This window comes from Cupressus sempervirens, chromosome 2 (assembly GCF_028749045.1).
Source record: "Cupressus sempervirens isolate cs-2001-9-10 chromosome 2, ASM2874904v1, whole genome shotgun sequence".
Taxonomy (NCBI): domain Eukaryota; kingdom Viridiplantae; phylum Streptophyta; class Pinopsida; order Cupressales; family Cupressaceae; genus Cupressus; species Cupressus sempervirens.
The window spans coordinates 176,068,049-176,140,137 of record NC_143119.1 but is presented as its reverse complement, the minus strand read 5'-3'; positions in this window follow the sequence as shown (position 1 = coordinate 176,140,137).

The following is a 72,089-nucleotide window of genomic DNA, read 5'->3' as shown; positions in this document are numbered from 1 at the left end:
ACATTCAAATCTATAGCCACAAATTTTTCATATGAAGACATTGCAGACAAGAATTCTTCCAATTGATTTTCTAGTAATGTTATTTGAGGGAATAAGTGTACTCTCGAAAGAGTGAACCTCTTTAGAATTTTCTCCTTCTCCACTTGTATTTCCCTTATATTATCATGAAATAGCTGAATTATATGCTCAATGGTGTCCCCTTTCTAATTCTACTTCAAAAAGTTATCAGTGACTATCTGAAGCTCAGTCACTTTATCCTTGATTTGATCATCATATTCTTTCAGATAAATCTATGCTAAGTTACACTTAGCATATGCCTATTTTCCTTCTTCTATGCACTACCTTAGTGCTTTAATACATATTTTAAAAGTTTTTATATCATTTCTCATGTTAGTGCACATGGTGTTTAGAAGTTTACCATCATGCTCAATCTATGCTTGAATAGTAGCCACATTCATGAGTTTAGAAAACTCATCATCAAAAGCCTTGCACAAAATTGTTGTGCACTGTTGAATATCAGCTAGGGTGTCAACAGGGCTTATTACCTTTTCCATCTTGTCCAAAGTTGTGGTCAAAGTCTTCTCAAGTGACTTGACTAATTTCTTCTTTTCATGAAGTTTTCTTAGAGAAGATATAAGGTTCTTTGCCTCATCTTCTTCATCAAATTGAGTTGGATCTGCGACTGTTGTTGTTTGGGTAGGATGAGTGGAATTTCCTACTACTATTGTTCCTATCAAAGGCATACTTGAGGTACCTTATTTAGTACTAGTCTCCATTTTTTGTGTAACTTCTTTAGTAGTCTTCTAAACCTCTTCTTCATTAGAACTACTATAATCCACAATATTGCCAACAACGCTAGCACTAAAATCCTTGAATGGATCTTTTGATTTATCAATAGTCACTTTGGTGTTGTCTACTTGCATAAAGTCACTATAAATAGTGATGTGAGGAGGAGAACTTGGTGTAGCTGCTAGTTTAGTACTATGAGGAGGCTTGTAAGCTATAGGACTATCCTCCTTTGACCGCACACTCTCCTTGGGTATCTAGTTGGCTTCTACTAACTATGCACTTACTTCAAGCTTATTGCTTGCCACTTCTACCTGCGCACTTTCCTTAGGCATAGTGGACATGAAAGAAACTATAGCCTCCTAAGTTTCTTTATTGACTTCCTCATAATTTCCTCTCATAATAAGAATGGATTTTTTCTTATGCCTTAGTAATGGTGTTATTCCTTTCAAAATTTCTTGTATGTCTTCTTCACTATTTAAAGTGCACAACTTTCTTACCATGTTTATTCTTATTTGGTCATCCTCTTCTATAACTCTACTCTTCCTATTTAGCAATCTATTGTACAAAACTTTAGGTATTTTCCCTTTTATTGTATCAAACCTCTTATCCTTCAAAATCATGTTTCTAGCTATAACATTTTCTAACTGTCTCCTGTCCATTTTATTATACAAGTCATAGTATTTATTTAACTATACAAAAAAAAATTCATTAATAATTTGCATGTTAAGGTTTTCTACCTTTGGCTTCCATGCTCTATGTCCTATTCATGTCTTCACTTCCTAATCAGTTGCTTCAACTAGTTTGTCACCAATCTCTTCCTTAGACTCAGATGAGCTAATCTATAGAGTTTTCCTTCTTTTTCTTAGGGCAATAATGGTCTTCTTTACTCTCCTTTTAGGAGGGGTTGTTATCCTCATGGATTTTCTTGATGCTGATGTCTCTTTTGTCTTCATTGGTTTTCTTGAAGGTTTTTGATGCAAAACTACTGCATAAGGCACATCAGAAGTCTGCACACTTGTTTGGGCAACTATGACCTTTTCAGTAGCTCCTGCCACTGCTATGGGTGTAGGGGATAAGAGCTCAGTTTGACCACTAGCCTTCATTTCCATAGCAATTCCCTTTACCTCATTGAACTCTTTCCTTTTCATTCCAAATTCTTTCAAGATAGAATCAATAGCTTTCTCTACCTTTTTCTTAGAGTCCTTCATGACTTGACTAGTTTTCACTTCTCTCATTTTCTCTAAATATGTTCCCCATCTAGGACAATTAGAATCAACTTTAGAATGAAGGATTATCTACACATACCCTTCAATTAGATCCTCACTCATCTCATATCCCATAGGTTCAATAAATTTCATTTGAGGAACTACTACCTCCATGCATGTAAAATCTATCTCAGCCATGAAACATAACTCATCCTTATATTTTTCCACTAGTGTTGGAGGTATTCTATACCTTTTCTTCATTTTTGTTTCAAATGACTTTATTATTCCATTCAAATCACTATCTTTGACTGCTTCAGGTCTTGACCTATAATCTCAAGTGATCTAGTGCATTGCGCACTCATTTTCATTCCAAATTATGATGCTAGAAACCTTGTGATAGCATAGAAGAATATGTGTTTCAAAAGGGATTCAAATCTAAATATTGCACCTCTTGATTTCTTGATTTCTTGATTCTTGAGATATTATCCAATAGTTGTTTTTTGACAATATCACACATGTTCACTTCTTCACCTCTTACTGCCAGGTAAGCTACATGTAGAAATCATATAGGGATTGAATCTATTCTTGATCCATGATTATACTTGTAACCCAAAATCTTACAAATAAGTCTCACTCCATCATCTTGGATTGAGTTGGCTTTCATGTTCCTTCCATCAAAATATGTGTTGATATTTGCCTCAACAAGTTTGCAAACATTCTTGATGTTTACTGGATTACTACCCTGATTGCTCAATCATGTGACCTTGTGAATTAGGTCATTGCCAATACTAATGATAGAATCTCCTAGCCATAGAAGATCATCATGTACTCTACTAAGGATTATTCTTGTCCAATCATTATTATAAAAATCCATGTAGAACATATACTTAACTAGGTTAAGATGTTCTAGATATCTATGTTCAGATTTCAATGATAAATCAGTGTTGCACATCTTCTCCAACTCCTTGTGAATCTCTGAATTACCTATACTTTCAATCTTGAAATGTATATAACCTCTAATATCTTCCACATGAAGAACATTTTTTGGAACTTGTGAAAATCCTCCAATGGGGTCATCGAGTAAAGAAACAAATGGGTGTTTCTTAAAATTATACCTAGGCCTATTGCTTACATTATAAACTTCTTGCCTTGCCATTCTTGAAGGATTATGCTCAAAAATTCAAAAAAATACCTCAAATTTTGTGTTCTAGGGTTTTTGATGACTTCCCATGCTTGCAAGGCTCTTTAATTCTCCAAATCTCACTTCAATCTCACACACAAACTTTGCACAAGAAAATTATGTGTGCAAGTTAGTTCACATCCTTTAAATCTTTCACAATCTATACTGTGCAATAAATGCATATCTACCACTAGTTTAGTATATTGCCTTTCATATATCCTTCTCCTAATCATATCAAGCAATGTGCACTTTATTGTAGACTTTTTTCATTGTCTACTATCTACTATTAACTGTGCAACCCTTAATATTTCCTCTAGCATTAGTTATCAACAACTAATACTCCATTCCACTAAGAATACTCAACTCTAGTGAGAGGAGTCATAGATGATAAGTGACTTCATTGTCCTGTCAGATGCATTTTCTATAGTTGTATGAGAGCTTTCTGGTTCCTTTGCCTTCACAAATGATTCCTTTAATTCATTTGGTTTTTCTTTCACTTCATTTCTTCTACTATTCCTTCTATAATTCTAATTCCTATTTAGATCTCTTATGTCCATACTACAAAACCTTGTTGTGTGTCCAAAGTTGTTACACAGCTAACATACAGGTACATCTAATTTCTATTCATTCAGTTTGTCATCAGGTGTTCTACAATTCCTTGTGATGTGTCCAAGATTGTTGCATCTATAGCAAACAATTTGTCTGCTTTCTCTACTATCATTACTATGGGATCTTCTTTTGGTTCCTACGTGGTTAGTATTCCTATGCATCCTACTATTTGCATTATCATTATCAAATTTAGGTTTCTTACAATCTGCTACATAATGACCATATCCGTGACAATTATGACAATAAAATTTGGAAATAGGTTTCAAAGACTTACCTTCACTATTGACTTCAGTGTCCTCAGGTTCATCACACCAGGAAAAAGATTCCTTTCTTTTGTCATTCATATCTTGATTAGATTCTTTGACTATCTCAGAGTGAATATCATTCACTTTGTCTTTAGATGTATCATCTATCTTTCTTAGGTCTTTATTAACTTCAGGAGTAACAAGTTCTTTTGTTTCAATAGATTTATTGGTGGATTGACCAAGAAAGAATCCAAGTCCAGTTTTGTCATAACTGGGTTTTTGCTCACATAATTGTTCTTCAATTTGATCACTGCTAGTATATAATTTTGCAAGTTGTTTCTTTTCTTGTACCAACTCACCTTTCACAATGGTGTTGTATTTCTCTAATTCTACATGTTCTAACTTAATAGATTCTAGTTCTGATGTTACCTTTCTTAACTGGGATCTCAGATCTGCATTTTCAACTTTTATTTCAGAGTCAATCTTTCCTCCATTTTTCTTAAGACTCAGCTTAAGTTCAACTATCATCCATGTTTTAGGATCTCATTTTCTTTCTTTAGATCTTCAATATCATCATCACTAGTCTGATTAGTAGATCCTTTCTACTTTAGGTAATCTATCTTGTTCTTTAATTCACCAATGTAGGCTTTATCATCCTTGTATCTATCTTTGAGGCCATCTCTTTCATCAGTAAGAAGATCAATCTGTTCAAGTGCTTCTTCAAGATTTTTCTTCAGTTTTTTAATATCCATAGGGATCTTATTTGAACTATTAAACCTCTTTTGAATAACTAAGCTCTAATACCAATTGTTAGAAATAGATAATACTAAGAGTGAGGGGTGAATTAGTATTTTCAATATTTATACCCACAACTAAATACTATTATTTAGTTTATCACATGCATAATAAAATAAACCAATAGTACATAATAGTGTAAAAAATGACACACAAAGATAGATCATGACACAATATTTTTTTAACTAGGAAAACCTTGGCCCAATGGGGATGGAACCCACTAGATGATCCACTATATAAAGAATCTGGTTAAGGATATTGACCCTGTTAGGAGTCTATAAAGCATGTGTAGTGTCTTGAATCCCTATTAGGAGACTAGGCCTTTTTAGAAGCCTTAACCCTATTAGGATTTGCTTCAACCCTATTAAGAGTTGGTGGATTACATACAAATGTGTGCAAGTAGAGCCCACTGCCCTAACATGCAACTATACAATAAGTTCTTCAAGAAATAGATATACATACAATACTGAGTAGTTTGTTGTACTTTGCAAATCTTCTGATTGATGATTGTTCACACAAGAGTGACTGTGCACATATAAATTTGCATCAAATATTTGCATCATAGAGCAAAGTATCGCATTCACTTGTTACTCACATTTCACAAGATCATAATAACTTCGCAATTACTAATTACCGAATCATCACTCACTTTCACATATACTTTTCACACACACTTACTTCGCAAATAAAGTTCCTTACTTATATAAAACTTTTTGATAAATTCTTCCTTAGTCAACTCGTATAACATTATTAGAGTTGGCTCAACAACAATTCATAACTCAAAATAATAAATTCTATAGATGTGGTCTGTTCTGCACTGTGTCATTACTGCATCACTGATTTCTTCATAATTTGAACTTGGTTGTTTGTACAAACATGTACACTGGTATACATCATCATTATGATGTCATGCATCCTTGGTCAACTACACAAGAGAATATTCCAAGGGAATATTCTTTTATCATCAAAACTATCCTATTGTTGTAACACTGTCTAATACTTAGACAATTTTCTTCTGCAATTGAATGAGGCTAATCTGCAAAACAAATATGTTGTCATAAATGACAACAATAACTTACCTTAACTGATTGCTTGGACATATTTCCAAAATTATCATTGTCCAACACATTTAAGTGCCCATTAATTACCATACTTATCAATTTTGTCTTCAACATACTTTCTTCAAATCCTCTTCATCAACTAAATCATCTTTATCAATTTAATGATATGGTACTCTATTGAATTATCATAATTTCTACCCAACTAAGTCTTGAGATCAATGACAACATAATAGGGCTAAGGCATCCCCCTTTGACATCGATGGCAGAAAATAACATATAATTTTACATTCCAAAACATTACACAGCATAATCAATTGTATGCATTGTCAACAATATAACTTTCTAGCTAGTTGCCTTTGAGTCAGTAGGTTCTCTGTAATTCAGTATGTATCTTCAGCATAAATATTCTTCATCAACATTTATCCCCCTTAGGATATGATCTTTTTTAGTTCAACTTTACTTTGATGTCTACTCTCCCTTTTTATAGCATTCTTTGATTTTCTTCATTGTTATCAACAACAACTTTGATATTCTCCTTTACTGATCATCTTACTCTTTCTATCCCCCTTTGTAATACTAATATTCTCCCCCTTTCATAGAAATTCCAAATTTCATTATAAATTTCAACATAAAACTTATAAAACCTTGTAGTTATCCTTGTACCTTGCATGTATACTATACATCAGTTTCATCACAGCCATCTTCACAACTTCATAAATGTTCCTAAAGTATGAATTATTGAAATAACTCCATAAAGATATTTATGTTCATCCATGAATTGATGCAGTATGCATTTTCACCTAGTGAATTTTGGATAGGGGAAGGACTCATAATTTACCTCTTAGATACTCAAAAACATCCATAGATAATGGCTTAGTAAATATGTCTTCATATTTCTCTTTTGATTTCATATATTCAATCCTTACTTGTTTCTCTTCTACTTATTCCCTCAAATAATATTACTTGATTGATCTGTGCTTTATCTTTGCATGCATCACCATTTTTTTTGAAATATTTATCATACTCATGAACATATCATAATAAATAGTAATAGGCTCAGTTATCTCTTCTACCATACCTTCCAATAGTTTCTTAATCCATACAATATTAGAACAATTTATTATAGCAATAACATATTTAACCTCAGTAGTATATTATGAAATACAACTTTGTTTCTTTCTTATCTATGTTATCAATCTTTCTCCCAGAAGGAAATCTCCACTACTTGTGTTTTTTCTATCATCAAAATTTCTAGCCTTGTCAACATCTATGTATACTTTAAGATTAAATTCATCATCTTGTTTATACCATGGGCCATAATCTTTAGTTCCTTTAAATATCTGAATATCCTTTTCACAGCAATCATGTGTGTCTCCTTTGGATTAGATGAAAACCTTGCAACTACACTAACAACATGTGTAATATTCAATCTAATGTGTACAAAATATTGTAACTTACCAATCATAGATATTTATCGTGTCTCATTTACCTCTTTAGTAGTATCTTCCTTTTATAATTTCACTCTAGTCATCATAGGTGTACCAAATGTCTTAGACTCATCCATCCCAAATGTTTTCAATATTTCTTTCACATACTTAGATCAAGTCTCATATATACTTTTCCTTATTTTATGAACTTGTAATCCACTAAAAATTTTCATTTCACCAAACATTGACATCTCAAATTTTGTACTCATTTGATCAATAAATGTCTTACATACATGTAATTTCCTCCAAAAATTATGTCATCAACAAATATTTCAGCAATCAACACCATACTTTTAGATTCACATTTCAAATATAGATTACTACTCTCACTCATTCTATTTGTTTGAATCAAATAGGAATGTAACCTTTCATACCATGCTCTCAATGCTTGTTTCAATCCATACATTTCTTTGTTTAGTTTATAAACCATGTTCTTCTAGTAAGGTTTAATGAATCCTTCAGGTTGTTCCATTTATACTTCCTCTTCAAGTATTCCATTTAGAAATGCAAATTTGACATCCTTTTGATAAAATTTGAACTTCTTGCATGTAGCATAAGCAAACAATGTTCTTAAACCTTCCAATATTGCCACGGGTACAAAAGTATCTCCATAATTAATTCCTTCTTCTTGCGCATAACCTTTGCAAACCAAATCTTTCCTTTTTTCTTACCACTTCTTCGTTCTCATTCAGCTTGTTTCTAAAAATCAATTTGGTTCTTGTCACATTCTTATATGAGGGTCTTTGTACTAATGTCTAGGTATTGTTCTTCTCAATCTGATCAATCTCTTCATTCATAGCATTTATCCAATCCTCATTACCCAATGTAGCCTTAACTATTCTATGTTCAAAATAAATTATCAAATAGGTATTTTCTCTTGACTTACTTCTTGTCTATACTCCAACACTTCTATCTCCAATGATTTGTTCAAGGTAATGATTCTTTCTCATGCACTTGACCAAAACAAGTTTAATTCTCTAGTTTTCAAAAATTTCTCCACTCAGTAGGGCTTGAACTTCATACTTGGTTTGTACTATTTGATGCTTGAGTAAGCATTTTTTAACTAGGGTGTTATTGTTTGATGCTTAGTGGATCTCTACTATAACTTGGGCAATGTATCAAGTGCCTCTTTATGGATATATACAAACTAGTTATAATATTCAAGCTCCTTCTTTCTTTCCAGAATGTTCTTGTTTGCAAACTCATCAAACCTTACATTTGCATATTCAATCATCTTGCTAGTAGCTTTTTTCAAACATTTATAAGCTTTTCTCTTAGATGAATAACAAAGGAATATACCTTCATCTCCTTTAAAATTAAATTTTCCATTCCTTACATCCTTATGAATATAACACCTACTTCCAAAGATTTTGAAATAACTTACATTCATTGTATGTCCATACCAAAGTTTATAGGTGTCTTGTTTATTCCTTTCTTCAATTAAACTTAGTTGAGAGTGTAAACAATACAACAAATGGTTCCTATCCATAATAGCTTAGCAACATCTTTCTCAATCATTAGTGTTCTTGCACAATACACAATTGATCTATTTCTCCTTTTAGCAATTCCATTTTTTTTATATGTTCTTGATGCAAATAATTATCTTTTAATACAATTATTAGCACAAAAAGTTACTGAATTCAATAGACATCAAATTACCACCTTAATTATATTAAAACATTTCAGACATTTTCCATTTATTTCTCCACTCTAGCTTTATACCATTTGAACATATCAAAAGCATGTGATTTCACCTTCATGAACATGACAATCATCATTCTAGAATAATCATCCACAAAAATATGAGATATATGACACCATAGTAATGGTCAACACCTATTGGACTATATAGATTAGTATGCACCAATTCTAGGACATCATTTGAAGTGTGTTTTTTGCTTGAAAAAACAAGATTTTGTCACATTGTGAAGATAACATTCTTTACATATAGCATTTTTAGGTTTTTACAGATTTGGTAAGCCTCTTACTCTTTTCTTTCTATTGACCTTCACTATGTTCTCAAAGTTTACATGACACAACCTTTTATGGCATAACCATACATCCTCAACTTTAGTAAATACATATGTCTTAATAGTAGAATCAACATAAAATAAGTTACCTCTTCTTTATATTCTATTTCTAACTATATTACCTTCATCATCATAAATTTTGACTTTTATGTTATGAAATTCTAGCTTATGACCTAAAATATTCAACTAATTAACACTTAGAAGATTATACTTTAGTTCTTATACCTAGTAAGCATCGCCACATCTGATCTTATCATTCAACATTGGTGATCCTTTACCTTTCATTGAATATGGAACATCAAACTAGATTTTCTCATCTTAGTTGTTATAATTCTTTAGAATAACTGAGAGGGGGGGTGAATCAGTTATTCAAGGTCCAATGCCACTTTTTCTCTCTTAATCCTCAAGAGCACATAACTGAAACTATCATGCATGTAATTTGAACATTTAAAAAACTATGAAAAGTAGACATGCATCACACCATAACACTAAGAATTTGATAACCCAGAAACCTTCCAAGAATAAGAAGGTAAAATTGGGGTGGGGATGATACCCATAAAATAACTGCGCAATTGATTTCAACCACTTATGATGGTTTGCCCTATTAAAATCCTGCCCTGTAAAGGCTACAACACATTGTTAAATGTGACCTTGTTAGAGGATTTCACCATACTGTTAGGAATGGGTCTGGTTAAAGGACTTTGGAACATTCAGTTGGAATGTCACCATGTTAAAGGATTTACATCATGGCTATTAAACCAACCTAAGTCCATAGGGTTTATCTTAACTGTTACAATTGCTAGAGAGTAACAATAATGACTTTTGATCTGATACAACTTATAACATATCTTGCAGATTACAGATCACACTTTAGTTCAATCCTTTTCTTGGCTTTAATCACTACAGCTCTAAAAGCTTGTCATCTCAAGCTTCATCATCTTGAGTCTTCTTACTCATTACACCAATGCAATCATATCTATGGTCACCTATCGAAGTAGAGTATATGTTCTCTCTTCCACCTTATCACTTTCTTCAGCATTTCATAATTTCATGCTTGACCACCACACCACACCTTTCTTCATGACCTTATGATTCCTTAAATAGAAATCTAGAATACCTTTCCTGCTCGATTCTCCCTTTCCAACTTTAGCGTTCCAACAGATTAGGTAAGATACAATGTATCTATCCCATATTTTGCTCTTATCTAGAAACTTCCTCTAGAATCCAATTGTATTTGCCAAAAATGGTTTACATAGTGTTCTGTGTCACCAGCTCATCATTCTTATCTTCTATCTAGTTCACAAAATTCTAGATAACTACCATGTCGGCTCATATTTGGAAAATCTTCGATTTTAAAAATAATGCAGCACCTCGACACTATTGGTTTACTAATACTCAACACCCTCTGTATTACTCGGCTCCTGTATTATGCTCAGCATCTGATCATCGCTTGGTACTTGATATTTACTTGGCACTTGAAGATCACTCGAAAGTTGATATTTACTTGGCACTTGAAGATCACTCGGCACACTCTAAAGATGAACTTTCTCGGCTTCAACTAAGAATCTATTCAGCACTAACTAGCTTGCTTGGCACTCTCTTATGAACTTAGTTAGACTATACAAATGACTTAGCTCAACCTTACATCTTTGATATGTCTTGGTGTGTCTATCCTCTGTGTCTTAGAGTATGTCATCAATACACTATTTCATCAATGGCTTAACTGATCATTATACTTCATTACAACATCATAACTTCAACCTTTGCCTAGGTACTCTAGTTACATCTTATTGATTGCCACCTCCTTGTCAATCAAGCAACTTATAGTATTTGGATCACTAGAGCAATTTTCATTCCTACAAGTAGAAATTTTGACATCAATGACAAAACCATGATTGAAAACATTCTTTACCAATTCCATTACTCTTCATTCATGAGCTTTTCAATCATTTCCAACAATCTCCCTCTTTGGCATTGATGGCAAACCAAACTAATCAATCGATCAACTTAGTTACCACCAAAATTACATGCATTTTCTGCTACTACTTTTTGCTTCTCCCTCTTTACTGTTGCATCCTTACTACTAATCTTATATATCTTTCTCTTTCATATATACCTTTGTCTTCCTTTGTAGATGATCATTTTTCTACATATATCTCGCTCTTTGACATAAATGCCAAAGATGTAACATCTTAATCATGCAAAATATAAGCTTTGCATCTCATATTGTCTCCCTCTATCACCATGCTTATGACTGATTTGGAGTTCCTACTTCTGTTGTTATCCTCTACATCATGCTTCTGATATTTTAATGATTTGTTTCTGTTGATGCAGGGTAGCTTCTTTGCTTTAAATTGCTTGAGTTAGGGGCATTACCCCCAACTTGCCTCTGAGATATTCATAAGCATCCTTGGGCAATGGTTTGGTGAAGATATCTATAGTTTGTTCTTTTGTGTGAATGTACTCCATCTTCACTTGTTTGTCTTCTACCAATTCTCTAACATAGTGATACTTGATTGCAATATGCTTGGTTTTTGCATGCATTACTGAATTCTTGGATATGTTTATAGCACTTGTATTATCACAATACAATATCACAGGTTTGGTTACCTCTTCTTTCATTCCTTGCAATAAATGTGTGAGCCACACAATGTTTGTGCAATTGACTACTATTGCCACATATTCTGATTCTGCAATGGACTAAGATGTGCATATTTGCTTCTTGCTAGTCCAAGTAACTAGTCTTTTTCCTAAAAATAGTGCTCCTCCACTTGTGCTCTTTCTATCATCAATGTTGCCTCCCCAATCTGCATCTATGTATGCATTGAGCTCAAACTTTTCGTGCTTTTTATAAAATAGGCCAAAATCTTCAATTCCTTTAAGATACCTCATTATTCTTTTTACTGCTATGAGATGATTCTCTTTAGGATTTGCAAAGAATCTAGTCATTATTCCAACTACTAATGCTATGTTTGGTCTGCTATGTACAACATATTGTAGTTTTCCAATCATGGATCTATATTTTTTTTTATTAACTTTAGCTGATACATCATTTTTGGATAGCTTATGTCCTGTTGCCATTGGTGTGCTGACTAGTTTGGAGTCATCCAGTCCAAACATTTTTAGTATCTCTTTGATGTACTTTGATTGTGTCATAAATATACCATGTTTTAGTTGATGTACTTGCAAATCAACAAAAAATTTGATCTCTCCAAACATAGACATCTCAAACTCATGTTTCATTTTGTCTGCAAAAATTTTGCAAAGCACTTCTTTTTCTCCAAACACTATTTCATCCACAAAGATTTCAAATACAATAATATCCTTACCTTCTTCTGATTTGATGTACATGTTGATGTTATCATCAGTTCTTTCAAATCCTATTTGCACTAGATACTTGTGAAGTCTCTCATACCATGCTCTAGGTGCTTGTTTTAGACCATAGAGTGCTTTATGTAGTTTACAAACCATATCCCTATTATTTTCATCAACAAATCCCTCTGGTTGTTCAATATAGACTTCCTCTTCCAATATACCATTCAGAAAAGTAGACTTTACATCCATCTGATAGACTTTAAAACCTTTATATGCAGCGTATGCAAGTAAAGTTCTTACTCCTTCCATTCTCGCAATAGGGGAAAATGTTTCCCCATAGTCTAATCCTTCTTCTTGAGCATAACCCTTACATACTAGTATGGCCTTGTTTCTAGTAATCTCACCATTCTCATCTAGCTTGTTTCTGAATACCCACTTGGTGCCAATCAAATTCTTATCAACTGGTTTGGGAACCAAACTCCAAGTTTTGTTCTTCTTTATTTGATCAATCTCTTCTTCCATAGCTTTATACCAATCACCATCTTGTAATGCATCATACATTGTCTTAGGTTCAAATTTTCTTAACAAGCATGATTCATTTCTTAGTCTATTCCTTGTCATTGGTCTTGCATTTTTGTCACCAATTATCTATTTAGTAGGGTGATGTCTCTTCACATATTTGGACAATCTTGGTTCTATCCTTGTTTCCATGTTTGATCTTTCAGATTCAAGATCACTATGCACTTTGTTGTCAGGTAGTTCTACATCTCTGTCATGTGTACTAACTTCAGAGTTAGAATGAGCATTTCCTTCATTCTGCAACTCAGCTTCTGAATGCAGCTCGCCATTCACTGGTTGTGACTCAACTGAGACTGAAACTTGCTGTTGAATTCCAATTTGATTGATAGTGCCCTCATCAATAGGCATTCCTTCATAAGAATATACAAAGGTTCTGTAGTCATCCATTTTCTTTGATTTTTCAACTTGGACATCTACATGCTCATCAAAGTTTACATTTGTACTTTCCACAATTTTGTCAGTGTCAGTATTTAAACACTTGTACGCTTTACTTTTAGTGGAGTAACCAAGGAATATGCATTCATCACTTTTTGCATCAAATTTTCCATTTCTAGCATCTTTAAGGATAAAGCATTTGCAACCAAATACTTTGAAATGATTTACATTGGGTGAGTGACCATACCATAATTCAAAAGGTGTTGCATTAGTACCTTTCTTGACTTGTACTCGGTTCAGTGTATGAACAGCCACACTTACAGCTTCTCTCCAATATTTTAGGGCCACAGTCCTTTCCATCATTAATGTTCTAGCACAATCAATCATAGATCTATTTCTTCTCTCATCAATTCCATTCTGTGGGGGAGTTCTAGGAGCTGATGTTTGTCTCTTGATTCTTTTGTCTTTGAAAAATATCTCAAATTCGTTTGATGTGAATTCAGCACCTCTATCTGATCTCAGGCATTTCAAACTCTTTCCTGTTTCTTTTTCATCTCTAGCCACATACCACTTTAGCATTTGAAAAGCATCAGATTTTTTTTTTAAGAACATAACAGTCATCATCCTGGAATAATCATCAACAAACAACATTATATATTTATCTCCTTTGTAGCTCTATACTTTTATTGGACCACATAAGTCAGTATGGACTAACTCAAGTACTTCTTTAGATGTATAGTTTTTACTCTTGAAACTTGACTTGGTCATCTTTCCTAGCTGACATTGTTTGCACATGATATTGTCAAGCTTCTTCAGTTTAGGTAAACCTCTGACTTTCTTCATTTTACTGATATTGACCAGATTATCAAAGTTGACATGACATAGCCTTCTATGCCATAACCACACATCATCAAATTTTGCAACAAGACAAGAATAATTTTCCAGATCAAGATAAAACAGATTACTTCTTGTTTGATCTCCTTTTCCTATTAATCTACCATCAGTATCATAGATTTTTGCAATTTTATTTCCAAATTCTACTTTGCACCCTACATTGCCTAACTGTGAGACACTTAGAGAATTGTAGTTTAGTCCTGCAACATAATATGCATCATCATATGAAATTTTCTCTGTAAGCTTCATGGAACCTTTTCCTTTGATTTGACATGGAGCATCATTACCAAATCTAACACTATTTCCATCATACTGAGTAAAGTTAACAAACTTACTTTTGTCTCTTATCATGTGATGTGAGCATCTGCTGTCTATAATCCATCTGTCATTCTTGTTCATACATGTTACCAGTACTATAGGCTCTTCTTCATTAGATTGGTCCTTCATGGCCACGTAGAGAACCTCATCATCATTATCATCAGAATCTTTTTCAACAATATAGCACTTCTTGCCTTTGTCTTTGTAATCTCTCTTATCATCTTCTTTTCTACTTTTGTACTTATTACCTTCCTTGTATTCCTTTTTCTGTGTACACCTTGCAACAATATTTCCTACTTCATTGCAATTGAAACAAATGATAGGCATCTTACCTTTAAATTTTCCTTTGCCTCTGTGGAATCTTCTAGCTAGTAATGCTTCCAATTGTTCCACATCTTCCTCATTAGTGCTACTGTCACTGGATACATATTTCATCTTTCTTCCCTTCTTTGATTTCACCTGTTCAACATTCTCAGGTCTGTAGTTGTCAAATTTAGATAACTCAAATGCAGTGAGTCTACCCACGATACCTTCAAAACTTAAATTGTTTCCTAGCACACATCTTAGCTCTTGTATAGCTAATACTCTAATAGCATAGATAGGGAGTAACGTTCTCAAAAACTTACTATTAGCAGTATCATCATCTAATTGACCACTCAAACATCTTATTGCACTTACCACTTCCTTTATTCTAGCGGCATACTGAACAACATTCTCACCTTCTTCCATTTTCATATCATCGAACTTTCCTCTGAGGCTTTCTCTTTTTGCTCTTTGGACATTCTGATCTCCTCCATAAATGTCTGATAGGGCTTTCCACATCTTGAATGCTATGTCACATCCTTTGATATCATCGAATTCAGCATAGTTGAGTGCAGAAGCAATTTTCAACATTGTCTAATTGTGTTCCTATTTGTTTTTCAAATCTTCTATAGTAAGAGTACCAGTTGGATCAACATGTTTAGTAACAATTGAATTTTGGGCATAATCTCCTATGGATCCAAGGTTTAGCTTCATCAAGATTTGCCATGCAACAAAGTTGTCTTTGTTGAGCTTGGGAACTTCTCTTTTAGGCATTTTGATCTTTTCTACTTCTAGTCCCTTTAAACTAAGTCAAAAAGTTGGCTCTGATACCAATTGTTATAATTCTTTAGAATAACTGAGAGGGGGGGTGAATTATTTATTCAAGGTCCAATGCCACTTTTTCTCTCTTAATCCTCAATAGCACGTAACTGAAACTATCATGCATTTAATTTGAACATTTAAACAACTATGAAAAGTAGACATGATTCACACCATAACACTAAGAATTTGATAACACAGAAACCTTCCAAGAATAAGAAGGTAAAACTGGGGTGGGGATGATACCCACAAAATAACTGCACAATTGATTTCAACCACTTCTGATGGTCTACCCTATTAAAAGCCTGCCTTGTTAAAGGCTACAACACATTGTTAAATGTGACCTTGTTAGAGGATTTCACCATACTGTTAGGAATGGGCCTGGTTAAAGGACTTTGGAACATTCACTTGGAATGTCACCCTATTAAAGGATTTACAACATGCTATTAAACCAACCTAAGTCCATAGGGTTCATCTTAACTGTTACAATTGCTAGAGAGTAACAATAATGACTTTTGATCTGATATAACTTACAACATATCTTGTAGATTACATATCACACTTTAGTTCAATCCTTTGCTTTGCTTTAATCACTGCAGCTCTAAAAGCTTTTCACCTCAAGCTTCATCATCTTGAGTCTTCTTACTCATTACACCAATGTAATCATATCTATGGTCACCTATCGAAGCAGAGTATCTGTGCTCTCTTCCACCTTATCACTTTCTTCAGCATTTCATAATTTCATGCTTGACCACCACACCACACCTTGCTTTGTGACCTTATGACTCCTTAAATAGAAATCTGGAATACCTTCCCTGCTCGAATCTCCCTTTCCAACTTTAAGGTTCCAACAGATTAGGTAAGATACAATGTATCTATCCCATATTTTGCTCTTATCTAGAAACTTCCCCTAGAATCCAATTGTATTTTCCAAAAATGATTTACATAGTGTTCTGTGCCACCAGCACATCATTCTTATCTTCTATCTGGTTCACAAAATTCTAGATAACTACCATGTTGGCTTAGATCTGGCAAATCTTCAATTTTCAAAATAATGCAACACCTCGGCACTATTGGTTTATTGATGCTCGACACCCTCTGTATTACTCAAATCCTATATTTTGCTCGGCATTTGATCTTTTCTCGGCACTTGATATTTACATGGCACTTGAAGATCACTCGACACTTGATATTTACTCCGCACTTAAAGATCACTCGACACTTGATATTTACTCGGCACTTGAAGATCACTCGGCACACTCTAAAGGTGAACTTGCTCAGCTTCAACTAAGAATTTTCTCAGCACTAACTAGTTTTCTTGACACTCTCTTATGAACTTAGTTAGGCTATACAAATGACTTAGCTAAACCTTACATCTTTGATATGTCTTGGTGTGTCTATCCTCTATGTCTTAGAGTATGTCATCAATACACTATTTCATCAATGGCTTAACTGATCCTTATACTTCATTACAACATCATAACTTCAACCTTTTTCTAGGTACTCTAGTTACATCTTATTGATTGCCACCTCCTTGTCAATCAACCAACTTATAGTATTTGGATCACTAAAGCAATTGTCATTCCTGCAAGTAGCAATTTTGACATCAATGACAAAACAATGATTGAAAACATTATTTACCAATTCCATTACTCTTCATTCATGAGCTTTTCAATCATTTGCAACATTACTAAGCTCACATTATTTACATATAGCATTTTAAAGTTTTTATGAAATTAGTTAGCCTCTTACTCTTTTCTTTCTATTGACCTTCATGATGTTCTCAAAGTTTACATGACACAACCTTTTATGTCATAATAATACATCCTCAACTTTAGAAAATAAAATTGTCTCAATAATAGGATCAAGATAAAAGAAGTTAGCTCTTGTTTGCATTATGGTTCTAATCACATTACCTTTATCATCATAAATTTTGACTTTTCTTTTATGAAATTTTAGCTTATTACAGGAAATATTCAAATAAACAACATTCAAAAGATTATACTTTAGTCCTTGTACCTAGTAAGCATCATCACATCTGATCTTAACCAAAATTAGTGATCATTTACCTTTTTTGGAAATGGAATATCATTACCAAGATTAATAGTTCCACCATAATCAATTTTTTCAAATTTATCAAACTTACTCAGATCACCAATCATGTGATGTTAGCATCCACTATCTATAATCCATGAATCATTTGTGCTAACATGTAAAATAAGGGTAGTTTTACTTTCATACCTTTCTCCATTGGGATCTTCCTTGATTGCAACATACACCATTTCAACTACTTCATTTTCTTCATCAGTAATGGACTCAGTGTGGTCTTCTTCAACAATGTAGCATGATTTCTTCCTTTTCTCTTTGTAATCCCTATTCTTTCTCTACATGAAATGTTTCTTGTCGTTTCTATTGTTCTTACTTTTGTTAGGACATTTAGTAACAAAGTGACCAACTTCATTACACTTGAAACAAATTTGGGGTAGTTTACCTTTCTATTTACCTTTTCCTCTTGACAACCTTCTTGCAAGCAATGCTTCAAGTTCATCCAGATCATCCTCAGATTTAGATTCACTTTCTTCCTTACTCTTCTTTTCTTTCTTGGAACTTCCAATGGTTAGTGAATATGTAAAATCATTTCCAATTTTAACCATATTATTTTCATAATTGCTCAATTCAAATGTAGTCAACCAAACAACTAAACTACCAAGTGTCAATACATTACCAAGCATAGGTCTCACTTCTTGAATTGCAGAAACTTTGATAGCATAAACATGAAAAAGACCCTTAAGAACTTCACTTACAATTTTAAAATTGTTGATAGCTCTCTAGAAGCTTTCATTTTTCTCACAACTTCCTTAATCTGGTCTACATATCATGCAACATTCTCACCTTCTTCCATTCTCATGTCATCATACTTTACTCTAAGACTTTCAACTTTAGCTCTTCTTACATAATCATCTCCTCCATGTACAAGTGTCAATTTATCCCACATCTATTTGGCAATAGTGCAATCCTTGATATCATCAAACTCAACATCATTGAGTGTAGAAGCAATTTTAATCATCAGGCTATTGTGATTCCTCTTCTCATTCATTTTCTCCATAGTCAAAAGACCAGAAGGGGTAGCATATTTACGTTCCAACCAATGTGTGTCATTATCTCCAATTCCAGATAGATGTAGCTTCATTATGTCTTTCCATGATGAGAAGTTTATTTATTTCATCCTTGGTACCTCTCTCTTATACATCTTTGATCTTTAACTCAAGTTCCTTTAAACTTATTTCTCTGAGCACCATACTATAATACCAATTTTTAGATTACTAAGAGGGAGTGAATTAGTTATCTTTAGTTATTCTTTAGTCCCTTCATAAAAAAATTAGAAGTAAACAACATCCATAAACATCATGAACAATCACTCAATGTAGTCATTCAACTTCATAATTAATACTTTGAATTACTTTAGTCCAAACTATGTATTCACTATTATGATAACCAGTTGACACTAATATAACTTAGTAGTTACCGACCATTAAGTTAGTTGTTATCAAGTAGAAGTAAAACAAAAAAAAACTTGTAAATCAATTAGAAACATAAAAACATTAACACATTTGACACCAACATTTTTAATGTGGAAACCTTGTAAAGGGGAAAACCACCTGGGACCGACAACCCAAAATTTTCACACTTCTGAAGTGGTCTCAGCTAAGAGCCAACCTTGTTATAGGTTACATACACATTGTTAATATGACCTTGTTAGAGGATTTTAACCAAAATATCATCTAGACCTTATCACTCATTGATCTTGTGTCTACTCTAAAGTACTTACAAACATCACTAATTTCATTGACTTGTTAGGTCCACTCGATTTACAAGATTTTCTACTACAATGATTAGAAAGTAACAATATAAAAATAATGTGTTAGGTGTAGTACTACCTTGCTTGTTTAGATCTTCTTTCTACTTAGTCTCTTTCTGATCTTTATCCTCTAATATTCTTACTTTGTTTTCTTGACTAGTTGATTCACAATTCGACTCTTTCTCCTTCTTTAAGCTCTATTAGTTTCACCTAGCTCAACTATCTCCTTTCAGCTTTCAACAAATTCGCACAATCACCACCTTAACAATAACATTCAACCTCAACTCAATCATCTTTCAACCAACAACCAAAAACTATCTTGAACATCACCTTAAATAGACGTCTCTCTACTTCCAAATTCTTCCATTTATTGCCACTGTATCATTATTGTGGATATTAGATTTTACCAAATACAATGTATCTAACCACTTAGAAAATAGAACTTTCATAGAAATTTGTGCACATCATTATCTTTTTTCAATCTTAGTCATCAAATACTTATTGAATTTTCTCATTCATTGATCTTGTAACAAAATTTGACTCACCTTTCAACGTCTCAAACTTTCCATCTTTCCATCAAAAGTCAGCCTCAAATTCCATTTTTACAATCTTGTTCTTCTAGTTGTTACTCAGTGAACATAACATTACACTCGGACAATATAGTACTCAATTAATACTAGAATTGCTCGGTCAATACTAAACTTCCAATGTAACTTTTCCAACTTTTAGGTGAACACTATAGTCACTCAACAAATATTGTCTTCCTTCTATAACCTTATTGTTAATCTCATATTGGTTTTGACATATGAGTGACTACACACTTAGTCATATACACAAAGTGCATGCCAATTAAGTAAAGTATTCTAAGCATAAATTGTCAATTAATGCAAGTCAAGCAGAATATACAATATGTGTTGAGCACTAGTATGTGCTACGTAGACAGTATGTGTCGAGAAGATAGTATGTGGTGTGTCACTCTAGTTTTGAGCAAGTTAGTATATGTCAAATGATTCAGATGTTGAGTGAACAGTGGATGTCGAGTCATTCAGAAGCCGACTTATAACATTGAAGATATAGTGAATGTCGAGTGTCAAAGCTTCAAGTTCAAAGTAAAATGTTTTGGACATAGTTGTTTGTAATGGCACAAACTCCTATGTAAATAATTTTTGAGATGACTTAAGGAATGTTTTGCAATTCTAGATGATAAGAATGAAACTATATTGAGAATCCCTATGTAGTACATGTAACCAATCAGATTGAGAAATGTTCTAAGTGGAAAAATGGGTGAATCACAATCATTGGTTCCTGCCTAACCTAAGTCACATGGGTCTTCTTAAGGAGAAAAAAATCCTAAAGAGTTTAAGGAGTGAAGAGAGAAGTTTACATGTGTAGATAGAGCATTCCTAGGGACTAAGGAGTTGTAAAATGAGATATGAATTAAAAAATTAGCTAGAGAGAATAGAGGAAAGTAGAGTGAGGATAGAAATTATACATTTGATTAGAGGATCAAGTACACATCAAGAAAGAGGTGATTTAATTTCTAGCACAGAGGTGCTAACCAAAGGATCCAGTTTGAGACATTCTAATAGGTGAATCAGTAAAATCTCTTAACTAAGTAGTCCTAGAAGGCTTGTGTAAATCCTTTAACAAGGTACTTACTTCATTGTAAGTTGAAGTCCTTTAACTAGGCATACTTCTAACAAGGTTTTGAAATCCTTTAACAGGGTAAGATCTAACAATCTTTGTAAGCCTTTAATAGGGCAGACCTTTCATAGGGTAGATCATAGTTTGTGATGAAACATTGTAACCTTCATTGGATACACTTTACAACTATAGTAGTGAATATTTGTGGGTGTCATCCCCACCCTATTTTTACCTTCTCATTGGAGGATTTTTGGGTAACCAAATATCTTGTGCCATATGTGTTGAATGTTATTTGCTTTCATGCTATGGAGGAATATGTTTAGTTTGGTATTTTAGTTTACATGCAAATTATGAGATGGATGTGTGGTGAATGTTTTAATGGATAAATTTTTGAAGTACTAATTCACCACCCACACCCCCCCCCCCCCCCTACCTCAGAGTTTACTTTCTCTATTGTATTTCCAACAATTGGTATTAGAGCCCAGTTTTGTACAAAGGAAAGCTTTGTAGCTTTGAGGAAAGATCTAGAAGATGGAAGTCTACAAGTTGGGAAAGGTTATTAATAACTAGAAGAATGAGATCTAGCTTTCCCTACATCAGTTGAATGAAGCAAGAGATGAGTTGAAGTGCTCATTAAAGAGAAGGAAGGAGGCAGTTATTAAGGAGAATGACACATAATACCAAGAAGAAGACATTACTAAATTGTTTGCAAATGGAAAATCAAGTGAGTTTGATGCAACAATTGTAGATCTAATGTAAAAGAATGGTGCCCTAACTGAAGAGGTCAAAAATTTTAAGATAGAATAAGAAGTCCAATAACTATTTCTATGTGAGGTGACTGAGCAGAAAAATAAAGTTGAGGAAGAAAAAGTCATGATTGAAGATGACAAAAGGATACTAACCAACAGATTGGAAGAAAAGACATCAGAGGAACAAAGGATTGCAAGCATGCAGTTGGAAATAATGAATCAAGTGATGATTGCTAATCATGAATTGAATGGAAAGGACATTGAGATCACAACCCTGAAATTACAAAATGAACAATTGAGAGATGATCTAAGAAGAGAGAAGGAATTTGTTGAAAGTTTCAATAGACCTAGTGAAGCCATCAAGTACTTTGAGAAATTGATGAGATCTCCTAGATCTAACAAAGATACCTAGATTGGGATACACCAATACTAAGGAAGGAGAATCATCTAAAAGTGGTGAACAAAGAAACAATAAAGTAAGAACTATAAACCCACTTCTCATAATTGTGGAAAGTTAGGTCATATAAAAAATATTTGCAAGAGCAATACTGTAAATTAGAACCCTAAGCAAAAGTTCATGGGTTACTGTCATAAGTGCAACAAGCAAGGACATTAGGCACATGAATGCAGAACCAAGACTACAAGCACACAAATATTTGAAGGATATTGCTACAATTGTCAAAAGTATGGATGTAAAGAATATAAATGTAGATCTAATGCCAAGTGGACATCTAACAAGTAGACAAAGGTAAAACACAATGGAAAACCCTACAATTGGAACTAAAATATAGGGTATACTTGTCACTATTGTCAAGAGTATGGACATGTTGCTAAGAATTGCATTAGAACACATTTCATAAATTACTATAGTAGATGGTCGAGTCAAATCACATGTTTTAGTTATTTAAAGCTTGGTCACATCAGCAGGAATTGTCCAACAAGGTCAAGAGCACCTAGTAGTGAATTCAACAAAGGAAAAGGGAAGATTGATGTTGAGAATGTCAAAGTGAAAATGAATAAGACATGGAAGAAAAGAAAATAATGCAACAGATCAAGTTTAGATAAGGTCACTTCATCCAATGGATTAGGTGATCACATCACCCCCAACTAGGAAATCAAAAGGTGTGTGGGATTGATATTGCATTGATATATTTTACATCAATTCCAAGAATCTAAGTTCTAAAAAGAGTATACATGCATGAATCAAGATGCAATGTATTTGTTAGAACCTTGAAGAAATCTATAATTTTTGTTATTTTTCATGTTTTTGCCGAGTGGAAACAAAATTTAAGTTGGTGTCGAGCTATTAAAGTTGATAGTAATGGTCAAGCTCATTGTGGTTGGTGAGTGTAAAAGAAATCATGTGTAAGTTGAGTGAGTTGAAATTGCTATTATAGTCAAGCTTATAGTTGTGTAAGCACCAAGCATTTATTGTCGAGTTTTAAGGACTATATGGTCAATTTTTTACTCATTTGCATTCATTCAAGATCAAAGAGAGCAAAAAGAGAATAAGGTGAATTGAGGTGAAGGATTCAAGGATTTGTGAACTAGATTCAGCCACTACTTGTCACTAATCATCAGATTCATAAGGTATTTATCATGTGTCAAGTTATGTTGTCTAAATTATTGTAAACCCTAGTTATTTGAAATGGCATCCAATTCTTCTATTGTTGTTAGGAAAGAAGGAAAAGAGGTTTTAAATGTTCAATTAATAAGTAAAAAAGTTACACAACCACCCTTCCAAGCTATTTTTGAGATTGCATCCAAGGGAGATCTAAATGGTGTGTTATCCATGATACCACCAAAGGTTTTGATGATACAAGATGTAAGATGTTGTTACACTTGTAAGGTTAGAAGTATTGGAGATATAGAAATCAAAAATTTGTATGGAAAACTATGTGTTGATGGAGTACTACAGGAGGAAAATAAAATTGTAGAGAGAAAAGGGTTAACCCATGCCCCAAATTTTCCAAATGTATTCAAAATAGAATGGATTAAGATAGTGTTGAGCAGAATACATGATCACTCTATATGGTTGAAAAATGGACCTACCAAGATCACTAAGAGGATCATTCAATGAGTAATAGGGTATCCTATCCTAGATAGACCCAAGACCATGTGAAGTGATGCGAAGGAGTTAATTGACAAAAATATAGGGGTTGTATGGAACAAAAGAGGGATGACAATTGACACAATTTCAGATCCCCTAATTACATTTGTAGTGAGAGTTATTTCTCACAAGTTCTTTCAATCTAGTAGAATGAATAGTGTGTCTTGTATAGCTATGGATTTGGGCTACAAGATAGTAAAGAAGGATGACTCTTATGACCTTGTCAAGTTACAACTCTAGTAGTTATCAAAAAAATTGGAAGCCATAAGAAAGACTAAGAGTGCACAATGAAAATTTGGTTCACTACTAGTTTTCCTATTCTTTTATGTGTAGAACACATTTCCTTCTTTTGGAAAAGTTGCTTGGAAGACCAATAGATCTATTGCAATTCAAATTGGAGAGTTCATAGAGCAACTTGGGGATGACTTTGAGTTAGTCATGACAAGTTTTTTTGAAGACTTTAAGAATTCTATGAAATAGAGATTGGGGATATTAGTGTTACTAGTAGAGAAATATTACGATGATGTTTTTTTTCTAATTGATGTTGATTTTACATATGTAACACCTTGCCAAGGGATCCAAAAGAATTAACATAAAGTTTTACTAAGTTTGCTAAACTTTTTTTTTTTTTTTTTAAAGAAAGATAGATCATACACATCAAACACATAGTAGCGGAAGCAATAACATGTAATCATCAACAAACATACATAACAGGTTACATTCCCTAAGGATCCCAAGATGTTGAGTCACATTTAAATTTAATCTAATACTAAGTCTAACAACTACCACATCCATATGAAAGAATAATTATAAAGTCCAATGTCCTTTAAATATACATTTGTTCAGAATGCCTCTTGGCAAATTAATTCGGAATGCTCATTCATCCACTGTACATGTCATAGGGTATGAAAGGCTTAAAAGAATATACATATGTAAAAGTAGAAATACATCATCCTCTTTCGATCCATGATACGTACGATAAAATAAATGAAATCATCCACCATACATGATACATCCATACATCAATAAGGATATAATATACATCATAAAATGATACAACATCCATCACAAAATATAACCATCTATCATAATGATCCACAAACAGAATGAAGGTAAATGCCAACAAAGAATACTCTAGCCATGGTGACTACGAAAGGATCTCAATGGTAAGAGTGAAAAAACACTACCACCTGACCGCATGGAACCTAAATGGTCCACTCCCATCGCACTAAGGAGATAGTCTCAAGTCCCAAATAGGATATCAAATCACATAACACAAATACTCTCTAAGTCTAGGAAATCCTAAAAGTATACTAACTCAAAGGTTCCAACATAGATCGACATCCAGTCCCAGAGGCACACAAGACACATAGGAAACCTACTATATAAGCAGGCAAGTGTCATCGCACGAATCACGTTTGAAGTTACCCGAGCAATCCCTTAGGAATCTTGGGTCCCTAGTGATCCCTGTAGCCACTAGTATCCTCTCATACTAACGAGACATACTATGGAATGCAAGGTCGTAACCAAGCATTCTCTCAACTCCCATCCTAGTCTATACTAGCACTCGAGGCATGGGTGAGAACATACAATTAATCTTGTTAGGTTCATTTTACTCTCATTTAGTGTAAATGTTATCACTTATTAAAACAACTTACAATGAGTTACCCTGGCAGCTACTTAGGGCCTTGGCCCCCATTGCAAGCCACTTCCTAACACTACATATAGATTACCTACCCTAAGCTCATGAATCACAAATCAAAGAATCATAGTAAAATCACCTCAGTCATATACACAAGTGATTGGAAAGCATCATAAAGATAAGCCACAATAATCACATCAGTTCTCCACGAGAAATTGATAAGCATCAAATAATAATCATAATGATCACAACAGATCTCTATCAGCATCTGGAGGCATCAATGATAAATCACAATATCCAATGGTTCTCCAATGAGCAACCAGAAAGTATCCCAATAATAAATCACAATACTGATCGAAGACTCCAAAATCGTCAAGTCAATACATGCCACACAATGACATCATCAAGACCAAATCATACACTTCAGTCCTCTCAAAGTGACTGGAAGGTAACCCAACTATAACTGATTGAGACTCAAAAATGGTTATCAAATATAATTGATCGATGACCCAAAAAATGGTTAGGATAGGTATCTCATAAACATACACCTCAACTTCACACAAGGAAACTTGAAAGCAATAACAACCAGTTAAAAAAAACATCCATCATAGAGCATATCACACATCACCATGGTTGGGTTTAGAAAGATCAAGACCAACTCATCATATCATCACAACCACATAACCCCTGAGCCTCTGGTAAACATCCTATAACTGGTCAACAATCTAATCAACCCCAAAAAATCCCAAAGCATAGACAGAATATGGAAAACATAATAGTCTAACATTTTGGATTTGAAAACACGCAGTTGAGTAAAACAATAAAGTTTAAGTTTCCAGTGTTACTATAGGTTCCTTAGTTAACCTGTTCAATTAAACCCTGTCTCATTCTTAAATTAAAAGAAATCACATCATGACTTAAAAGTATTACTAATAATTTATTGAATTATTATAATAATAATAATTGATTATAAAAATAATCTCAATTTCATTAATAAATGAATTTCGAAATAATCAATATGATTTTATCATTAATTGCAATTAGTTCCAATATCCATTTTCCTTTCTAAATTGATAATTATTAATTATTTAATAATTAATAATTAATTAATATTCAATATCTATTAACAAAATTCTTTAATAAATAGTATATGTTCATCATTAATTAATCATATTTATTAATTATTAAACTTATTAAATAAGTATTAGTAAATTAATTAATTAATTATTAATAAACATTATACATTAAAATAATAATTAAAATATATATAAAACTATTAACTAATTACTTTAATTAAAATATTTATAAAAGTTAATAAAAACTTTACATGTATCTTACTTTAATTAAAATATAATAAAACTTCATAAAAACTTTAAAGCTTTTTATTTAATTAAAAGTTTATAAAACCTTAATATATCTTACTTTATCTAAAGTATTAATAAAAACTTTATAAACTTAAATGTATTTAGGCTGCCGGTTTTAAAGCACCGTGTGCTCACACCGACCATATTATTTAATTATTTTTTAATTATTATTTTATTAATTAAAAACTTTTTCTATACGATTTTGATACAGAGCCACACCTTGGAAAACTCAGGAGGAATCAGTCACTCAACTGAGTTGCTTCAAGGGGCATCTACAACCTTCAGGATCACACACTAAAATCAGATTCAATAAACAAAACTTTGAAAATAAAATCCCCCAAAATATCTTCTTGCTGCCTTCAGATAGACCTGCACTCAGACATGAATAACTTTCAAACCAGAAAAGATTTACTCAATCCAACCATTGATATTTGGCATAACTAGGTTTCAAACAACATATAAAAATTTGAGAGAAATCCAACGGTTCAAACCGAAGATATTGACCCCACATCAGAATACATTTTTCTGCAATTGTTATTCCCTAAACTGATTGCCATGAGAAATATATGAAGCATAACAGTAGAACCATAATCTTGAAAAAAAAAAACACAGGAGACCAAAAGAGACATAAAACTTCACATTCCTCCCCAAGTTCGAATCATTTTTTACATAAAAGATTGGCTTTTTAATAAACAAAGTCTGACTGGCCTTGCTGTCCAGTAGTAATAAAAACGTTTTATTTTCCATCTAAGAATAGGAATTTGAAAGATGCTTTACCATCAATACCATACAGCAATCATGGATATTCTTGTAACTGCTAAGAATAGGAATCTGAAAGATGCTTTACCATCAATACCATGCAGCAATCATGGATATTCTTGTAACTGCTAAGAATAGGAATCTGAAAGATGCTTTACCATCAATACCATGCAGCAATCATGGATATTCTTCTTACATATCAGACTGGCTTTTTAAAGAAAATCAACTTTCCTCCAAATAGAAGGAATATGAAATGGTTTCTTTTATTCCATAGCCATTTTTTCGTCATTATGAACACTCCTAAAATTGCCACCAACTTTCTGATGAGATTCTTTTAATTATTGACCACATGGCATTTCTATTACTAATTTTATCCTTTCTAAAACCGACACTAACATCATTAACCCTTTCCTCTAACTCTCTAACATATCCGACTAAAAACTATAACATTTATTTAATAAAACACCTAATTCTATCCACTAAGACATAATCCTAAATTATTAAAATTGACCATTTAAAATATATGGAGAATCTTGGACCTTTGAAATGATTTAGTAATGAGATGCGCCTGCATCAGATTCTCCCCTCCCCCCCACTCGTATGTAAAAATTCATTTGTTTTAAAATACTTGTTTTAATTAAATTAATTCATCTAATCAAATTTTATAAATACATAAAATTTATAATGTAAATCTTTTTTTTAAATAAAATCATATATATATATTTTTATTTTTTTTTATTTTCTTTTTAAATTGATTTCAAGTAAATTTATTTTATTAAATTTTATCAATTATAAAATTAAAATTAAAATAAATTTCCAATAATTTACATTGTTGCCTAGCTATAAAATTTGTTTCAATTTTATGAGCCATGGTTAATATTTAAAACTTGCCTGGTTTTAAGCCTTAAATTGGCCATTCTATCTTTGAATTTTGTGAGTCTCTAAGCCTCCATGTCTCCTACTCGTTAGCAACTCCGCACACCACTTGAAATTGTTGAGATCCGAATTTTGAGCCTCAAGTTATTAAAGGTTAATGATCGCCACTCAAAACGTGTTTTTCCTAACCTCCCAATAGGTTAATGATAACATTCAAAAACATGTTTTTCTTAACCTCTCAAAAGGTTAATGATAGCGATCAAAAACATATTTTTCTTAACCTCTCAAGAGGTTAATGATAGCCATCAAAAATATGTTTTTCTTAACCTCCGAAAAGGTTAATGATAACATTCAAAAACACGTTTTCATTAACCTCTCAAAAGGTTAATGATAACGCTCAAAAATGCATTTTCATTAACCTCTATAAGGTAGTTATTAACCTGTTAAGGTGACATATGCAACATTGGTTAATAATGCAACAGCTAGATAGAAGATTGGAATGCAAACAATTTAGACTTGTGCATATGTAGCTGTAGCAAATGCTGGTGTAGAGGGTGTCGTAATGATAAGGAAATTAAACTGGTTGAGCAGCGGCTATATAGAGACCAATCATGTGTAAGCTGCCCTCTTCACAAAGTGTAGGGTAAGAATGTTTTTAAAGGAGCAATAAAGTGTAGTTTATCAAACAACTTCACACCACCTCATTCAATACGTTGCCAACCCACGATTCTACTTTTATTGAGATCATTTTTAGCAGCGGCTTTCCTTCACAGTGGGAGATGTTTCAAAATTTCATAAGCCATATGGGGCCATAACATGGCACAAGTTCAAATGCACATTGGTTAATGTGATTAATTAAAAAATCACGCCACCAGCCAACCTCACGCCAGAGTGCTTGAGCGATACAGAGGAGTCTATACTGCTGTCCACGTGAGCAAGAGAAGGATGCATTAAAGAACCAAATGTATTTTTGGTTTATTTAACAAACATGTCAATTGGTGAGCAGTGGGTATGATACTAAAACCTCAGTTTATGCTGCCTTCGCTAAGTCTAAGAATACGTAGGTACAGTACCAGCCGCATGCCCAAAGTATAAAATATTGACTCAGGCTCGTAATGCTTTCAAGTTGCCTTAAGTCATTTAAAATATAATTTGTGGACAGTGCCCATCTGCAAATATGAATGCAGAACTATCTAGCTCGAGTATTTGTGAAGACAGAATACAAATATAAACATGGGAAAAAGAATATGATCATGCAAGACAATGACCACCTAGAATCAAAGAGAAATCTAATGGTCCATTTTCAAATCCATGGACATGCAACGAGGAATGCAAGTATTGAGTGAGATTTCTCTTGACTTGTTTGACATAATGCCTGAATAAGAAGGTCATGAATGCGAAGAGAACATATAGAGTGCTTGGAAAATGTTCGACAAAATGAAATATCCATTCTTGACCTATAGCTCTGAAAGTTTCACTCCTTAATTCATTTCAAATTGAGATGCATCCTTACTTTCTTAGGCAATCAACAATCTGCAGATAAGTTAGAACATCATTAATGTCATGCAAATTTATGAGTGATTTATAGTCTGGAAAAAATCAAATGTTTGTGAATGTTTAATACAAAACATGGTGACCTTCAGTCAAGTGTAATGTTGGAAAATCTTTTTTATTGAATGGTTGGTTTGTTACTTTGAAGCTGGGAATAAAGAGTGCTTTACAAGGCTAAAGATATCTTGAAAATTGATAATCAATCAGGTACAAGTATCAAAGGTGGGATTATGCTCCTGTTTTAAGAAGTACGCTTCCAGATATCGGTGATACCATTTTAGGAAGTGTCTGCCTTCAAGACTTCTGGTCATCTCTTGTGAATGAAGAAAAGACTCCATTAGCTGGAAAGATATTAGAAAGTGGCTTGGCTCAAGTAGGCAGACATCCCATTTCAATACAGTGCCTAGACTTAGTGTTGGAGTGCATGAAGGCTTATCATCCAAATACTAGAGAAGTTATTTCATCAAACAATAAAGTAATTGTTCGTCTAGATCCTGCCTCTATTGCTAGTGTTTTTCAATTGCCTACCGAGATGCAATATGCTAGCATCAATCTGAGAACTGCCCAAGAGTATTTTACTGCAAATCAAACTCAATGTTTAAACACCATTGCTAGGTCATGGTTCTCACAACCAAGAAGAGGAAAATCTCAATTAGGCAAATCCATTCATAGGTCATCACTAAAAGAAGACATGGCAAACATGGTAACTCTATTGAGTAGGATCATTGGTCTTTGGGATTCACATGAGTTCAAAGGTTGGATGTTCCTATTTATCAATATGATCTGTGAAGGAAAGCAATATATTGATTGGGCTGAAATTATCAGTGACTCATTGCATAGACAGCTCATGGGACTTCAAGAAAATGACTACTTTAATATGACTTCATATCTCTTCTATGCTATCGCAAGCACCAAAAGTTGGCCAGGACTTAATTGGCAGGGCGTTTATGACGACACAACCATCATTTATAATCATCTTCCTCAAATTTAGTATGATAATAGCTTGCACCATTTTAGAAGATTGAATGATGCATTCACCATGATAACTGTAAGGGAAATTCAAGGAAACATTGGACTCAGAATTTCACCGAAAGCAGCGATGAAAGTACAAAAATATGGAAGTGTTTTCATAAAATTCTTGAAGTTTACTTATATCAAGTTAGCTACCTATGATGGGTGTCCGTTGATGCTGCCTAGATTTTTTGATGATAAACTGGTCTTAATTGAAATGTGTAGGCAAATTAGTCAAATTAATAAACTTTGCAGGAATAGGAAGATAGATGAAATAGCTTTTCCTATCGGCATCAGATATTATAGTTGTGATACTGCATCAGATGCTAGGAACATTGAAAGATCTATTGCCACAATAAATTTGCATCCTTACATGATGTGTTTCCCTTATGACATAAGGGATATGCAGTGAAGGATTTAAAGTTAAATCCCAGTCTTGGTCACTTCCTGACTCTAGAAGACTTTTGGGAGGACTGTGAAAATGATTTTGAAGTTAGGAAGAGAGATTGGATGTGGCTTACAGTACGACAGGTAATAGACTTCAAGTTGGGCATTGATGTGACAGGTGTAGATGACGATGAGGTTTCTTTGATTGATCCTTACTATTATGAAAAAATTGAATTGCTAGAGCTCCCTCCTATTGATTGGTCAATTCCTGAATTGAAAAGCTTGAAGGAGAGGTCTTCCTATGTTCTTAAAAGAACAAGAGACTGGATCAGTAAAGTCAGAGCTGAAAAAGCAACTGGTGAATTTCAAAATAAAGAGAGGAGAAATAATATAGGGGAATCATCTCAAATGGCAATAGAAGCAACTTCTAGTGAGAAGATACAACTAGATATAGGTGCTCTAGGATAGGATGAAGATCTAAATCAGCCAGATAAGTTTACAGTCAAAAGAAAAAGGACAAGAATGAAAGGTAGAAAGAATCAAGAAAGGAATAAATCCAATGAAAATGATGCATGATGCTCCTGCATCCGATCTGATGCAGGAGCATCTTGCATAAGAAAATTAAATTATTAAAATAAAAAAAAAAGAGGAAAAAAAAAAAATTTGTGGAGGAGAGAGAAAGTGACGAAAATAGAAGGAAAAATAATAAAAAAACTAAAAATAGAAAAAATGGAGAAAAGAGGAATTTCTATTTTCAAGGTGCATGGGTGGCATAAATAGAAAATAATAAAAATAGTTGTCATTTCATTAATCGAGGTGTGTAGGTGGCATCTTAGAAGTTTGTGGAAAGTTCCTTAAATCATGCATTTAATATTTGTTGGGTGCTTAGTTGTATTTGGGTGGGAATTTAATATTTATTGAAAGGTAGTTGTATTTACCTTTTATCCCACATTGCTTGTGTTTGTAATGTCTTGGGTTAGAAGTGCCTATTTAAGCAAGGCTTATAATCGTTTGTAATCAAGTTCAAGAAATGGAAGCTCTTCGAATGTAATCTCTCTTAAGGAAGCTTGAGAAGTAGAAGTTGGAGAAATAGAAGCTCTTCAAGACAAGCTCTTCAAGTAGAAGCTCTTCGGATGTAATTTCTTGTAGAAGCTCTTAGAGAGAAAATATCTCTTATATTGTAAGAATTTGGAGTCCTTTCATTTGGAGGATATTGTAATGAATTTCAACTATTAATGGAAGTTTTATGAAGCATTTTGTCATCTCTCTTGTCTCCATATTATTGCATTTTTTTTTGTGAGTTGGTACGGGTGGTTTGGCCCGTCATCAGTGGTATCAGAGCAGGATTTCCTGAGCATGCGGACAGATCGCCGAACGTGAGGCAGTTTGCACCAGGACCTTGAGTTGGGTGAAGTTTGTGAAGAAGTTCTTGATTGTGTAGATAGATCGCCGACTGTGAGGCAGTTTACACAAGGTTCTTGTGTTGCATGAGTTTTGTCTTCTAAAGACTTGACTATGGAGAAGAGAAAGAAGAAGATGACTTTTGTGATTGGATGGATTCTAAGGATTCCTCGACTTGAGAAATTTAGAGCAAGAAATCAACAATCATTGCTAGTTGATTTGCAGAAGCAAGTGAAAGAATTAGAAGCTGAGTTGCGGAAACAAAGAGCATGTCACTAGAAAAGAGATGTTGATAATTCCTTGGATGTGGAAAAGAAAGATGATCCAGTGGAAGAGCAAGCGGATGAAGAGGAAATCATTTACGAACCTAAAGTTGAAGAAGATGAACGAGAAGAGGAAGAGCATAAAGATGACAAGACTTACGAACCTGAAGTAGATCAAGATGATTTGAAGATTGCAGCAATGGAGGAGAAGTATAGTGCCTTAGTTGGAGATCAAGCAAGTGGAGTAGTTACGTGCATTGTTGATGACATAAAAGAGGCAAGCAAAGATGAAGATGTCAAACAGGTAAATTCTTATGAATCATGGGATGTTGTCTTTGATATGAGTTTAAAAGATATTGATGATTTTTTGCATGAGGATCTTGTTAGTCATGTGTGGTATGCAAAGGAAGATTGGTATGGTGTTGTTAGATTTATTACAGGTGTGATTAATTCAACAAGATTGAATGAGGATGAGATTTATGCTTGGATAGAGTTCATTGCAAAGGAGAAATTTCAGCATCGGATACTTGTTCCAGCTATGTGTTGGAGGAAGAGGAAAAAAATTATGTCAAAAATGGCTACTTCATTTTGTGACTCCATACTCACAAAATTTTTCCTACCATGGGAGTCGGATGCAGGAGCATCATGCATCAGCAAAAAAAAAAAAAAAAAATGTGGAAGATTTGTATGTTGGTTTTCTTGTCCCTATTGAGGTGGAAGCTTGTGGTGAAGATCAAGATTGTTCTATATCTTTCTTTTGACATCAAAGTGTGGGACACACTTTTCTATCTACCAAGGGAGTCTGATGCAGGAGCATCTTGCATGAGAAAATTAAATTATTAAAAAAAAAAAAAAAAAAAAAAAAAGAGGAAAAAAAAAAGGAAAAAAAAAAAAAAAAAATTTTGTGGAGGAGAGAGAAAGTGACGAAAACAGAAGGAAAAATAATAAAAGAACTAAAAATAGAAAAAATGGAGAAAAGAGGAATTTCTATTTTCAAGGTGCATGGGTGGCATAAATAGAAAATAATAAAAATAGTTGTCATTCCATTAATCGAGGTGTGTAGGTGGCATCTTAGAAGTTTGTGGAAAGTTCCTTAAATCATGCATTTAATATTTGTTGGGTGCTTAGTTGTATTTGGGTGGGAATTTAATATTTATTTAAAGGTAGTTGTATTTACCTTTTATCCCACATTGCTTGTGTTTGTAATGTCTTGGGTTAGAAGTGCCTATTTAAGCAAGGCTTATAATCGCTTGTAATCAAGTTCAAGAAATGGAAGCTCTTCGAATGTAATCTCTCTTAAGGAAGCTTGAGAAGTAGAAGTTGGAGAAATAGAAGCTCTTCAAGACAAGCTCTTCAAGTAGAAGCTCTTCGGATGTAATTTCTTGTAGAAGCTCTTAGAGAGAAAATATCTCTTATATTGTAATAATTTGGAGTCCTTTCATTTGGAGGATATTGTAATGAATTTCAACTATTAATGGAAGTTTTATGAAGCATTTTGTCATCTCTCTTGTCTCCATATTATTGCAATTTTTTTTTGTGAGTTGGTACGGGTGGTTTGGCCGTCATTAGAAAAAGACCAAAGAAGTCCCCAAATTGCTGAATCACATGTCCCTGTTACATCCCCTCATGATGTAGTGATTCCTCACTTGAGTCTTTCTCCTCCTGATATGCCAATAATAGACATCACAAAGTTAGATAACTCGTTATCTAATTCAGAAGACTTAGTGATGGTTGCTGAAAATATAACAAGTGACGTACAAGCTTCAAAAATTACACATTCGTAGTTCCAGGATAGTCTTTAGAAGAGGAAGAAAGTTGTTCAAATGGTCCCACCTCCATTTGACGTAATCTCTAGTATTCTTTAGAAGCCTCCTAAGGTGAAAAAGACCAAGGTGATGTCCAAGTTAGCTATTGATAAAACTTCAGGCAACTTGTGTGTGGAATTAGCCAAGCCTATAATTGAAAAGAGTGGTGATGAAGCATCTAAATCATGTTTCATTCTAGAAAAGTTTGATCTTGGTCCTTCTAATGTAGAAAGAGAGTTCCAAAATTTTGAAGTGATTGTTGCTCAGATGTTGCAAAGGGAAAAGGAAGAGAAAAGAGCTAAGGAGCAATTCAAGGAACAAGTTCAGATGATGGTGGCTTATATTAATTCAATCAGAAATCTTCTAATGCCCAAGCCGTGGTCACTCCACTAGTTCTAACAGGTCTTGATGGCATTTTAGATCATACTATTGTTGAAAGAATTGACCAACACAAGTCACATAGTATGATGATTGAAGCTTGGATAAACAGGATGATAGAAGATGCTTCAAAACTTATAACTAGAGTGAAAGAGATATATGGGAAAGCCATCGCATAGATACAGGAAATTTCTAAGGAACTGGAAAATAGAAAGGAACATAAATCCAACTAGCAAAAAGTAGCTGATGAATTAAAAGAAATGGCCAAGTTAGATATGAGCACCCTACTTCTTGAGAAAATTATTGCTGATCCAAGTGACAACCAAACACATATTTGGAGTAAAAGTATTGGTTGGAAGGTGATAAACATCAGCAAAGGAATCGCTGAGTTTGAAAAGCTAATAGCTTCCTTGGAGCAACTGAAAACAAAAAATATAGATGAATTAATCTCTACTATCACAGGTGGGGTGCCAGTAAGTGATCTTCAGCATGTTGATTGTTAGTTTCTCCTTGATTCCTTTAGTGTTTAGATTCATTTAGAAATAGAGAACCATGTATCAGATGCTGGAACTATGATGAAGCTTAGCCTGGTTGCAGTCACGCTAGGAGATTGTAACATTTCAGCCTATCGACAAGAGTCAGAAGAAATTCAAGATAGATACTTCACAGCAAAACTCAGGATGGACAATGTGTTCATTCTAAACTATGAATCAATGATGATCATCCTAGATGCTTACAGGGCTTTTTGGGATAGATCAATTGTGTTCGGGTAGATAGAGTTAGTAGCTAGAAGAATCAGTAATTGTATATGTAAACATCTTTAGGAACTCTAGCTAACGTTTTGTTTTTGCAAGTTTCCTTGTATAGGTTAATTTTCTTGAGGTTAATTAACCTTCCAAAATTACATATTTTGGAGGTGGTTATTAACCACGAAGAGGTAGTTATTAACCTCGATGTCTATATAAGGACACCTTTTGGCTTTGAAAAAGGACTTTTTGGTTGGAAAAATAAGGGAACACTATGCTGAAATTTTGATCTAGGGATAAATTTTGGAAAGTATGTACACTTTTTATCTTTGAATTGAAAAATATCTATTGCTTTCTTGGTGCAAGGAAATGAAATGAGATGTGCTTTGGGTTTCTTATTTTAAAATCCAAATTGTTATACGTTGTAGTAGACATTCTCATGGTGCTATGCAAGTGGTTACAAATGATAATGAATTTGCTTAATAATGCTGGTTGCTTTCAAGCGTAGCTCTTGAGCACCTATGTTATTGATTTTGTTTACCGAAGAAGGTTGTGAGGGCATGTGATGCATTCATCCTAAATGACTTTCTCCTAAACTTTGAAGTTTTAGATTCTTTAATCAAAAAACCCTTTAAAAATTATATCATACGAGGGAGCTGCCCCTCAAAATGCAGAGGAAGGCCGCATACCAAGGGCCTATCCAACTATTGTGAATGGTTTGCCACACACTTCATTGGGAAATTCTACTGTGACAAATCTCTTTACTAACATACCTATAACTTTTTTATTTTTATTTTTTAAACTCTTGCCAATTTGAGTTTGATATAATTAATCAATCGTATTTCTTTCCCAACTCAAAATTTTCTTTTTCTAATTCCAAAACCCTATCCTGATTAAATCTTTCAAATTCAATTTAATTCAAACCCAAATCCTGATTTAAGACTAATTTCTTCAATTGTTGAATGAGGTTTTCTAAATAGTTTTTTTTTTTTTTTTTAATCTGGATTTACAAATGAAATCGAATAACAAAAGACCCTAAACAAAGAATTGACACATTCGAGAAGACAAGTTCTTACAAACACGAAGTAGACAGGAATATCAAATTTCATAATTCAAATAAGTGATCACAACACAAGACCCTACCTGAACCTAATGTTAACACGGAACCAATTGAGAATTGTGAGAAGATTCGCTTCCAAAATTTGTTCCCAAAATTCGTCTTCTAAAATTCATCTCTCCAAAATTTTGTTCCCCCAAAATTTGTGTCCCTTGAAAATGAACCTTCTAATTGTGATAAAGGGTTCTCTCTCCTCAAATTGGGGAACTAATTGTGAGTTCACCCGAGAGAACTCCATGCTCACTAGAGTTAACTCTAAAATTAGCTTTTGTTAATCTTTCTTTTATCTTTTCATGCACGTTAGGTGAATTATTAAATTACTTTATTTAATTTTCACTTGACTTCTATTTTTAATTAATTTATTACTTTTATTCTCATGCGCACTTTATGAAATTAAAATAACATTATTATTCTTATTTTATCTTTTAATTAATTTTCTTCTATTTTCAACTCATGCACGCATCATGCGAACTTCAATCTTTTTCATAATCTAATATCCTTTCACATTTTTAATTTATTTTAGAAACTTAATTGATAAGATATTTATTAACTTAAATAACAATAATATTTAGCATTTATTTAAAAATGAACTCTAAATATATTATTACTAAATTAAATAAATATTATCATGTTCTAAATTTATTCTTACAACTTTTATCTCCAATTTTAATTCTTTTTAATTAATGAATTCCTCAATTAATTAATTATTCAAATATCATAATAATTTCCCATTAATTAATCTTCTAATTAAACTTAATTAAAAGGAAAATATACCGACTCATAAAACAACATATGAAAGCCCATCATAGCAAAACACATATTAAATCAAACAAAAGGGTTATAATTATGAATTAACGTCATTCGACACATTCGGAGGGTACTTGACTCAGATACTTGTCCTAATTATCAATTAGGACAAATGGCTTAAGGGTTTAGTATTTGGACTTAAGAATTTATCTCCCCTCTCTTACCATTGAGATAATGCGATAGGGTACACTCATCCTAGCAATTCAGGGAAGTCAATACCTAGTACCTGTAACTTGCATAAAATACAAGCAATGTACATACACAATAATCTAAGCTAAATAGGCAATGGCAAGAAGTGGTGCATCATGTAGATTCTGAGTAGCAAGTGACTACAACTCCCTTACTTAACCACATCAAAAATGCCATACATGAAGAAAAAAAACACGTACACATACACATGCAAGTATGGGGTAAGTATCCCTAAGAAAACACATATGATAAACCATCTAACTAATCATCATCAATAACTGAAAATATTGTAATAATCATCATGCATACATGAAGTAGAAAGTATCAGGTAATCTCAACATATAAACAACTGAATGTAAAATAATATCTGATAATCTCAAAAGAATGCCACTAATCATAAGCACAAAATCAGCCTAAAAGAGTTTGGCATTGATATCATAAATGTGAGCTAGGGGTAGGCACTACAACATATGTACAAGTAGTTGTTCCTAGGGTCAAATGACTTAGGCCATTGCCTTATGAAATCAATGTAGATGAGGCATCATCAACCATCACAACACTATTAGCAAAGTAGACAAGTGTGTAACCTCTTTTGGCAACTATGAGGAAGCCAAATCTAGAATCATAATAGATTTGAAGATAGATTCTATGGTGAGAAAGAAGAACAAAATTGCAAACAAGCTTAAAGAAATATTTGGTGAGGGGGAGAAGAAGAAGATGATGATGGTGATGATCAAGATGAAGAAGATGAGCAACCAGCTCAAGCCCCACTTGTACTAATACAAGGACAAGGAGAGGACCAAGAAGAAGAGGAAGTGGAACATGGTGAAGGTGTCGAGGGAGAAGAAGCAAATGAAGCAGCCAAACCTGCAGAAAAGAAGAAAAGAAAAGCCAAGGAGCTAGAAGAAAAGAAACCAAAGAAGGTTGTGAAGTCAACACAACAAAAGCTAGCAGTACCTATCACTAGGGATAGCACAAGGGCTACTGCAAAGAAAACATAGGAAGTTGACAAACCCAAGGCAAAAGAATAACTTTTATTATAGAGTAGAGTCATGAAGATCAACCAAAGAGGAGGAAGTATATAGCTCTAGATAAATCAGATGAAGAGAGGAGTGAGTCAAATGAAAACTGACAATTCCAAGTGGTAAGCCATAATCTCTATTCTGATTTAGACAACTTGTGTGATAACATTAAGTTTAATGCATATTTCTCAGGGTTCACACATGTTGAGTTTAACAAACTAGGAAAGGTAGAAATGAATAAGGTTGAGGAATCTGTATACAAGATGATGGCCACATTCAAGAATACTCCTATTGAGCATGCCAACTCTTTACCAAAAAGTCTATATGACAGAGTTGAGCAAAGATGGAAATATAGTTTAACTACTGAAAGGAATATAAGGGATACTACTCTAGCCAAAGTAATGCCAGAATTGGACAATTCTTCTATGACTAAGGCCATTAAAAAACACAAGGGAAGATTTTCTACCAAATATAGAGCCTTCAAAATTTTTTAGAATAACATTGAGGAAGTTGTAAAACAAAGCACCCAAATATGGAAAGTTATCTATGGGATGCAGATAGAAAAGGAAATTGAGCAAGCACCTAAGGAGTTAGGTGAGGACAAAGATGACCAAGAGGTAGTGGAGATTACTAAAGATGGATCTATCAAAGATGGACATGAGGGAGGCATAAAGAAGGAAGTAGATGCAGGGGCAATAGCTGAAGAAGAGAAACAATAATATCAGCATGTACCTAAGGTACATATGTTGAGTGCTAGTCCCCCTCATGTAGAATAAGCAAGCCAACAAGAAACTATCAAGATAAAGGAGGATTCTAATAACATAGTATAGAACATCAATCCTTTAACAGAGGATGATTTGATGAGGATTCTACATGATTCAAATTTAGCTACTAAACTTTGCAATAATCATGTATTAATCAACACAAATAAAATTGACAAGGTATCAGTAGGGGAAAAATAGAACACTAACACATCTAGTGTGCCCCTTTCATCTATAGAGACAAGAGGTCTAGAAGCACAACTAGTTGTTACCACTAACACTCATGTTTCAATGTGCATTGTGGTATATCAAAGAAAGGACACAATGACATCAAATGTGATGCAAGAAAGGGGTGAATAACTAGGGCTAAAGGCTCGCCCAGCTATCCAAACCACCCTGCAAGAGTTAACACAATGGAAGAAAACATATAGAATAGCAACCAAAGGAGGAGGAAGAGTGAAATTCTTTTATTGATTCATCAAAATATCTTCATACGTGCCCAACTATAAGGCCTTTTGGGTTATGGCCAAATGAAAATACATTCACATTCAAAGATCCAATAGTAAATTCACACTTTTCAGTTTTGCTCTCCAATCCTCTTCCAAAACTACCTAACTCTAAGCCTAAAAACTTTATATATACTTGCCAAAATGGCTTACAAATCATTCTAGAACATTACATAAGAGGAAGGCTAACCCAACAACAGTCTAGACACATCCCAAGAAAAGATCTTAACATAAATATTGTGATTGAAATAAATCTTGCAAGTCAGCTCACAGAAATCATGTCCAAATGCTGACACTTGGCATAAATAGGAAAACTCAGCACATGAAGGGTCACTTGGCATACACTGGGTAACTCAACACATGAAGAGTCACTTGGCATACACTGGGTAACTTGGCACATGAAGAGTCACTCGATCAACACTAGATTGCTACAATAACTTAGCACCAACTAAGTGCTACAGTAACTTGGCACCAACTAAGTGCTATAGTAACTCAACACCAACTAAGTGCTACAATAATTCGGCACCAACTAAGTGCTACAGTAACTCGGCACCAACTAAGTGCTACAAAAACTTGGCACTAACATGTAGAATGAACAAAATTGAGTAGGATAACAAGGCAACCCAAGATGCTCTTACATTAGACAATTGGGTTTGAAAGAAATGATTCTCCTAAATCATTGAGATGTCACAATCTGAGTTAAATCAAACTCAAATTGAGAAATCCATGAAGCATCTTCAATAGGCCTATTCTTCCACTTCACCAAATATTCATAGTAATATTTTCCTCTTGTGCTCTTGCTAACTCTTTGATCCAATATCTGCTCAACTTCTTCAATTTGCTTCTTAGGATAATCTTTTGATACAACAACTTCTTCATCTGACTAATGATACTTATACAAATCAGCAATATTGAATATAGGAGATATATACATGGCATCAGGTAACTCAACTTCATAAGCATTACCACTGTCAAGCTTCTTCAAGGTCTTAAAAGGTCCAAATTTCTTCATATTTAGCTTACTGTATGTTCCAATAGGAAATCTTCCTTTCTTTAAATGAACCATCACCTCATCACCAACTTCAAAATCATGATGTCTTCTAGACTTATCAACATTCTCCTTATACTTCTAATTACTTTGTTCCAACCTCAACTTCACTTCCTTATGTAAAGACTCCATTAAATCAGAAAATTCTTCTCCTACAGTGCTTCTCATTTCTTCACTAGCAACATCTCTCAAATTTAACACTCTAGGCTTCATTCTAGTAACAATCTCAAAAGGTTTTTTCCTTGTACTCCTATTCACAAAATTGTTATATGTAAACTCAGCTTATGCCAACACTACTTCCCAATTACTTGGCATATCTCTAACTAAACATCTCAACAAATTACGTAGGCTTCTATTCACAATCTCTATTTGTCCATTAGTCTACAGATGGAATAAAAAAGTAAACTTCAATTCAATGCCCATCTTCTTCCACAAGTCTTCCAAAAATAACCAAAAAACTTGTTACCTCTATCAAAAATAATAATTCTTGGTAATCCATGCAATCTCACAATCTCTTTAAAGAAAAGTTTAGCAACATGCTTAGCATCTGATGTCTTCTTACATGGTATGAAATGAGCCATCTTAGAAAATTTGTCTACTACAACAAATATGGAATCATACCCCTTCACTGTCTTAGGTAATCCAAGAACAAAATCCATATTGATGTCACTCCAAGGATTCTCAAGAATAATAATAGATGTATACAAACTAGTATTTTGACTCACTCCTTTTGCAACTTGATAAATTCCACAACTCTTTACAAATTTCTGAACATCCTTACACATTTGTGGCCAATAATACTTCTCTTTCAACAAACTCCATGTCTTATCAATTCCAAAATGTCCAGCCAATCCACCACTATGCTTTTCCTTAATCATATTCAACCTCATAGAACTTATAGGAATACACAACTGAATTCCTTTGAACAACATACCTTCTTGAATGAAATACTCATCATACTTACTTACATGATTTGTTGGATTTGGTGCTCTACACTCTCTCCACATCTCAGAAAAATCAAGAATGGTATCATACAACACTTTCATTTCATCAAAACCAAGAACTTCAACCTTCATTTCAATCAACAATGAATGCCTTCTACTCAATGCATCAGCAACTCTATTAGTAACTCCACTCTTGTACTTAATAAAAAATGTAAAATTCTACAAATACTCAACCCACTTCATGTGTCTTTGATTCAATTTATGTTGACTTCCCAAGTATTGTAAAGCTTTATGATCAGTATACAACACAAACTCCTTAGGAATCAAATAATGTCTCCACTTCTTCAATGCTTGAACAATAGCATAAAACTCTTGATCATACATAGAATACTTCCTTTTAGCATCATTCAACTTTTCACTAAAGAAAGCAAGGCTTACCTTCTTAACTTAATATAGGTTCTATTGCATTACCACTTGCATCACATTCAACTTGAAATACTTTGTTGAAATTACGTAAAGCCAATACACGTAATTCAACAACTTTTTGTTTCAAAGTCTCAAAACTATTATCAACTCCATGTGTCCACTTAAATTCCTTTTTATCTCACCTCATTGTTTTAGTCATAGCATTACAAACAGAACTGAAATTCTTTATAAACTTTTTTGTAAAAACTAGCCAAACCATGAAATGATCTTACCTCACCCACATTCTCAAGTGTAGGAAATTCCAAAGTTTCTTTAACGTTCTTAAGATCCATCTTCAATTGATCAGCTGAAATCACAAATCCCAAATACACAATCTCCTCTTGCATAAAAGAACACTTTTTTAGATTAATCAGCAACTTTTCCTCTTTCAACCTTTGCAATACTTATCTAATATGCTCAAGATGTTCTTCCTTATTCCTACTGAATATAAGAATATCATCCAAATAAAAAATTGCAAGCTTATCCAAAAATCTTTTCAAGACTTCATTCATCAACCTCATGAAAGTGCTAGGTGCATTAGTCAAACCAAAAGGCATAACCAACCATTCATGCAAACTATCTTTTGTCTTGAAAGCATTCTTCCATTCATCACCTTCTCTAATTCTGATCTAATGATAGCTACTCTTCAAATCAATCTTGGTAAAATACTTTGCTTCACTCAAACAATCCATTATGTTATCCATCCTCGGCATAGGAAACCTATATTTCACTGTTATCTTGTTAATAGTTCTAGAATCAATACACATTCTCCATTCTCCATTCCTTTTAGGTGCTAATATAGTAGGTACAACACATGGACTCAAGCTTTCTTTGATCAAACCTTTCTGTAACAACTCATGCACTTGTCTATTAAGTTCTTCATTCTTTATAGGTGTCAATCTATATGGTTCTTTGTTTAGCAAACTAGCTCCAGGAATCAGATCCATACAATGACTTATACTTCTTATTGGATGTAAACCATCAGGTATATCATCTACAACAATCTCTTCATACTCATTTAGCAATTCAATAATTTACTTTGGTACTTGGTCAATACTACCAGTTGTCCCTCGGTCACCACTGACTGGCACTCAGTTAACACTATTTTTTAGCACTTGGGTACTATTGACACAGCTTGGTTTCTTTGGAATTATAGAAAAAAAAAACTTGATTCTTTTTCATTTCCTTTTCAAATTGTTTCCCATTAACCATGCAGATTTTTATAGCAGTACAATTAACCTCATCTTGACTTTCAATTAAAGGCAGCAATATTTGTTTCTTCCCATTCACCCAAAGAGTATATTGATTCAATCTTCTAGCATGCATAGCATATCTATCATATTACTAAGGTTTACCCAACAGAATATGACAACAATCCATAGGCATAATATAACACAAAACTTCATCAAAGTAATGTCCAATCTTGAACTTCACAAGGCATTGCTCACTTACCAATATCTTATGCTCATATTTGATCCATGAATCATGATAGGGTTTAGGATGCTTCAACTTGTGCAATTGAAATTTTATAATCAGCTCTTCTGATGCCAAATTTGTAGAACTTCCATTGTCAATTATCACTTTTCAGTATTTTCCAGCCATCTTACATCTTGTCTTGAAAATATTTCTCCTTAAAATAGGTTCCTCATTACTTCCCTTATTACATAAAGTTCTTCTCACCATCAGATTTTCTCCAACCTCAGGTCCACTTAGTGAACCCTTATCATCTCCTTGAATCACAGTATTTCTGTTACCTTGCCCACTTTCAAAGAATCTACATTCAAAAGATCTATGTCCCTCTTTACCACATATGAAACAATTACCACGAAATCCACCTCTAGAATAAGAACTACCTCTTCCTCGATAAGAATTAGTACCTCCTTAGTAAGAATTACCACTTTTCCATTCGGTCTTGCCTTTGTCATCATTCTTCTATTCAAATTTTCCTTTATCCTACACAAAACTTTCAAATCTACCAACTTCACCATAAGATCTACCTCTATCTCTCTAGAATCTACCACCTCTTCCTCTTTGTCTCTGTTCATGCTTCTTTGCTAAGATCTCCTCATCTTTCAAGAAATATTGATATGCTTCTTCAACACTTTCTAACTTCACAAAACTTATTTCATCTTGAATTCCAGATCTCAATCCATTTATGTACCTTTCAATTTTCTCAACATCATCATCCACATGTCCAAATCTGATGTCCAATCTATAGAAATCCTTGGTATACTCTTTCATAGTCATGACCTTTTGTTTCAAATTTTACATCTTTCTCAACAAGTTAACTTGGTAATTAGTAGGAAGGAATTTTTTATTTACCTTGTTCATCATCTTTGGCCAAGTTTTGATCTTCTCCTTTCCTCTCCTTTGTCTATCAATTTGCAAATGTTCCCACCATATTGACTACAATCTTCACATTTCTATTATCAAGAGTGTTTTCATAATCAAAGAACTTCTCCATATCTAAGATCTAATCCAGCATAGCATTGGTATCTCATTTTTAATCATAAAGAAAAAATTCTATAGTAAGCTTTAAATTTTCCCTAGACAACACTCATAATAATCTTTCCTCATCTTGATCTTCTTCAAATTCTAGATTATGGTTTAGCATTGTTGCTTCATCATCACTTACATCATCAAGATGTGCTCCTCTCCTTTGGGTTGTCTCCACAGCATCTAGTATGGCTACAATTTGTCTCAACCAATCCAATATGGCATTATCAGCATTTCCTCTACCATGAACCATCTTTACAAATTAGGTTCCTACAAGACTACAACCCTCTGCAAGTTATAGGTCAAATTCGCAGATTTGTCGCCCTACAACCAAATTTGAATTAGGGTTCTACACCATCCAATCTCCACAAGGATGAACCTCAAGTTCTGATACCACTTGATGCAGGAAAGGGGTAAATAACTAGGGCCAAAGGCTCACCCGGCAATCCAAACCACCCTATAAGAGTTAACAAAATAGAAGAAAACACGAAGAACAGCAACCAAAAGAGGAGGAAGAGTGAAATACTTTTATTGATTCATCAAAATATCTTCATACATGCATAGGTGTAAGGCCTTCTAGGTTATAGCCAAATAAAAATACATTCACATTCAAAGATCCAACAAAAAATTCACACTTTCCAATTCTTCTCTCCAATCCTCTTCCACAACTGCCTAACTCTAAGCCTAAACACTCTACATATACTTGCTAAAATGGCTTATAGATCATTCTAGAGCATTACATAAGAGGAACGCTAACCCAAAAATGGTTTGGACACATCCCAAGAAAAGATCTTAACATAAATATCACAATCAAAATAAATCTCGCAAGTTAGCTCACAGAAATCACATCCAAATGTTGACACTCAGAATAAATAGAAAAACATGGCACATGAATGGTCACTCAACATACATTGGGTAACTCGGCACATGAAGAGTCACTTGGCATACACTGGGTAACTTAGCAAATGAAGAAACACTCAGTCAACACTAAATTGCTACAATAACTTGACACCAACTAAGTGCTACAATAACTTGGCACCAACTAAGTGCTATAGTAACTCAACACTAAGTGCTACAATAACTCGACACCAACTAAGTGCTATAGTAACTCAGCACCAACATGCAAAATGAACAAAAAAGAGCAATATAACAAGGCAACCCAGGAGGCTCCTACATCAAAATGTCACATGTTGGTGCCAAATACTTCAGTACAAGTAGTTTTAATAGTTGAGAAGGATTGGACACAAGTCCATATAGGTCAGGAAGGTAGTCTTGCACCTAACTCACAGAATCAAGGTGAAGAAAACATAGAGAAGGAGAAGGATAGGATTGAAGAGTTAGTTTTGACTACAAAACTAGAGGAACAAATAGCAATTTAGACATTGGTTACCCTACCAGGCTTTGCATCTCTTATATCTAGTCAAACTCTTCAAAGGCTAAGTGTAGATGCTACACCATTGCAGTCATCAAGACCTAGTCTTGATACATCTAAGGTTAGAGAAGGCACATCTTATGGAGATGTCAACTTAGATAAGGTGATTGAACTTCCAAAGTTTCATCTAGCAACAATCACCATAGAACACATGAGCATATTGCAAGAAGCTCTAGCAAGGAAGAAGAATTAAGGGTTACTTAGAAGGGAGCATGAGCAAAGAGAAGTGCTATATGATATCAAAGACATATTTCTTGATGCATTTAGCCTCCCATAACCTAATGCAGATAAACATATTCTTGAGTATCTGGTGAATTTAGTGGATAAAATTAGTGATGTAGACCTGGACACAAGCACCAATCTTTTAGAATGGTCTAAGAAGAGATTTTTAACAAAGGTTGATGAGAATATTTCTAGTGCCATTGCACTCAGATAGGTTGATTTAGCAACCAAGATGGAGGATGTGAAAAAGGTGTTAGAGAACATATTTTCTCTGTATAGAAATCTTTGTGATGTGAACTTATTCATATAAGAAGCATAGAAGGTTGTTGACCAAGTGCAAGGAGATTTAAAGACAACATGTAATATTCTTAAGTTGTCTATTAGTTAGTCAAACTCATTTTCAAAGGTTATTTTCTACTCAAGATCAACTAGCCACATTACAAGCACAAGATACAAATACTAGGACTACCTTGATAAATATTCAAGCCATGTTGACCCCACACATAGAGGTGTTGCACAAGGAACTAACCTTTGTAGAAACATTAATGAAGAAAGATGCTCATCTTTCTACTCATGAAAGCTTAGCAGACCTTACTACTGAGCTATATGTTAAAATCCAATCTCTAGAGGTAGCATGCAATAATTGGGATGCATCACTTAAGATTATACTAGAGGTCCATCAAACATTTTTGGATAAACACACTATATGTGTACCACCCATGACATAAGTGTCAAAAAGGGGGGATATCAAGCAATTGGGGAATTGAGATAGAAATAGAGAGAATACCCAAAGGGGGAGTAAATGCAAAAATATAATAGCACAAAACAATCAACTCAAGGGGAGTTATGAAATTTTGAGGTATGACTGATAAGTCATCAATTTTGCAAAATTTTGATATTTTGAAATTTTATATGTGAGCCTAGTAAAGATTATAGATTATCTAAGTTATGCTTAACTTAAGGTTATATATGCATGACAAAGTTTTTTTTCCACCCATGTCAAGGGGGGAGATTTTTAATCTTATATTGGTTTTGACAACATGTGAGTGACTACATACTTAGACATATTCACAAAGTGCATGCCAAGTAAGTGGCATATGTCAAGCATAAGTTGTCAAATAATGTAAGCTAAGAAAAATATGCAGTATGTTCCAAGCACTAGTATGTGTTGAACAAACAGTATGTACCGAGTCACTCTAGTGCTAAGAAAGTTAGTACATATTAAGTGATTCAAAGGCCAAGTTACAATATTGAAGATATAGTGGATACCAAGCATCAGAGGCTTCAAGTGTTGAGTAAATAGTTTTGGACATAGTTGTTTGTAATGGCACAAACTCTTATGTAAATCATTTTTGAGCTAACCTACGTATTTTTTGCGATTCTAGATGATAAGAATGAATCTATATTGAGAATCGCTATGCAACACATGAAATCAATCATATTAAGAAATGTTATAAGTGACAAAATGGGTGAATCACAATTGTTGATTCCTACCTAACCTTAAGTCACTAGGTCTTCTTAAGGAGGAAAAACCCTAAAGAGTTTAAGGAGTAAAGAGAGAAGTTTGCATATGCAGACAAAGCATTCATGGTGACTAAGGAGTTGTAAATTGAGATATGAATTGCAAAATCAGTTAGAGAGAATAGAAGAAAGTGGAGTGAGGATAGAAGTGATACATCTAATTAGAGAGGATCAAACACACATCAGGAAAGAGGTGATCTAATATCTAGCATAGAGGTGCTAACTAAAGGATCAAGGTTGAGACATTCTAATAGGTGAATTAGTAAAATCTCTTAACCATGTAGTCCTAGCAGGTTTTTGTAAATCCTTTAACAAGGTGCTTAGTTCATTGTAAGTTGAAGTCCTTTAAACAAGCACACTTCTAATAGGGTGTTGAAATCCTTTAACAGGGTAAGATCTAACAATCTTTGTAAGCATTTAACAAGGAAGACCTTTCACAGGGTAGATCATAGTTTATGATCAAAAATTGTAACCTTCATTGGATACACTTTACAACTGCAATAGTGAAGATTTTTGGGTGTCATCCCCATCCCATTTTTCCCTTCTCATTGGATGGTTTCTAGGTAACCAAATATCTTGTGTTATATGTGTTGAATGTTATTTGCTTTCATGCTATGGATGAATATGTTTAGTTTGGTATTTCAGTTTACATACAAATTGTGATATGGATGTGTGGTGAATGTTTTAATGGATGAAGTTTTGAAGTACTACTTCACCCCCACCACCACACCCCCCCCCCCCCCCCAACTCTCAAGGTTTACTTTCCCTATTGTATATCCAACACTTATCACTTGATTTAGCTTGTGTAGCTCAATACCTTACAATATTACATGATTGTAAAACACTCAAGCCAACATTACATTATCATTGTCCAACTCATTCAAGTACCCATTGAATATGATACTTATTAACTCTCTCCTCAACCAACTTTCTTCAAATCCTCTTCATTAATCATATCATCTTCATCAATTAAATGATATGGCACTCTACTAAATTAGCATAATGTATAGGCAACTAATTACACTTGACATCAATGACAACATAACAACTAATATGACTCTTTTACATGCATTCATAGTATTACCAATTACATTATCAATTAGGGCTAACAAGATAAACCACTCACTTGGGAAAATAAACGCATCTCTTTGGTTAGTAGGATCCAAGTTTTGAATCACATATTTCTAGCCTCAAGAATTTATCACTCTTTATGTTGGATGTCATCTAACAAAGGATGTGATGACCTTATTAAATTAGTTCATCACTTTTTATGGTCCAATTGGGGTGGCCAAGCTTGGTGTTAGAAATAAGGAATACTGAAAGTGAGGGGGTTGAATCACTAATCTGCAAACTTTATCCCAAAATTGGATATTATTAATTACCTTATAAATTTTATATGAAATTAAACTAATTATGTTGAATAATAAACATAACCATGCAATAAGAGAACTCATAACACCATATTTTGTTAACTAGGGAAACCCTGACCGAGGGAAAACCCTAGTGGGGATGCTACCCATAAAATGGTCCACTAATCAAAAGTATTTGGTTAAAGATATTGACCCTGTTACAAATCTATTACATTTTTATATTGTCTTAGTCCTTGTTAGAGGAATTAGGCCTTGTTAGAAACCTCAACCTTATTAGGAGTTGTCATATTAAAATATAGAATATATGCAAGAAGAGCCCAATGCCCAAATATGCAATATATAATGTAGTATCTTACTACAAAGAGATAGATACAAAAACATCTTTCACTGGTGTTGATATCTTCAATATTTTATATCTCCTTTCCTGCTCTGTAATGTCCCCCATCTTTTAGATCCTCAGTGGATTTCTTATCCTTTCATTCTTCGAAGGCTAAGTGGAGAAATAAGGAGAAATAAATTAAATTAAAGTCAATAAATAAATAAGTAAATCTAAAGGTAATTTTATATTCAATAATTAATTTAATTTTCTAGAAGCACAACTAATTATTGTATTGGAAAGGGGGAAGCTTCTAGAGAGTGCATTTTCTAGAAGCACAACTAATTATTGTATTGGAAAGGGGGAATCTTCTAGACAATGCAATTAAATAATAATTTATTTCCTTCTGAAGGGTGAAGGAAAAGAATAAATAGAGGCGAGAACTTCATTGTTAGGCATCCATTATTTTCTTATTTGATTTCTTTGAGGTTTGAGCAAGCGTTTCAAAATTTGCCACTAGAGAACAGAGTTCTTTTATGTGCCTCCATTTCAGTTGGTGAAATACCCAGTGAATTTGGTTTTGGGAGGACATCATATAGGTGTTCTATTCTAGAATATTGGTGAAAGATCTTCCTAAGGGTTATGTCTATTAGACAAGACAAAACAGCCTTTTCATTATATCAAATTTGTGGCCTAGGGCTAGATTGTGGAGTATGATTGGAGGAATAAGCTGAATATTGTTATAGTGACTCTCTACATGTAAAATATAGATTTCTTGAGTAGTTTCTAGGTTCCTATCCATTTAATTTTGTATTGCATGGAGGATAGATTTGAATATCTTAGGGTATGTTTAAGAATTTATAAATCATTTGTAATTTGATTTATATCAGAGTTTTACATCAGAATTTGTTGTCCTAATGTCTTATTGGCATTCCTATATATTTTCTCATTTTTAACTAGTGTTATATGTTTCAAAAAAATTTAAAAACATTTTCATCTCCATTGTTAGATATTTTGGAGTTCTTTGCAAGCATATTTATTAAAATGTTGGCATTTAGAAAGAAGTTAGAATTTAGATTTGCAATATATCCCTTGTGTGCAAAGTGTTTGATGAAATTCTCAACTTAAGAAATTAGAAAACTAAAATTAGAATTGAAAGGGATATTACATTGGTTTCAAAGATAAATCTTTCCATCCTAAGGTTTTAGCAATCGCATGCAACCGTTTGTGGTTGGCTCTCATAGCTTTTACACTTCTAGGTGAGCTTTGGCAAATAGGGACAAGGAATTTGATAGGCAACCAGACACCATGGGTGATAGGAAAGAGGGTAGCCCACCAAGAGATAATAGGAATGAGGATAAGGAAATAAGGAATTTTTTTAGAGAAATGGTTAAAGGACAGAAGTAGATGGCTTAGGCTTTACAGTCACTCACCTCCATGGTTCAATGCATGAACCCACAAGATAGATAGAATCAAGAGCAAGGGGATAATAGGAGTAAAATAGGGAACCTAAGGCTTATAGGACACACTCCAAGATAGAAGAAACGCCTACCCATCCTACCTTCATTAGCGATGAGCTTGAGATGGCACCTATAGAAGAAGTAGGAGAGGAGATGTTTGCAGATATCCTCATGGTTGTGAATGATCAACAGAATTTATTAGCTCCACAGGTGTGAGGGAGGATGACATTTGAGAAGTTTTTTAACCTAAGGAGAGAGCATTATAGGATAGAAAGATAGGGTAGAAGACCTCGTGGCAAGGATAATGAACTAAAGCACACTATAGGGAAGCTTTCCTTGACTACATTTGATGGTAGTGGTAGAATGACATCGCAAGCTTGGATTCACAATCTTGATACCTTCTTAGAACTAAGACCTATGATAGAAGTAGAGGCAATAAAATATGCCATCCTACATTTAGAGGGAGTTGCATATGATTGGTAGTACCATGAAATGGTTACCATGGAAAGGGGGAAGCTTCTAGAGAGTGCATTTTCTAGAAGCATAACTAGTTATTGTATTGGAAAGGGGGAAGCTTCTAGAGAGTGCAATTAAATAATAATTTATTTCTATAAGGGTGAAGGAAAAGAATAAATAGAGGCAAGAGCTTCATTTTTAGGCATCCATTATTTTCTTATTTGATTTATTTGAGCTCTGACCAAGGGTTTTAGCATTTTCCACTAGAGATCGGAGTTCTTTTGTGTACCTCCATTTGAGCTGGTGAAATATCCAATGAAATTGGTATTGGGAGGACATCATATAGGTGTTATATTCGAGCATATTGGTGAAATATCTTCTAAAGAGTTGCAACTACTAGAGAATACAAATCAATATTTTCATTATGCCAAATTTGTGGCTAGGGCCAGATTGTGGAGTGTGATTAGAGGAATAAATCAAATATAGTTATAGTGTCACCACTGCTATAGTGACTTGCTACATGTAAATCCAAATTTCTTGAATGGTTTCCAAGTTCCTATCCATTTCATTTTTCATTGCATGGAGAATAGATTTGAATATCTTAGGGCATGTTTAAGAATTTAGAGATCATTTGTAATTTGATTTATATTAGAGTTTTACATAATATTTTTTCCCTAATCTCTTATTGGTGTAGATGCATATTTTCTCATTTGTAACTGTTATAAGTTTCAAAAAAATACAAAAATGTTTGCATTTTCATTGTTAGATGTTTTGGAGTTCTTTGCAAGCATATTGATTATAAGTTTGGCATTTAGAAATGTTAGAGTAAATAATTAATTATTAATTATTTATTCTATTTACTTAAGCTTACTTAGGTTAATGCATTTATTTAATATTTAGTATTTAATGCATGTAGTGGTTAGTTGTTGACAACACCGGAGTTTGTTCCCTTCTAGCATGTTCCACCTTTTGTGGATATGTGCTGAGTTGTCAAGCTTATCTTCTACCATCTTCCAGTTTGTTCTACAAGCTTCCTTGAGGTCTTTATAAGCGACCTCTCTCTCATTGTATTTTCATAACATCACATCATAAGGCATTGTAAATACATTTCTTCTTGTGTTTGCATATTTGTCTCTCATGTCCATTTAGGGTTTTTCCCTTGCTCCATGCTCTTCCTCTCTTTGGCTTCTCTTTGATAGGTTCTCGCATGCAGGTGATTTTGGGCGTCTTTGGAGTTGGCTTTCCTCAACTCCAACATGGTATCAGAGCCTTCCTACTGCTGCTTCATTGAAGAATTTTGAAGCCGTGATTTGAAGTCACAAACCCTAGTTTGTTTATGCATTTTTTCTTCAAATCGAGGGATCAGCATTTTTTTCGAGCACTTTCAGCCCAAACAGACATCACCATTGGATCCAAAAGGTCATTTGCAGTCAGGATTCATATAAAACTTGTCAAATTTGGAGACAGAGCTCCGGTAGGCAAATTTTTTTTACATCAGGGTCTTCCGTACGGATCGTACGGGCGCACGGCGATTTGTAAAAAAAAAAAAAAAGGGGGCACAGGGCTGCTCCACCGCAGCACCCCTCAGTGGCCACTGTAGGGCCGCCCACACCACACCTACGCCCGGCTCCTCATCTCCTTGGCCGCTCGCACCAGCAGCTCTGTATTTGCTCCGCATGTGATCTGCATCGGCGGCCATTGTCTAGCCTTCGCCGTAGGCTGATTCCGTCGCTGTGGGTTTCCTCCGCCCGAGTCGCCCTTCAGCAACCTCCGCCAGCAGTGCTTTAGATCCGCCGCCTCTAGTTCGGCCGCTCCGCCCACTGTAAGCGACAGCTCGTGTCCCCGTCAGCAGCCTGCATGGCATTTTGCCCAGTCCACGCTTGACACATGGCATAGGCGCCACATGGCACATTGCCACGTGGCCCCTAGCATGTCATCTGTACTGCCACGTGGCTCCTTTTTTGTGGCGACAGCCTCCAAGCCGTCAAATTTAATCGTGTGACCTACTGACATCAGCGCTGTGTCATCAACCTGCCTTGCACCTCTCCTGATTTCATTTTTGGACCTACTTGTGGTTTTTTTGCCATAATTTTTGCATACGGAGGTATTTTTTCGATCCAAAAGAAGCACCAAAAAGCTAGTTCCGAGACGGAGATTTTGGTGTAGGTATTTTTAGGTTTTGATGCTTTTTCATTGCTCATTTTTTTAGTTGAAGTCCGAAGTCATGTTTTTTAGTCCAGCATGCATATCTTTTGCGTCCCATGTCAATTTTTTGAAAACTTTATATTTTTGGAAAGCTAGTTCTGTCACCTTTTCAGAAATGCAGTCCTTGTCCTTAGTTTTTGGCCTCTACTCTTTCTATCATAGTTTTGGCATTTTTTCTCTATGGTGGATATTTTGAGTGTTTTAGGCCCGAGGATCATTTTCCTGGCATGGTTTGCTTTGTTTTTTGCTGTACTTTCCTTTGTTGCAGCTCTTTTTCAGTTCTGATCATTGTAGCTATCATTTTGAAGCACCTTTTTGTTTTGTACTGAGATAAAGTGTAACTTTTGCATTCCGAGAATCATGAACGTTGTTTTTGAGTCAGTTGTACATGCACTATTTTCATAAAGCACCATGGGAGGCATTATTGTTTGTTGTTTTAGGTATTCTCCCTTTGTCAAGTGAGTGTTCCTTCCACGATATTAGCCCCATGCAGAGTCAGTTAGACCATGTCTTTATAGGTGTCTGTACCTCTTTTCCTCTCTCCTCATTCTTAGTTCGTCTGCAGGAAACTTTGGCCCACCTTTTCAGTTGCCTGTCATCACACCTCGTCTACATTAAGGGGGGGTTATGTTGTTGTTCTAATGCATCCATGGTTTGATGGTTAGATAGTGTGAACTATGTATTCAGTAGTTGATCCTATATACAAGGCAATTGCAGTGGCTGGCTACCTATGCATTTCAGTGAGATGGATCATCTACCATATAGACATGCTCGATTCGTGCCTTCTTCTTCCATGGAGGTTTTTCAGATCAGCAGTTTGGCAGATTTTGCGGCTTCTTCATGCTTCAGTGATGCTTCTTCATGATCACTCCTTGTTCCTATTTTAGGGGACATTTTTCCTAGTTGGAGACTTCTTCAATTCTTCACTAGGTTCTTACTTCTTTTTGGGGGAGGGTTTTTCCCACGTGGTTTTCTCTCTTTCCCCGTTTACGGAGGTTGCATCTACTTGCATTGTACTTGGGTACCTAAAATGGCCTTGTTGCTAGGACCCATTCTGCATTCATCTTATTTTTGTGAGCTTAAGGCATTTCCCTAAGTTGCACTTAAGGGGGAGTGTTAGAGTAAATAATTAATTATTAATTATTTATTCTATTTACTTAAGCTTACTTAGGTAAATGCAGTTATTTAATATTTTGTATTTAATGCATGTAGTGGTTAGTTTTTGACAACCTGGGAGTTTGTTCCCTTCTAGCATGTTCCACGTTCTTGTGGATATGTGTTGAATTTTCATCCTTATCTTCTACTAGCTCCTCCGGCAGCATCTCCTCCTGGCCGCAACTCACCGCCAGTCTTCAGGCCTCCGGCCCACCGCCCTCCGTCTGCACCAGGCGATTTCTGCTCCACCGCGGGCTATTTCTACTCCGTCGCGAGCTGTTTTTGCTCGACGGTGCCCTCTATTCTGTGCGCTGCCTCCTTCTCCGCTTGGTGGTTTTGCAGGCCGCTCCGCCCGCGTGTCAGTTTTCGCCGCTAGCTCCTCCGCTCCGCTAGTCGCCCAGTCAACGCCTCAGTTAGCGACATCTTAGCTTTTTTTGCACTGTCAGTAGTGAATTAGAGCGTGACACATGGCGCGGGCACCACGTGGCACTTTTCCACGTGGCCCCTACCACGTCATCATCTGTACATGCCACGTGGCACCCTTTTTTCTGCGACAGCGATTTAGCTGTCAAATTTTTTCCAACAAACTGCTGACATCAGCATGAGCTCAGCGCTTGCATCATCCATCCATGCACCTCTCTTGCTTCACTTTTGGACCTAGTTGTGGTTTTTTGGCCATAACTTTTGCATACGGAGGTATTTTTCCAATCCAAAAGAAGCGCCGGAAATATGGTTCCAAGATAGAGACTTTGGTGTAGGTATTTTTAGGTTTTGATGCATTTTTTTTGTTGAAGTCCGAAGTTGTGTTTTTGACTCCGGCAAGCATATCTTTTCCGTCCCATGCCTGTTTTTTGAAAACTTTATATTTTTGGAAAGCTAGTTTTCTCACCTTTTCAGAAATGTAGTCCTTTTTCTATTTTTTTGGCCTTTTCTCTTTCTATCATAGTTTTGGCATTTTTGTTATATGGTGGATATTTTGAGTGTTTCAGGCCCGAGGATCATTTTTCTAGCATGGACTCTCTTGTTTTTAACTATACTTTCTTTTGTTGCAGCTTGTTTTCAGTTCTGATCATTGTAGCTATCATTTTGAAGCACCTTTTTGTATCACACTGAGATAAAGTGTCACTTTCGCATTCTGGAGATCATGAACGTTGTTTTGAGTCAGTTGTACATGCATTATTTTCATAAAGCACCGTGGAGGGATCTTTGTTTGCTATTTTAGACATTCTCTCTTTGTCAAGTGAGTGTCCCTTCCATGACATTAGCCCCATGTAGAGTCAGTTTGACCGTGTTTTTATAGGTGTCTATACCTCTTTTCCTCTCTCCTCATTCTTGGTTCGTTTGTAGGAGACTTTGGCCCACTTTCTCAATTGCCTGTCATCTCACCCCGTCTGCATTAAGGAGGGGTTATGTTGTTGTTCTAATGCATCCGATGGTTTGATAGTTCGATAGTGTGAACTATGTATTCAGTGGTTGATCCTATATACAAGGCGATTGCAGTGGCTGGCTACCTATGCATTTCGGTGAGATGGATCATCTACCATATAGACATGCTCGGTTTGTGCCTTCTTCTTCCATGGAGGTTCTTTTGATCAACAATTTTACAAATTTGCAGCTTCATGCTTCAGTGATGCTGCTTCTTCATGATCACTCCTTGTTCCTGTTTTAGGGGACAATTTCCCTAGTTGGAGACTTCTTCAGTTCTTCACTAGGTTCTTACCTCTTTTTGGGGGAGGGTTTTTCCCATGTGGTTTTCTCTCTTTCTCTGCTTACAGAGGTTGCATCTTCTTGCATTGTACTTGGGTACCTAAAATGGCCTTGTTGCCAAGACTCATTTTGCATTCATCTTAGTTTTGTGAGCTTAAGGCATTTCCCTAAGTTGCACTTAAGGGGGGGTGTTAGAGTAAATAATTAATTATTAATTATCTATTCTATTTACTTAAGCTTACTTAGGTAAATGCATTTATTTAATATTTTGTATTTAATGCATGTAGTGGTTAGTTGTTGACAACCCGAGAGTTTGTTCCCTTCTAGCATGTTCCACCTTCTTGTGGATATGTGTTGAATTGTCATCTTTATCTTCTACCACCTTCTAGCTTGTTCTACAAGCTTCCATGAGCTCTTTATAAGTGAGCTCTCTCATTGTATTTTTATAACATAACATAACATCACATCATTGTGCATATTGTAAATACATTTTCATTGTGTTTGCATTCATGTGGTCTCTCATGTCCGTTTAGGGTTTTTCCCTTGCTCCATGCTCTTCCTCTCTTTGGCTTCTCTTTGACAGGTTCTCACATGTAGGTGATTTTGGGCATCTTCGAAGTTGGCTTTTCTCAACTCCAACATTATGTTGTTATTCTAATGCATCCGATGGTTTGATAGTGTGAACTATGTATTAAGTGGTTGATCCTATATACAAGGCGATTGCAGTGGCTGGCTACCTATGCATTTCGGTGAGATGGATCATCTACCATATAGACATGCTCGGTTCGTGCCTTATTCTTCCATGGAGGTTCTTCTGATCAATAGTTTGATAGATTTGCAGCTTCTTCATGCTTCAATGATGCTGCTTCTACATGATCACTCCTTGTTCCTATTTTTGGGGACAATTTCCCTAGTTGGAGACTTCTTCAGTTCTTCACTAGGTTCTTACCTCTTTTTGGGGGAGGGTTTTTCCCATGTGGTTTTCTCTATTTCCTCGCTTACAGAGGTTGCATCTTCTTGCATTGTACTTGGGTACCTAAAATGGTCTTTTTGCCGAGACCCATTTTGCATTCATCTTAGTTTTGTGAGCTTAAGGCATTTCCCTAAGTTGCACTTAAGGGGGGGTGTTAGAGTAAATAATTAATTATTTATTATTTATTCTATTTACTTAAGCTTACTTAGGTAAATGAATTTATTTAATATTTTGTATTTAATGCATGTAGTGGTTAGTTGTTGACAACACGGGAGTTTGTTCCCTTCTAGCATGTTCCACCTTTTGTGGATATGTGCTAAGTTGTCAAGCTTATCTTCTACCACCTTCCAGCTTGTTCTACAAGCTTCCATGAGCTCTTTATAAGTGGGCTCCCTCTTTGTATTTTCATAACATTACAACACATCACATTGTGCATATTGTAAATACATTTTCATCGTGTTTGCACATATTTTCTCTCATGTCCGTTTAGAGTTTTTTCCTTGCTCCATGCTCTTCCTCTCTTTGGCTTCTCTTTGACAGGTTCTCGCATGCAGGTGATTTTGGGTGTCTTCGGAGTTGGCTTTTGTCAACTCCAACATGGTATCAGAGCTTCAAAATTCCTTCAACCAAGCAGCAGCAGGAAGGCTCTGATACCATGTTGGAGTTGGCTTTTCTCAACTCCAACATGGTATCAGAGCCTTCCTGTTGCTGCTTGGTTGAAAAAATTTTGAAGCTCTGATACCATGTTGGAGTTGGAGTTGAGAAAAGCTAACTCCGAAGACGCCCAAGATCACCTGCATGCAAGAACCTATCAAAGAGAAGCCAAAAAGAGGAAGAGCATGGAGCAAGGAAAAAACCCTAAACAGACATGAGAGACAATATGTGCAAACACAATAAGAATATGTATTTACAATATGCACAATGCCTTATGAAATACAATGAGAGAGACCACTTATAAAGATCTCATGGAAGCTTGTAGAACAAGCTAGAAGGTGGTAGAAGATAAGATTGACAACTCAGTACATATCCACTGTGAAGAACCTCCTTATAGCAATATCGTGAGAATGCTCGAAATAACAGAATACAAAGTGATAGCAGAACTCAGAATGAATCTACTGATCGCAGGCCACTTCAAGGGGGTAACCTCCTTTGAGCAAGCTCAATACAATAAATTCGTCCGTGCCCATCAAGGGCCTCAACCTATTCTAATATACTGGGTACGATCTAGAAAAGTAATACTACCTATGCATGTGGGATAATAAAATATACTCACGGGACGACTTACAAAGCATATGCGTCCAACAACACTACTCTAACAAAATAAACAGAAGGAACACACAGGTTCCTAACATCCACAAAAGGTGGAACATGCTAGAAGGGAACAAACTCCCGTGTTGTCAACAACTAACCTCAACATGCATTAAATACAAAGTATTAAATAAATGCATGACTCTAAGTAAGCTTAAGTAATAGAATAAATAATTAATTATTAATTATTTACTCTAACACCCCCCTTAATGCAGATGAGGTGTGATGACAGGCAACTGAGAAGGTGGGCCAAAATCTCCTGCAAACGAACCAAGAACGAGGAGAGAGAAAAAGAGGTACAGACACCTATAAAGACACGGTCAAACTGACTCTGCATGGGGCTAATGTCGTGGAAGGGACACTCACTTGACAAAGGGAGAATGCCTAAAATAGCAAACAATAATCCCCCCCATGGTGCTTTATGAAAATAGTGCACGTACAACTGACTCAAAACAATGTTCATGATCCCTGGAATGCAAAAGTGGCACTTTATCTTAGTGCGATACAAAAAAGTGCTTCAAAATGATAGCTACAATGATCAAAACTGAAAACAAGCTGATACAAAAGAAAGTACAGTCGAAAAAAAGAGAATCCATGCCAGGAAAATGATCCTCGAGCCTAAAACACTCAAAATATCCACCATATAGCAAAAATGCCAAAACTATGATAGAAAGAGCAGAGGCCAAAAACTAAGAAAAAGGACTACATTTCTGAAAAGTACACAGAACCAGCTTTTCAAAAATATAAAGTTTTCAAAAAATGGGCTAATTCCGCCGCTATGGGTTTCCTCCGCCCGAGCCGCCCTTCAGCAACCTCCGTCGACAACGCTTCAGATCTGTCGCCTCTAGTCCGACAGCTCTGCCCACTGTCAGTGACAGCTCGTGTCCCCGTCATCAGCCTGCGTGGCATTTTGCCTAGTTCGCGCTTGACATGTGGCACAGGCGCCACGTGGCACATTGCCACGTAGCCCCTACCACGTCATCCATACTGCCACGTGGCGATGTCACATGGCTCCTTTTTTGCGACGACAGCCTCCAAGCTGTCAAATTTAATCGCGTGACTTGCTGACATCAGCACTATGTCATCAACCTACTTTGCACCTCTCCTGATTTGCTTTTGGACCTACTTGTGGTTTTTTGGCCATAACTTTTGCATACGGAAGTATTTTTCTATTGTAGCTATCATTTTGAAGCACTTTTTTGTTTCGCACTGAGATAAAGTGTCACTTTTGCATTCTGGAAATCATGAACATTGTTTTGAGTCAGTTGTACTTGCACTATTTTCATAAAGCACCATGGGGGGATTATTGTTTTTTGTTTTAGGCATTCTCCCTTTGTCAAGTGAGTGTCCCTTCCATGACATTAGCCCCATGCAGAGTCAGTTTGACCGTGTCTTTATTGGTGTCTGTACCTCTTTTTCTCTCTCCTCGTTCTTGATTCGTTTGCAGGAGACTTTGGCCCACCTTCCCAGTTGCCTGTCATCACACCCTGTGTGCATTAAGGGGGGGTTATGTTGTTGTTCTAATGCATCCATGGTTCGATGGTTTGATAGTGTGAACTATGTATTTAGTGGTTGATCTTATATACAAGGCGATTGCTGTGGTTGGCTACCTATGCATTTCGGTGAGATGGATCATCTACCATATAGACATGCTCGGTTCGTGCCTTCTTCTTCCATGGAGGTTCTTCAGATCAGCAGTTTGGCAGAATTGTGACTTCTTCTTGCTTCAGTGATGCTGCTTTACATGATCACTTCTTGTTCCTGTTTTAGGGGACAATTTTCCTAGTTGGAGACTTCTTCAGTTCTTCACTAGGTTCTTACCTCTTTTTGGGGGAGGGTTTTTCCCACGTGGTTTTCTCTCTTTCCCCATTTTCAGAGGTTATATGTTAGATTAAATAATTAATTATTTATTATTTATTCTATTTACTTAAGCTTACTTAGGTAAATGCAGTTATTTAATATTTTGTATTTAATGCATGTAGTGGTTAGTTGTTGACAACCCAGGAGTTTGTTCCCTTCTATCATGTTCCACCTTCTTGTGGATATGTGCTGAATTGGCATCCTTATCTTCTACCACCTTCCAGCTTGTTCTACAAGCTTCCATGAGCTCTTTATAAGTGGGCTCTCTCATTGTATTTTTATAACATAACATAACATCACATCATTGTGCATATTGTAAATACATTTTCATTGTGTTTGCATTCATGTGGTCTCTCATGTCTGTTTAGGGTTTTTCCCTTGCTCCATGCTCTTCCTCTCTTTGGCTTCTCTTTGACAGGTTCTCGCATGCTCTGATACCATGTTGGAGTTGAGGAAAGCCAAGGGGTCTTGTTGAGGCCTTCCTTCCTTCCTTCTTTCCTTTATTTTTTAGCATTTTTTTTTTTGGGGAAGGGTTTTTCCCACATGGTTTTCTCTCTTTCCCCATTTTCAGAGGTTGCATTTTGTTGCATTGTACATGGGTACCTACATGGCCTCGTTGCCGAGACCCATTCTGCATTCATCTTAATTTTGTGAGCTTAAGGCATTTCCCTAAGTTGCACTTAAGGGGGGGTGTTAGAGTAAATAATTAATTATTGGGTACCTAAAATGGCCTTGTTTTCGGGACCCATTTTGCATTCATCTTAGTTTTGTGAGCTTAAGGCATTTCCCTAAGTTGCACTTAAGGGGGGGTATTAGAGTAAATAATTAATTATTTATTCTATTTACTTAAGCTTACTTAGGTTAATGCATTTATTTAATATTTAGTATTTAATGCATGTAGTGGTTAGTTGTTGACAACATGGGAGTTTGTTCCCTTCTAGCATGTTCCACCTTTTGTGGATATGTGCTGAGTTGTCAAGCTTATCTTCTACCATCTTCTAGCTTGTTCTACAAGCTTCCTTGAGGTCTTTATAAGCGACCTCTCTCTCATTGTATTTTCATAACATCACATCATAAGGCATTGTAAATACATTTCTTCTTCTGTTTGCATATTTGTCTCTCATGTCCATTTAGGGTTTTTCCCTTGCTCCATGCTCTTCCTCTCTTTGGCTTCTCTTTGACAGGTTCTCGCATGCAGGTGATTTTGGGCGTCTTCGAAGTTGGCTTTCCTCAACTCCAACAAGAAAGATGTCAAAATTTAGATCTACAATATATCCTTTGTGTACAAAGTGTTTGACAAAAATTTTAAGTTAAGAAATGAGAATTGCAAGGGATATTACATGCTCATCACTATATTCACATTCCTTTGATCATACATCAAAATTTGCATCACATATAGCTCACATAGTATTCCTTCATAGCATACTTAACTTCACATTTTATATTTTCTATTATACCTTTACAAATTACAAAATACTATCTAGTCGGCCTTCAAGATTTCACACACTTTACAAAATACAAAATTAGATCTTGCTAACTCAAGTTAACATCTAGGATGTTGTCCCTAGTTAATTAAGTAATTATTTTGTAATCCATAATTATCTATTTCCTATCATGCTCTATTCTACCTATTCTTGTTCTGACTAGTAAAATTGTTATATCTCTTTCCATACTGATTGTGCTGACTTGCACTCATGCATACATCTTTCTTACACTCTTTCCTTTATGTACCTAATACGAACATGCCAACAATGTCTCTGTCAACTATTCGTATCAAAATTGTATTTGTTCTTCCAGATAAACTAATTGATACTTAGACAATTTTCAAAGTATAGTTATTGTATATTTGACTTTACATTATCCTTTCTTCATACAAGATATATGTTGCCATAAATGACAACTACAACTTATCTACCTAGCCAAATTGCCAATAATCTCCCCCTTTGACATTTATCACAACATATGGGAAAATTGGTAAAGTCCTAAAATGTTGATAAAAAACTTTACAAAACTTCAAAACTTGTGGATCATTACAGTCTTATACCATCTTTCCTTATATCTCCTTTTACAATATAGCTCCTCCTTTGACTAATCTTTGGCTCATACATATCTATACAATCATACAATTATAATCCTTTACATTACTCCTACTCCCCCTTTCTATATACATCATACAATTTTCGTATATACTCCCTTACATACAATGTTCCTGTATTACTCCCCCTTTGACATCAATGAAAAAGGTTTCACAATTTATGTACAATTCAAAATTTGGGCCTTTACCTCTAAATTGCATTGATAGGTGGGTAATGAAATCATCAAAACTTGTCTTTAGACTCTTGAAGTTCTTCTCCTATAAATCTTTGACTCCCTCTGATATACTAAGAAGAGCGCAGTGCTCATAAGATGCTATCTCTACTATGTTCAAGTCTGAATAAACAAAATTTACAAAAGATGTCTTGACTTGTAGACATTCTTCCACTTGCTATTCGAGGGTGTTGATTTTCAGTGATAGGTGATCTCTCAGAAGTGAGAACCATTTTTCAATTCTTTCTTTATTCATCTAAATTAGGCTTATCTCATCATAAGTCTTTGCAATCTTTTCCTCTATATCTTCTACCTTTTTTATGTGGCCACTGATGCTAGTTTACTAGATTCTAGAGTTTTTCATGCTTCTTTCTCATCTCTTTATCAATGTCATTTGTGAACTTGAATGATAGTGTGCATTTTGCATATAGTGTCCTCCCTTCTTGTTGACATTTTCATAGCTCTTTTATACAAGTATCAAGAGCTCCCATATCACTTCTAATGTTTTGAAAAATAGTGTCAAACACATATGCATCATGTTGTGTTTAAGCTTGTGCAAATGCTATGTTTGAAAGGTTAGTGAACTCTGCATCAAAGGATTTCACTAATTCCTTAGCTCGTAGTTGCAAATCTTGCTCTGTCACCTTGACTTTGACTATGCTCTACATCTTTTCAAGTATTTCTAGTAGAGTCTTCTCCAAATTTCACACTTTCTTGTTCTTTTCTAGTATCTTACTCAATGATGACATGAGTCTTTTCTAATTTTCATCATAATCTAATAGAATTTCTATTCATTTTTCATGTCCTTTGTCTTCCTCTTCTTCTTTCTCTTTCCTCTTCTTTTCTTATTGCTCTTTCATTTTCTCTTCCTCCTCGTTTTTCTTTTCTTCTTGTTGTTTTCTTTTCTCTTTTTCCTTCTTTTTCTTTTCTTCTTCTTTTCTTTCTACTTCTTCTTGTCTTTTCTTTTCTTCTTTTTCTTTTCTCTTATCTTCTTCTTCCTTTTTCTTCTCTTCTTCCAATTTCCTCTCTTCTTCGTCTATCTTCTTTTTCTTTTCATCTTCTAATATCTCTTCCTCTTCTTATCTTATGCTTCTTTCTTGTTATCTTTTTCTTCCTTCTTTTTCTTATTTTCTTCTTCCTTTTCCTTTTCTTCTTCTTTTTCTTCTTCTTCTTCATTTTTGAAGCTAGTGTAACTCACCAAATTGCCAACATTAGTGCCATAGTCTTTGAATGGATCTTCTAAAGTTTCTAAAATAAAACTTATACTTTCCACCTACATGATATTAGTACCAATGGATACTTGTAGAGTAAGAGATATCTCTGGCATAATTGTATCAATTGTTGTGGGTGCATATGTATCCTTTACCTCTCCTTTTTTACTAGATTTCTTCAGATCTGTCATCATCTTTACGATAATTATTTTTGTCTCCTTGTTCACTTCTTCATAATTTCCTCCCATTATGAGTATGGATCATGTCTTTTTTCTCAAATAGGGTGCAAGGTTTCTCAACAAAATTTGCAATTGAACTTCACTTGTTACTTTGCAAAGTTTTCTAACATAATTTTCTCTTATATTTTTGTCCTCTTTTATAGCTCTTTGCTTTCTTTCTACAAGTTTTTTATACAATTCCTTTGTAATAAGACCTTGTCTATTTGCAAGCTTCTTATCAATAATAATCAAATGTCTTTGAGAGTTTCAATCTTTGGCTTCCATGCCTTCCTTCCTATAGGTTTTTTAGTCGCTATTTTCTTCTCTTCAACTTCCTTCCCCTCTATATCCTCTTCACATGAATTTGATTGAGACTCAACTATATGTGTCTTCCTTCTGGGAGTAAGAGTCTTTCTTTTCTTTTCAATTCCTATAGCCATTTGTTTGATTCTCTTTTGTAGTTTAGGAGGTTCTATTTTCTCCTTCTTAACTTCTATAAGTCTTGAAGAATTTTTGGTGTTAGGAGGAGTGGTTGACTACACTTTTAGAATGCTCACATCTTCTTCATCATCATTCTTTTGTGTTTTATGTACAATAGTAGGTTGTACTTGGTAAACTATTGCATAGGGTGTGTTGGAAGTTGGTGAAGATGGTCTTGCAATTGTCACATCTTCGGTTGTTCCTCCAACTAATATCACATGGAAATCAAGATTTTTGATTGTCTACTTTCCCTCAATTCTCTAGAAATTCCCATTGCTTCTCTAATTTCTTCCTTAGTCATACCATTTTATTTCAAAATTGTTTCAATCTCCTTGTCCACTTTCTTCTTGATGTCTTTGTTGTATAACTCACTTTGGACTTCCCTCATCTTCTCATCATATGTCCTCCATCTAGTACATTCCTTATCTCTATTAGATTCCATAATAATCTTTGCATAACCTTCAATCAATTCTTTGGTCATTTCATACCCCATAGGATTAATGAATTTAACTCTTGGTTTCATTGTTTCCATACAAGTAACATTTGTTTTCACCATGAAACAAATATCATCTTTGTTTTTTTTCAAATAATGATGGTGGAATTATGTACTGTTGTTTCATCTTAGTCTGAAAGTTACTCGTCATCCTTGTGACATCTTCTGTTGTCGTCTCCTCTTAATGTCTTTTGTAATGGTGGATTAGCAGATTCATGGTGCATTTGTTTCCATTCCATTTATAGTTACGCATACCAGGAAACTTCCTCATGACTTAAAAGAATAGATGTGTTAATAAGAACTCGAATATAAATACTACATTCTTAGTTTTCTTCAACCTTTCAATTTTGTCTAGTAATTGTTGTTTCACAATTTCACACATTTTTACTTTTTCTTTCTTGACTTCCATCAAATCGGATGCATAGATTAATCTAGCAGGCATAAAGTTCAATTTAGAACTATAATTCATCTTGTAACCAATGATTTTTCTTAACAATGTGACATCAATTTCCTTGATCAAATCTAATCTCATATTGATGTCATCTAATTTGGTTTTTAGTGTGGTTTCCACTATTTTCTTCACATGCTTCTCATTGATAGGGTTACAACCTTCATTACTTAGACTAGTAAGCTTGTGAATCATGTTATTGTCAATCATCACAAGAATATCTCCTACCCAAAGCATATCTTCATGGATTCATCTTAGAATGATCCTAGTCCACTCATGATTGAAAAATTTAATGTAGAACATGTGCTTTATAATGTTCATCTCACCTAGGTGTTCAAATCCTTGTTTAAGAGATAGGTCATTATTGCACACCAAGTCTAAATACTAGTGAGTGTCACTATCTCTAGTGCTCTCAAATTTATAGTGAATGTGAGTTCTAATATCTTCTGTGTACAATAAATTCATAGGAACTTTGGAAAATGTTGCTAATGGTTCATCTTCCAAAGATACATAGGGATGTTTCTTAAACTTGTTTCTAGGGCATTCATTAACATCACAGACTGTGGGTACTGCCATTGTTCAAATCAAACCTTAGAATTTTAGTTGTGTGGATAATAAATACCTCATTTTCATGTCACTAGGGCTTTCTTCACTTCACACTTGAAAAACTCTTTCAATTCACCTTCAATTTGCTCTAAGTTGTTGCTTAACTTCTCGCATGATCAAATGGTACACAAAATCTCATCGCAATGCTTAAATCACTTCCAATTTACCCCTACAATAATTGTGTAAGTACGCAATCACCAAAAGGTTGTTTATAGTTACCAAGAAACTCAAAAAAAAATTTCAACACATGCAATCTCCAAATAATTTTTGCTCTTAATCACAGCTTCACATCATCATGTTGTATCTTATACTAACTGTGGAAATGTTAACTCTCTTGCTATCAAAAATTTTACCTTTCTGATGCTCAGTCTCTTATCTAAAGTATTTAACTCAAATAGGATGAATAAAATACAATTTCTAACTCCAATCTTCCTTCAGGTGCATCAAATGGTTGTTGTTCTAATACTACATGTGAATTGGATAGATCTTTGGCTTTGACAAATACTTCTTTGAATTCTTCTACATGTTTCGTTAAGCTCTCTTTCTGACTGTCATTGCTACTAACATTCCTTCTAACATTTCTATTTGTGTTCCTTCTAAAGTTTAGATTCATATTGATGTTCCTCATATCCATTCTACAAAATATTTCTATATGACCAAAGTTATTACATAACTGACGTACTGGTGTATTGCTTTTGAATCTGGGTCCAGACTAGTTTACAGGTGCTCTGTAATTGCTGGTTATGTATCTGAAGTTGTTACATTTGTCACATACAACATTATTTCTTTCTCCATTAGTTCCTTCATTAGATCTCCTTCTTTCTTAGGTGTAGGATTGGTACCTCTAAACATTCTATTATTGCTACTATTATTATCAAATTTAGGTTTCTTATAATTAACTTCTCTATGACCAAAACCATGACAATTAGAACAATAAAAATTGGTAACATGTTTAAATGGCTTACCTGTGCATTCCCTTTTCATATGACCAATTTAATTACATGCAAATCATCTATCTTTGAATTCATACCTTACTTCCTTAGGTGATTTAGTTTTATCATATTGCTTAGGTTCATCGATTTGTTTAGGTTGATCAACTTGTTCAATCTCCATAGGTGAATTATCAGATTGATTTGGCTCATCCTTGTTCAATTATTCTTTCTCTTGTATAGGCTAATGAATTGTAGGACTAGTTTCCTTTCTAGCTTTAGATTTATTGGCTAATTTTTCTCCAATAAAATATCCAAGACCAGTCTTATCATAAGAATGTCTCTAAAAATATAATTGCTTATCAATTTTCTCACTACTGGAATATAACTTCTCTAATTGTTGCTTAGTCTGGGTTAGCTCTCCTTTCACAAAGTGTTGTACTTCTCAAGTTCTACATACTCCAACTTGGTGGATTCAAGTTCAAATGTAACTTTTGTATGATGGGATCTTAGATCTACATTCTTAGTTTTCAAATCTAGCTCAATTTTGACATCATATTTCTTTAAGCTCAATTTTAGTTCAATTTCAATTCAATGATCTTCAATTCATGTTTCAGGGTCTCATTTTCTTTCTGCAATCTTGAAATTTAATCTCTATCCTTAATTTGATCTTTAGGCTCTCATTTGGATTTGAGATGATCAATCTTGTCTTTTAGCTTTCTAATGTAGTCTTTTACATCTTCATATCTTTCTTTCATGTTATCTCTTTCTTCAATGAGAATGTCAATCTACTCAAGAGCTTCTTCTAGGTTCTTGTGTAACTATTCCATATTCATAGAGATCTTACTCAAGCTATTAAGACTCTTCTGAGTAACTATGCTCTAATACTAATTATTAGAAATAGGGAATACTGAGAGGGGGGTGTTGAATCAGTATTCTACAAACTTGAGCCCAAAACTAGATATTATTAATTACCTTGTAACTTGCATATGAAAGTAAACTAATTATGTTGAATAGTAAACATAACCATGCAATAAGAGAAGTCATAGCACCATTTTTTTTAACTAGGGAAACCTTGGCCAAGGAAAAACCCTGGTGGGGATGGTACCCACAAAATGAGCCACTAATCAAAAGTATTTGTTTAAAGATATTAACCCTATCAGGAGTCTATTTCATCTTTATAGTGTTTGGGTCATTGTTAGAAGCCTCAACCGTATTAGGATTTTTCATATAGAAATACAAAATGTATGCAAGAAGAGCCCACATCCCAAACATACAATATACAATGTTGTTTCTTGATACAAAGAGATAGATACAAAAACCTCTTTCATTGTTCAACCCTATTAGGATTTTTCATATAGAAATACAAAATGTATGCAAGAAGAGCCCACATCCCAAACATACAATATACAATGTTGTTTCTTGATACAAAGAGATAGATACAAAAACCTCTTTCATTGTTGTTGGTATCTTCAATATTTGATATTTCCTTTGCTGCTCATCACAATATTCACATTCCTTTGATCATACATCAAAATTCACATCACATACAATTCACATAGTCTTTCTTCGAAGTACACTTAACATCACATTTTATATTTTCTTTTATATAGGTTTACAAATTACAAAATATTGTCCAATCGGACTTCAAGCTTTCACACACTTTACAAAATACAAAATTAGATCTTGCTAACTCAAGATTAACATCTAGGATGTCGTCCCTAGTTAAATTAAGTGATTATTTTGTAAACAAAATAATTCCTTAATCATAATTATATATTTCTTGTCATGCTCTATTCTACATGTTCTTGTTGCAACTGGTGAAATTGTTATCTCTCTTTCTGTATTGACTTGTAGTCATGCATACATCATTTTGACACTCTGTCCTTTATGTACCTAACTATGCATGTGCCAATAATGTCTTTGTCAACTACGCATATCAAAACTATATCTATTGCCAGATAAGCTAGCTGATACTTAGATAATTTTCTAAGTATAGTTGTTGTATATTTGACTTTACATTATGCTCTCTTCATATAAGATATATATTGCCATAAATGACAACTACAACTTATCTACTTAGCCAAATTGCCAACACTTGGTTCAAATGCACTTCTTGGCTACATTGCTTTCATCCTTAAGATAAAGGTGGTTTGGGCATATTGGATCCCAAAACCCAAGGAATCTATTTGGTAGCAAAGTGGATAATTCATGCATCTAAAGGGGATGAACCAATAAAACGTTTGGTGTACTTTTTCATCTCTCAGGCTTCCATAAAAAATAAATAGCAATATGTGACTTAGGAAGAGAAAATCTTGTTGGTCCTTTTTCAATTTAGAGATTCTTTTTTATTTCAGTCTATATGGAAGGCATGGTAGCATGTTTGCAAATATATAAATTGGAAAGACTCTCTTCAACATGGTTTTATTTTGGGTCCTCTTCCATTTGGTGGAATAGGTTGATCCAATATCATGGACAACCTCTTGTGATACCCTTTCCAAGATAAGCTCTCTTTCTATTTAAGAGAGGCATCAAATAATTTGGAGACTTGTGGAATTTTGATTCCATGGAATGCGACAACTAGTTAAGCATCAAGAACAAGTTTGGTTTGGACAATAGGTTCAAAGGATTTACCTTTTTTGTTAAATATTTGGTATGCATTGACTTAACTATGAAACTTTGCACTCTCTTAAGATGCAATTTTGCTCAAGATTGGTGATGGTTGGCTATCATTTGGTTTCTTTCTATTAAAAGACATATATCTTAGCCTCTTACTAGTACTTCCTCTAAAACACATGCTTAATAATAAATGGAATTGTAAATTTCAGGAGAGTATTTGGAGAAAACTAAGCATTCAAATTTGGAAGTCTAAAGTTGAAACAAATGCTTGGAAAATCCTTCATTGTAAACTCCTAGTTGGGGATTTGATTAAAGGGCGTGGAAATTCAACCACCTAGATGCCCATTTTGTCAACATAATGAAATGATTAAGCATATTTTTGGGATTGTGCTTGGGCCAAAAGGAAATGGTATGTTTTCTTTAGCTATATTCCTATGATTTTTTGTCATGAATTATGTTGGAGGAAGCCATTTTGAGCCTAACTTTTCATAAAAATATCATTGTTGATTCTATATAACATCTTATTTTGTTTAACATGTGGAAGTGTAGATGTATGGTTGTATTTTCAAATCATGATATTCATTTAGGGGGTGAAATGCTAAGCTTTTACCTTGAAATCATATTTCATATTTTAGATTTTTTTTTATGTTCTCACTTGAGAAAGGTGTCAAAGATGAACTAAAGGCTAACAAGCACTTGGTTATACAATTAATTACAAACTTCTTTAACCTCATAGTTCTTATACTTTATTTTCAAAACAACTTTAACCGATGTTAAATTTCAGCATATGAATAAGAATTCTAAGCGCTTGTTGAATAATTTTGTCGCTAATTTATCAACCATTACACTTATTCTATTTACACTTATTCAACCTAGATTTATTGTCATC